At 48.0% G+C, this 71,885-nt stretch overlaps 2 protein-coding genes and 2 long non-coding RNA genes across 4 annotated transcripts; 2 read left to right on the top strand and 2 right to left on the bottom strand.

Annotated features, from left to right (window-relative positions):
* Positions 1 to 37,444: 37,444 nt before the first annotated feature.
* LOC4816452 (uncharacterized) lies at positions 37,445 to 38,223 on the top strand. Its single transcript, XM_001355983.4, has one exon. It carries the CDS (start codon positions 37,519 to 37,521, stop codon positions 38,185 to 38,187), a length of 669 nt encoding a protein of 222 aa, XP_001356019.3. The 5' UTR covers positions 37,445 to 37,518; the 3' UTR covers positions 38,188 to 38,223.
* Positions 38,224 to 46,554: 8,331 nt separating this feature from the next.
* LOC117184060 (uncharacterized) lies at positions 46,555 to 47,508 on the top strand. The gene is made up of 2 exons (XR_004469238.1): positions 46,555 to 46,899; positions 46,962 to 47,508. It is a non-coding gene; the product is annotated as an uncharacterized lncRNA (long non-coding RNA).
* Positions 47,509 to 57,887: 10,379 nt separating this feature from the next.
* Positions 57,888 to 58,208, bottom strand: LOC26532840 (uncharacterized). The gene is made up of 2 exons (XR_004469548.1): positions 58,061 to 58,208; positions 57,888 to 57,958 (listed from the first exon to the last, which is right to left on the bottom strand). It is a non-coding gene; the product is annotated as an uncharacterized lncRNA (long non-coding RNA).
* Positions 58,209 to 64,358: 6,150 nt separating this feature from the next.
* On the bottom strand, positions 64,359 to 66,881 carry esg (escargot). The gene has a single exon (XM_001355984.4). It carries the CDS (start codon positions 66,642 to 66,644, stop codon positions 65,145 to 65,147), a length of 1,500 nt encoding a protein of 499 aa, XP_001356020.2. The 5' UTR covers positions 66,645 to 66,881; the 3' UTR covers positions 64,359 to 65,144.
* Positions 66,882 to 71,885: the final 5,004 nt, after the last annotated feature.

Below are 71,885 nucleotides of genomic sequence, written 5' to 3'. Positions count from 1 at the left end.
GGTGCAAATGGCAAACATTGGAACACGCAATGGCCTCCTCCCCCCTCCCATCCCACCCCCCTCCCATCCAGGGAGACAGACGGACAAACTGCCTCAAACTTTATGACGTGGGCGTTTCAATTAAATTGACGATGGGGCTTGGGGGCTCGGGGGCTGGGGGGAGTAACAGCAGGAAGCTCTGACAAGTTGGACACATTTTTTTGTTGGCCAGGAGGCAGTTGTTTTGAGTCCGCCTGTCGGACAGGGTAGATGGGAGATTTGTGGGTTTTGGCAGGGACTTTCAAGGGGGGGCGAAAGCACCTTCCCCCTTCCCACTTCATTCACATTTTCCCGCATGTTATCTGTGCCTTGTGTTTCCTTAATTGGTGGCTCTTTCGGGCATCTTTCATTCACCTTTTGCTCCAATTTAAATCAACTACAAACTAGAGACCAGAGACCCTCCCTCTACCCCTCTTAAGTGGAAGATTTGAATGCAAATTGCGTCTTGTATTCCATAATTATCGCATCTAAATGCCAGACACAAGTTTCGTTACACATTCCCCACCGAAACTTCATTAAAAAGCAATCAACCCAAAGGGAAATGATCGAGAAAATTGAAAAACAAAAGGGGAAAAATTCAAAGCAAATCAAAGACAGTGACAGAGACAGAGAGACCTGACCTTATCAAGTGGCTTGTCCCTAAAAACCGATGACTGTCACTTTATAGGACCGTAAAAATTATACAAATTTTATGACGGCTCGATGACAAAACTGATTGAGATTGGGTCGCCCCGGAAAACAAGTTGGAAACGATCGGTGGCCGATCGCCTTGAATAATTTAGTCTAATTAGACGCCATTAGCCGGCCATGGGGCATCGCCGACAGACTCCATCACCACGAAACTGATCTCCAAGCAAAAGCAACACCTGATTCGCTGCTGTCTAGCCAGGGACGGGGAAAAGGGGGGCTGCGACTCCACTTTGTTGCGTTTTTTGGGCAGGATCCAGCACTCCCGCTCCACGCTTAACGCAAATATTGACCCGCCCGAGCGAATAACCGCATAAAAATCCACAATAAAAATAAACTCTTAGAATTTATGGCACTTGGAGAACCCGAGAAGAAGAAGAAGAAGCCCCGAAAATTTGCATGGCCTGGCATTCTCGTTGGAGCCTCGAAATAAAACACGAAACTCTCATTAGGCGATGTCGAAAAAATATTATTATTACGGCCCCCGAATTCGCCATTGGGGATTTTTGGATGTTTTCTTTGTCGAAATTATGCGACGACAGGTTTGCCAGCCCCCAAAATAACCCGTTTAGAATTTATTCATCGACTAATTTTTGTAAGAAATTTACAATTCGAATCGGAACACAAAATGGCCGACAGCCCCCGAGGGCAATGCACACGCAATGCAGGCAGAGGAGGAGGCAGTGGAGGAGGCCAGTGGGTGCAATGGCTTTTAATGAGCTGGCAAAGTGGATGTTGCCTGCCACAATCGCCATCTATGGCCGGCCTGCACCTGATCGGGGCTTAACCCTAGGAAAAAGTAGAGGCATCTCTGCCACAAAGGAGACTCTTGCATCGTTCGTGCCGGCCTTCAGTGGGTTAATGTGCTGTGCACTTGGCTTCCAGTGGAGTAACCAGAGCATCCCCCCCTCCCCCTTCCATCCGAGACATGCAAAGCCATCTCCCAGGCCTCGGCTCGTGGGGCTCTCGTGCTGCAGCGTGCCTCTGGGCTGATAAAGTTATTGTCGCACCGCGGAGACATTTAATAAATGGCGTAGGCATTAGAGCGGGCCAGCGCGGCAGACATGGCATGTTGCATGAGGAGCAGGACTCGGACTGGGCCTAGCAGTCGCTGGGGCATAATGAGTGAGTAGCAGAGAGAGCAATGAGACGCTACAGACAGTTGTCAACATAATTTAGGCGCATGCAAAGTACACTTTTCGAGCGGCAGCTCCATCTCCAGATCTCCACTCGCGCGGCCCCAGGTCCCAGGCTGCAGGCCCCAGGCTGCAGGCAGTCGTCTGTTGGTGTAACATAAGTGCGAAGCACACTTTATTGTATCACAAATGCCATATTTTCTCATTACGATTGGACATGATGCATGTGGGATGGCCGCGGGCCCGCAGGCGACACGCAACTCCGCCGGGGCCAAGTGCCAGTGGAGGATCGAAATAATTAAATCCGTCAAGTGTTGGCAACCAAAGCTGTGGCTGTGGCTGTGGCTGGAGCTGGATCTGGCCAACCTGTCACCCTGGGAGCAGAGGCCTGGGATGGTGCCGTGAGTATCGATTGGATTTGGCCTCACTTTTCACTCGGTCTTTCCACCTCTAGCTGGAGTCCCCTCCCCTCCCCCCTCCGTTTTTGCTATGGAATATCGCACCGAATTGCGTCCCGGTTTGATCTTGTTTATGGGAGCTTGGGGCACATAAAGCAGACGCCAGGAACATGCAAAAAGGCAGGAGAAGGAGAAGGAGAACCGCTCAAGAACCGATACCCGGAGGACACTCAACACGTTGAGAAGTTTATTTGGCACCTGAAGATGATAATCGGTTACAAATTAATTGCAACTATGTTGACATTGTCTCCGGTCTCCGGGGGGGAAGGGGCGGGGCCGGGGTCTCAATTTATATAGACAGGCGGCAACTGTAAATAAATAAAATTGTCAACAGCCTGGATGCCTGGCGCACTTGCGAACTCTTCCAGATTGTGGCTCCCTGATTGGCTCGGTCTTAAATTGTGCTGCCCAGCATTTCAAAAGGGAAAATCCCCGAGATCTTGAGGGCAGGCCTCGACCGAATGTTTTACATATGTACTCCACAGACTCCCCTTCCCTCCACAGCCCTCCTCCCCCCCTGCTGTTGGAACGCATTCCTTCTGACAGCTCCAGCGGGGGCCGTCATCGAGTGAGTTACTTGTTGTCTACATTCTGGAGCACAGGTCCAGCTCCAGGTCCAGGACCAGCCTCCGCCTCCGCCTCGGTCCCGGTCCCTGTCCGCGTGGCATGCGTAAATTGGATTAATGCATTTGATTCGCCCCAAAAGACGCCAGCGCCAAAAGCCTCAAACTCGAGTCGAGTCCATGTCTGGCTCCACGTCTCTGCTTCTCTCTCAAGTGTGACAATTGTCTGAGCACTCGGGTTCTCGGGCTCGCATTGTTCCAATTTGGCTTGTTGCATGCCGCATGTTGCCACAGCTACAGGTGATATATCAGACAAGTGACGACGGGCGGTACCCACAGCCCCAGCCCCAGCCACAGCCACAGCCGAAGCCCTCCATCCGCGATGACGTGCAGCGATAATGGAGCCCGGCCTGAGAGCCCCAATGGAATGTTGACGGCCGAGGCTTCGAGGCTTCGAGGCTCTTGTGGGTGTGGATGTGGATGTGGGTGTAAAATCTCCGTCCAGGGTCTCTCCATCGCCGACTGGGGCTTGTCTTGATGGCCAGCCAAAGGTCAAGGATGTGTTCGAAGGGCTTTCGCAGCCTGTGCCCCTCTCCCCCCCGCCACCCCTCCTTGGTCACCTGCTCATTAAGGACAAATGAGGGGAAAATCAACAAAATTCCCAGCATTTCGTGGCAGCCGGTGCCAAATATGTAACCGCGTGAAATCCCCAGCCAGCAGAGTGGACATTCTCTACTCTCCACTCTCCACTCTCCAGTGGGGATCCATCATCTTTTGTGGAGTTATGTGCGCCTTATTAGCACATCATTTAAGCGAGTTACTCGACACTTCTCTGGAGCCGCTTGCCCCTGTGCCTGGAGTCCGTCTGCGCGGCTGCTTCCTGGCTCATTAAATTTGAAAATATAGCCAGCGTTGTCATATAAATCTTGTTTCCATCAATATTGACCTGTCAATGTCGCCAGCTCTCGAGTCTGGTCTCGAGACCTGGCCCTTTGGTCAGCTCCACGTATCAAAAATTCAATATAATCACACCAAACGCATCTTCCCAACGGCTTCCCGTTGCCAGCCAGAGCCGCAGAGAGCCACAGAGAGCCGCAGAGCCGCATCCACGTCGTTGTCGGTGTCGGTGTTGGCAATTATTTTTGATTTTTTCTGCGATTTTCGCAGACCGAGATGAAGTCGAAGCTGGAGACGCACTTGGCAACGTCCATTGTACACTTGCTGGGGCACTTGTGGCCACACTCGTGCGTAAGAGGCTGTCAATAAGCAAACAAACGAGCCCCAGACCCAAAGCCTCAAAGCCTCAAAGCCCGGTGCTCTGCTCCTTCTGTTACGCCTTGTGCCTATTAGTCGGTGGCGCACTGCCACACGGTCTTTGGCCAGAGTGTTGCATGCCCCCGCCCCCCGCCGAACCCCAGCCATTGATGTGTCAGGGCATATGTTCTTTTATGTCATCATTTCACAGCTAAGTGGCAGGCTACCGTTGGTCACTGGCCACTGGCCACTGACCGCCCCCTGCCCCTGCCCCCCTCCTGGTGGCAAGTGCAAATTCAAATGGGACTCCCCCCCCCTTGCTCGTGGTACAAATCAATTCCAGGGACTCGAAAGAAAACAAATACCAAAGCCAATTAGATTTTTCACGCTCTCCCACGGCCGTAATTGACATTTCCAGTGCAAGAATTTATTGTGCCCAGAGCGTACATAAGTTATTCCCTTTGGAAATGAATACATACGAGCGGGCTGACAGGGACAGAGGGGGGCTGGGGCCGGGACTGTGGCCGGGACTGGGGCTTTCTTTGGCTTTCGGCTTTCGCGCTGCGTGGCCATAAAGTACCCACAAAAGTCGACTCTCGGCCACAGATCTCACCCCCACGCAGCGCCAGGCCACTCCGGGCCGTGGTCCAACGTCGCAAGTGCTCCATTGTGTTTGTTGTAGGAGTCGCGGAGGCCGGCCCATCTCTAGCTGCAGCCCCAACAAATGTCGCCTTTTGTTTATTGTTGCTGCTGGTGTCATTTGACTCGGGGGCTGCCTTTTGGGCCATTTTCGACAGCCGGCAGCGCGCTAATTTGTAAGCTTTTGCTGCATTTGGAGGCTGATAAGACGCGGCCCGCGAGAGAGAGGGAGAGAGAGAGCTGCCTGCTGGCCATATTCGTAGAGAAACTTTTTGTGGCCACTGCCGTTGGGCCGTTGGGCCGTGGGGCGTTTGACGTTGCACGTTTGATGTTTGGCGGCGACGACGCGCATCACGAAGCCATCAAATGTCAGTCGGCACCGGCCATGGGGCACCATGTGGGAGAAATTGGCTGTGGCGGCCTAGTAGCCATTAGCTAATGTCATGTTGAGATTAGACGCTGCCGATTGGCAAATTTGTTTGCTTGGGCCCGCAATGCTCGGGTATGGAGGGTCCAGGAGGGTCTACCGGGGGCCTCCAAAGGCTCCTGGATCCTGCAACAACAGGGGGCATGAATGGCCTAAGAATATACACTTTTGACTACGAGAAATGCCTGCCAAATGTGTCCAGAACTGGCTACCCCTTTTTGTCTCCATAATCCAGGGATTTCTCCTCCCTTTCAAGCCCTCCAACCATCTTTAGCCGCCCATAGGCATTCCCGTGCCTAAATTGGAGGCACCCCTGCCCCCCAGGACACACCGACAACCGACTTAATTACGCCAAAATCAACGAGCAATTGCCATCAATAACAGCGGCTATTAATATTCTTCCGCCGCCGAAGCTTGTTTATTGCCACTTTAAGCCACAATTAAACAGAACGAGTGCGAGTGCGAGTACGGGTCCAGCAGGCCCAGGCGACAGATGACGCGTCGGCCGATACGACGTCTCGAGGCTGGCAAATAAAAATTTGTAGTAATAGCAAAACTATGTAAATAATCAGCCACGGCCAGAGCCACAGTCAGAGCCAGAGCCACAGTCAGAGCCGTGGCAGAAATGCGTGTGTGATTCATGTTTGGAGCGGAGAAGCCAGGTGCCAGGAGACCCAGAGTCGAGGAGAGGGGGGGTCCATGGTGGCACGAGCCGCTGCCGCAGTGCTGCCAAAAGTGGGCAACTTTGGGAAATCTGGCACTAGTTTTTCCAGCCTTTGCTGTAATGCGAAACCAGCGTCGGGCGGAAATGCAAATGCAAATGAAATTAATGTGCTGACAAGGCAGGCGCGCATGCGCGTTGACACCTTCGGAATAGAGAGATACTCGTACTCGTACGAGTCCGGCCGGGAGAAATTACAATTACACATGGCAGCATGTGCCATATTTCTGCTGCTCCCCGGCACCAGTCCCGCTCCCCGCTCCCCCATCCCAGTCCCAGTCCCTCCTGCATCCGACTGTGGGTCGTCGTTGTCGTCAGCCTTGTTGCTGATGTCGCCTGATGTTGGAGTTGATGTTGTCGCCGGGCTAAACGGGTACCACTACGGACTACGGACTACGGACTACCAGCTACCAACTACACTTGTTAACATGCCTCCAGAGCGTTGCCCTTAAAGCGGCTCGAGAGCGGATCGAGGGCGGGGACTGCGCACAAGTGGGATGCAGGGGGATATTGAGAGCAATTCAAAGACAAAACCAATCACACTGCCACAGATATTCGAAGACATCTCACAGAAAAACTCCATTAAGGTAGAAAATGAGGGAAATCCACCCAGAAACAGGTTCGGGGACCTCCTTTTAGGGAACACAACGTCTACGGGCATTTCACACGAGGCCCACAAATTAAAAGCCAATAAAAACACGTTTCCATATACATTTGGCCCGATATTATCGTATTCCAAATTGTGCGATACGAAAGCTAATTTAAAAGTTAAGTTAAGATTCAGTAAAAATTGAAAATAAAATGTATGATTTAATTTTTATATACAAATTTATATATAATAATTTTTATTTTTGTATCACATAAATTGATTTTAATATTAAAATTTTTTTTTCTAAAATAAAAAAAAATTTTTTTTTTAATTTTTAGTTAATTTTTTTTTTATTTGATTTGTATATAAAAATTTAGAAATAAAATTTTTTTTATCACTTAAATTAATTGTAATATTAAAATTTTTGTAATAATTATTTTATAAACAATTTTTTTAAATTTTTTTTTGAATTAAAAACTAATTTTTTAAAAAATTTTTTGAATTAAAAAACCATTTTTTTAATTTTTTTTGTATAGTTTTTTTAAATAAATTTGTATATAAGAATTGATAAATAATAATTATTTTTTATTTTTATCACATAAATTAATTTTAATAATTACAAATATTTTTTTTACATTTTTTTGTTGTTTTTTTTTTATAAAAAGTATATTGTTTTTAAATAAAAAAAATTGTATAATCGCTATAATTGTCTCTAAATTAATTAACAAATTGGCATTTTATTTCATTAACTTTTGATCTGAAAACAAAAAATCGCGTTTGTACAATTTTTCTCCTATAAAAAGAAAATGATTCTTGATACAATTTTTTCGTCAACATGTCTCCTGAAAGCCTTCTTAGTTGTGTGTTATGAAATATGGAGGTATCTACGGTAGAATGTGGGACGATAAGGTAATTAAATCAAATGAAAAAATCGGACGTTCGCGACCGGCGCTTAATTCATTTAAAAACCACCAATACCGATAATTTATTGTGTACATTAATGACCTCTTAAAATAAATTAATCGCTTTAGAAAACTGCGTTCCATTTCTCAGATTTTTGCATTCTACCAGATCAAGCCAAGGTCGTCTTCTATTTCAACTTCTCTATCAAAAAAGTTGTCTTTCAATAGAGAGATTCTTATTTATTCCATAAGAAGTGTTTATTCTCTTAAAAGAGTCCAAAAATGGTCCTGAATTCATACCAAATTCTTCTGTTATTGGTTCCAATATGTGTTCAAAAGTCATTCCTAAACCCTAAAGGTCTCCTTTCGGGCTCCTGTCTCCGGGCCACTAGCATCCTAGATCTTCTGCCCTGCTGCCCCTTGCACCTCATAAATATGCATTAGCTGGTGGCGAACATGGCTTGCCGACAGCCACCAATCAACACTTGGCATGGGCCAGACATGTCCTGCTGGTCCTCATAGCCGAAGCCACAGCCAAAGCGGGGCTCTGTCGGGGCTGGCCATAAATCAAACTTCAAACTTCAAACATCGCGACAGCGCCAGACACCTTTCACCCGTAGATGGCCCGGCCAGTTGACCATAAACTCGGTTTCTGACTGACGCACTTGCCTTCTAATGATAACATTAAAATTGTGTTAAGAAATTAGCTGAAAGAGGGAGGTGCAGCGGGGTACAGGGGGGGCACAGCGTCCACAAGTCGTAAATCATTCCTAGAGACAGAAGAGCAGAGATTCCTGGCCCCAACCACAGCCCCAACGACAGCCACAGCCCCAGTCCCCGGCCAAGAGCCAGCAGCATTTTCACATTATGCGATAGCGAAATGTGCACGTCAATTAAGATACGCCGAGGAATGCCATGCGAAAACAGACCAAGACAGGTGGAATCGAGTGCCTCGAGAGGAGAGACCAGAGACTAGAGAGACCAGAGAGACAGCTCCCGGACTCCTTGGGGCTGCAAACCAGAAGCTTGTCTCTGGCACTTTTGTCAACTTACTTAACAGTTTTTACGCCTGTCAGCTCGTAAATCTTCGAACTGCGAGGCCATTGTGGAAGCTCCTGCCCGGACTCCTAGCTCCTGGCTAATTCAAATGAGGGCTAGAGCAGAGCCACGGTTCGGGTAGCATTTATTAAAAGTCAATAAATTAATAAATTATCGCATTAAAATAAATTGCATCTAAACGTCCTAGGTTGCACATTAATTAAGCAGATTGCTTGATTTATAGCCGTATCAAGTGTCCCAGTCCCCCCTTGGTCTCGCTCTCTCTGCCTCTGATTTTTATCATCAGCCATCGCCATCAGCCATCATCCTACCCGTCGTCGTAGTCGTCATTCTTGCCCATCTACTCCCCAGCCCGGGCCCTTCTTGCCACACATTTTATGTGTCCATTTACGTGGCTCAAATTGCAGGCATTCTAGGCGGCGGCCGTCCCCGACTGGGGCCCTGTCTCTGGCTCCACTCTGGCTTCTTGTGCGTGCCAATTTTCCCCTTATTAATAAAGATAAATAACTTAATGACTATTACGTTTAAAGTGTTTAATTTTGCAGACATTTAGGCGGCGCTGCACTCTCTCGTGGGGCCACAGATGATTGCTGGTTGCTTCTTATTGAAATTAAGCCATTAAGCAGGGGAAAAACTTGAACAATAATGGGATATAAATATTCCTAATTCCAGATTCCTAGACTACTGGGGACTCCTCCCAATCGTTCTCCCAGTTTTGTATCTAAAGATAGTGATTATCCTATCCTTCCTATCCTTAGGTCCTATCCCTGAAATCCTCCCTTGAACCCTGAAGAGTGCTCTTCCCATTACCATTTCTCAGGCTTGGCTCCACCTACGCCTCAGTCCCGATTGTTGTATCCTTGAGGTTCAACGACTGCAGTTTTGGGCCCCCCCTTCAGCCTGCTCTCCCGGCCCGGCCACCTGTCAATGGGGGCCCTTAAGGCGATTATTTAACAACTGTTTAAACAGAAATTTATGTTTATTAATAATATCAACAGCATTTTGCCAGTTGTGCCTGCTGGAAAGCGTTTAATCAACGCGCCCGGGCTGCGCCTATGAATCAGCCCCACGGATCAAGATCCAGAGTGGAGCCCAGAACGAGACTCGCGCGGGCAGAGCGCCAACGGTAGACGCGTTTTCGGATAAAAAGATACAGATACATACACAGCCATTCGGTTGGGTGTTTACTGTACGTATGTATGGGTTTTTGCGGTGTAACAAGTTTTTGCCGCCTCGCCCGCCTCCCCCCTTCCCCCCCGCCAGCGACAGCGACAGCGGCAGCGGCGGAGGAGTCAGGCAGAAATTCTTGTTTCTACCGGAGACGCTGGAAGCTGGATGCTGGATGCTGTGGAGATTCAAGGTTAGCCGCTGCGGCACGACGGCACCCAACACCAGTCTCCAGCGCAGAGCAGAGCAGCGCAGAGCAGGTGGGGCCGCGGGGTCAGGGGTGGGGACATCCAACAAATGAATTTCATTATATTGGACGCATTCGTGCATTCTACCGCACACGTCGGCCCCAGAGAGGTGCAGGCCCAGGCCCAGACCCTTGGACGGGCCCTTGTAATCAGTTGGCAGGCGAACGCATAAAGTAATTGCTAACCATTTGCGTTGGCACCCCCCCCCCTCCCCCTTCGGTGCCCCTGCCCCTGCCCCTGCCTCTGCGCGGGCGTTCATTAACAGCAACCTGTTGAGTGTTGCGGCCGGGGCGACAAACGTTGCCTTTTCGGGCAGTGCGCGAACAATGGGGCCCGCCGACTGCGTCTGAAAGGAGGGGAATCACCGACTAGGCGATACCCAGCAGCCCAGGCTACGCCCTAGACCCCCGCCAGTATCGGGTGTGGCGGCCAACAAGGCGAGGAACCTTTGGAATTAATAACCAGTCGGGCTTTCGGGGCTCCTCCTGAGCACGAGCTGCCGCCGCATTAATCAAGGAACGGCGACAGAGCCAAGAAATCGAAAGTCCAGACGCCTGCACTTGCTGCGGCTTCTTTTCCCATCGTAATTGGCCAAATTGACGTTTATATGCGCGGGACCTGGGCTCTGGGCCCTGGTTTATGGCCGGGATTATAGCATTGACAGTCGAAAGTTCAGTCGCAACAGGAAGGCCCAGACGCAGGCCCAGGCACTGGCCCGGCGGCCTTTAAACCCGGCTAATTTACGTGCCTAAAACTTGTATTTCTTTGTGGAGTTTTAATTAAAATGCCATAAATTCGTGAAGAGCAAATTATCATTAAAATTCCGCTACGAATAAAAACTTAATTTCTTCCTTATGCCCGCGCAAGCAAGCAGGTTGCCAGTTCTCCGCGCGGGGCAAGGTTGTGGCGAGGGCAACACGTCCCCTGTCTCTGTTGAGGCAGTAAGATTTCAATGATATACTAGATACTTTCTAGAGATAGCCACGGGAATAGGAAGTGACGGCCAGGAACGAGAAGGGCACCCAGAACCCAGAAGAGAGCCCAAAACCCGGAAGGGAGCTCAGAACGGAACCCAGAAGAGCACCCAGAAAGGCACCCAGAAGTGCACCCAGAAGGGCACCCAGAAGGACACCTTTTCCCTTTGTGCGGATACGGATTGAATCCGTGTGAATGTGAGAGACAGAAGAAAGCGTTTCCCCCACGGCTCGGATCGGAATTGAAACCTCGACTCCTGTGACTCCTCCTACCTTCCTTTCCCGTCATGTCTAGCTCTGTCTCCCTCTCTCACTCTCTCCCAGCGCGGCTTAGCAGTTACCCAAAGAGAGGGCCACCAATGTACAGCTCTTCATAAAGATTATCACAACATTTCAAAGCAAATTTGGTGGAAAGAAATCCCCATTCCTGAGAGATGATGTATATTCTTCGTATATTTGGAATATATCCCCCATCTATTACACTCTGTAGAGCCACAGCTCCCTTGGTAATGCAATTCCTGGATATTCTGCCCCACCGTTTGATAGCTCTTTAGCTTTAGAATGCTTGGACCCCGTGTCCTCCAACGACGGCCAACAGGTTGCATTTCAGTCCGTCTTCGGCGATCACCTTTCCGATGAACCCATAAAGATTGCCGCCTTGCATTATGAAATATTCTCCAACGTGGAGGATGGAGGGGAAGGGGCAGAGCCCCAGGTAGCTGGGATGCGGGCGCAACACGAATTACATACATCAAGGCACTAACTACCGACTTTCGGGGAGAGCCTCGGTAGAGAGCCGGCAAGACGGTACGTAATCTGCGGCCAAAAGCCTAAACCACGTACGCATATATCTTCTTGACCGATAAGGTGAAGAGGTGAGCGGGTAAGGGGGGTGACAGGGGGTAGGCACTGGGTAGAGATGTTCAATAATGTTGCCACTTTTGTTTTGTAACCTGTCGAAGGTGTTGAAGATGATCATCTAGCTCCCTCTACCCCAGCCACCGCTCTACCTCTCGCTCTCTCGCTCTCTCCGTCTCTCTCTCCCTCTCTCTGTCTCTCTGGAACAATGAATTGCATAAATGTACGGGCAAAAACAAGAGGAAGAACCATCGCAGACAACAACAATTGAGCCGCCATACGCTGACGATGATCATCGCTGGCCAAAGTACAATTGCCACCATAAAGCCCCATCCAAGCCCCATCCCAGCCCCATTCCATTCCAAGGCAGCCAAATCCATCGATCGCATCGTCTCAGCCACCACCTCCGCCGCCTGCGCCTCCATCCCCTCCTCCACAGCCGCGTCGCACTTGGCTCTGCCGATTGCCGCGATCAATGATCGCTGCTCTGGGCTCTGAGGTCTGGGCCCTGTTCTGGTCTCCGTCTCCGTCCACGCCACTTATACACTTGTTGCTGCGGGTCTGCGGTCGTGGCTGGTCGCTCGCATTTCGGTTAATTTCGTTTGATACCCTTCGCGAGAGTATCGCCAGTTCTGCTTGATACTTGATCCCCCGCTAAAAGGCCCAAGACCCAGAGGCAGGCTTAAGGGTATCCACAGTTCTGGCATCCCTTAGTCTCTCCCGAGCCTGCTCCTCGGCTGGAGTGGCTCCCACTCGAGTCTACGCATTCATTTGCGGGCTCATTGTGGCCTCATCGTCTGGTTCTTCGGTGTCTAGAGAAGTGACTGCCGTCGCCGTCGTCGTCGCCGTCGACATCACCCTCACCCTCGTCACTTGTGCGCTAGGGCCCTCCTTTGTTCTTCTTCAGCTTTTATTTATTTTAAATTCTTTTCTTACGGGGGCCACGGCCACGGCCACGGCGCGTCTGGCCGGTCCAGTTGGGTTTCTTAACTCGTTAAAACGCGCCTGGCCCGTCCCAGCCCGGCCCGGCCCTGCCCGGCCCGGCGCGAGGCATTCTTTTATAATTCCATTTCGCGAGAATTGCCCTTGCCCGATGCGCCCTTGGAGTCGAGCCCCGGCACGAAGTCGTTTCTGTTCTTCTTCCATAGAATCTTCTGCGGCTGCGACCGCATCGCATCGCATCGCATCGCATTGTGTGTGTAGTGCGTGGATTATTGGTTCGCATCTCTCGGGCCGGGTCTGGGCCTGGGCCTGGGTCTGGGCCTGGCCTAGAGGCGACTGCCAAGTACCTGTTGTCGTGGCTTTTTGTTGTGGTTTGAGATCAGGTCCCGGTCTCGGTCTCTGTCTCGGGTCTCGAACGTGCACCGATCTCGTTGATTTGCTTCGCTTTGCCTTTATTTTTAACTCATTTTTTCCTCCTACTTTGTTTAGGAACGTTTGCCTTTAATGTTGGGTAATAATATTATGCCATGACCCTGCCCTGCCCCTGCCCCTGGCCCTGCCCCTGCTGCAGGTTCACGATTACGTTTTATGCTGGTACAGGTGGAGCAGCCCCTAGGGCCCCAGGACGGGGCATGCAACCGATTCTATGAAAATTGAAATTGAAATTTTCGTTCCTTCGGAGGGGGGGGGATGGGTTAGGGGAATATATTATAATTAACCGCCGAGCGAGAGAGAACGCTTAGCGAGCATCTTTTGGAGTGCCAAAGTGGCGGGGGAGGGGGGACCCTTTCAAGCCCCACTTGACATTTTTTCCATTGACGTTCCAATTACGAAACGCAAACACTTCTCATAATAAAAACAAAACAATTGCTGTGCTTGCAGCCCACACATGGATCGCCCCCCACTCCCCCCCGCCCCCCCACCAAGCCAAGCCAAACCGTTGACACATTCTTGATGTGGAACGGAGGGACTTTTGGGCGAATAAACAAAAAACATTAGAAGAACTGCGGAATAAACAAATCTGTTGAGAAGAACGAGCTCCAGCCCCTGCCCCAGCCCCTGCCCCTGCCCCAGCCCCTGCCCCTGCCCCAGCTCCTGCCCCAGCCCGAGACCATAACTGACAAGTGACCATGACATGGTTCCATGGGAGACGGGGAGGAGCCCATTAGGGTTCTGCCAGCGAGGTGGTCTCCCCAGCGCTTATCCGAGAGCTGATAAGGCGAGATTGAATTGTTTCCGGGGCGCGAGAGACAAATTGATGGCGTTGCCGGACTGCGGCAGGTCTTAGATCTCGCTCGATGGCTCATAAATCACTCTGTCCAAGAGGGCATAAAATTTGACTAATGAAAGGGCTAATAGATCGGTCTGTGAGCGACGCCAAGTACCAGCTACGGCCTAGAAGGCACTTTGGAGTGAAACTTAGAAGAGAAGCTCTGCCATGCCCCAAAACCCATATTCATTCACTGCCAGAGACTTCCAGAGCTACTCTCGAGATCACGGACCTGCCACCTGCCACCGCAGGAGCTTCCATTACTATTATTAAGACTTTGGCCACTTAGAGGCGACCGAGAGGCGACCGAGAGGACAGAGGGGACATCGCACAGTCGAGGCTAATAAAGCCATTTCGCACACTTCACACCTGCCTGGCGAAAATGGTTGCGGTTTGGCCCCATTAACGTGTTACAGATTGCTTATAATTAAATTATAATCAACCCCGTGGAGCGGCCAAGCCAGGAGAAACGGCAACGGGAACGGACTGCACTGGACCGGATCTTGCACCGCATCTGACATGCATCTAACAAGCCGTAGCAACTATCTAATCAACGTACAACGTCAAAACATCAACACCTCAAGTAATCAAAATCACTTTAGAATTTCAAATCAGACGATGGCCCGGAGAGGCAGTCCAGGCAGTCAAGGCAGTCCAGGCAGCCGAGACAGCCAGCCCGCCCATAGCCAAGTGGCGTTTAGTGGAGCCAGAGCCAGCTCCAAGCCTCGATGATCATTCGCAGTGCCAGGCACAGCCTCATCTTCATCATTCTCCGGGCTCATCCTCGTCCTCGCCCTCGTCCTCGGCCTCGGCACGCAAGCAACGACAGTTCCAGACGAAGAAAAAACCTAAGATTATTCAAATTTAATGGGCGACGGGGCGGCGCGTCGGGAGTCACGAGTGGAAATGGTTCAATGGGGGAGCCACGGCTGCACTGAGAGAAATGTGTGCGAAAAGCAAAGATTAACCATCGCGAGGATAGTATTTTGGAAGCGAATCGAACTCGTTTCGCACTCATTCGCTATAGATTTTCCAGCAATGTCTTAGTTTTTTTGAAGAATTTAATTTTAATTTGATTTCAATTAATTAATTTATTAATCCATCAATATCCGATTTTATTTGAGAAATTTTATTTAAATTCTAATTTAGATTTTAATTTATTTATTGCATCAATACCCCAATTTTATATAAAATTGTAATTTAATTTTAATTAATTTATTTATGTATTTGTTCCAACATTATCCCATTTTATTGGATCAATTTAATATAAATTCTTATTTCTTATTTCATCAATGCTCCATTTTATTTTAAAAATTCAAATTATAATTTAATTCAGTTTTAATTTTTTTAAATTTAATTTTAATTAATTTATTTTTGCCATCAATACTCCATTTTAATTGAATAAATTTAATTTTAATTATTATTTAAATTTATTTACTTATTTATTCCATCAATATCCGATTTTATTTGAATAATTTTAACTTTATTTATTTATTTCATCAATATCTTATTTTATTGGAGAAATTTAATTAAAATTCTAATTTTGATTTTAATTCATTAATTTATTTATCTATCATTAAACCAATTTTAATTTTAAATTTTAATTTAATTTTAAATAATTAATGCATTTATTTATTCCATCAATATGCCATTTTATTAGAGATTAATCTAATTTATAATTTTAATATAATTTAAATTGATTTATTTATGTATTCATTCCAACAATATCCTATTTTATTGGATCAATATTGCATTTTATTTGAATAATTAAATTTTTATTATTCTTTAAATTTATTTATTCCATCGATATTTGTTCGAATAGTTATGATAAAATAATTATAATTCTTTTTTAATATCAAATTGCATATATTTATTTATTTATTTGTATTCCTATTTATTTGAAGAATTTTATTTTATTTATTTATTCCATCAGAATCACATTTTATTTGAATAATTTAAATTATAGTTGTATGTTAATTAATTTTAATTTATTTATTTATTGCATCAGTTGCCCATTTCATTGGAGAAATTTAATTTAAATTTTAAATTTTAGTTATATACAATTTTAATTTATTCCATTTTTAATATTTTTTAATATTTTTAATATTAATTGTAATTTATTTATTTCTTTATTCCATCAATACCTCAATATATTTGAAGAATTCCATTTTAGTTTATTTATTTATTCTATCAGGATCCCATTTTATTTGAATAATTCAAATTTTAATTTAATTTCATTTAAATTCACGATGCAAGGCATCTATTTATATGTCCCTATAGTCTGGCCTGGATCTTTATTACGACATTTTCGGGCAGTGTACTTTGCCGTGTGCAGTGCAACTGGTCTTGGGCTTGTCATCATGATTGATACGTTTGATGGATTGATTTGAGTGGATTCGGTGCGGTGTCCAGCGTTAGAGCATCGGCTGAGACTTTTGCTGATTGATCGCAACGCGTTGATTACAATCGCAGTGGCAGTGGCAGTAGAAGTTGCAGTGGCAGTTGCAAGAGCCGAGTCGAGTCGCTGGAGTCGGAACAACGCACATGCTGCTGGGAATTCAATCAAAAGTGTCAGCGCCGGGGCCACCATCGACTGCGGCAGCGGCCGCGGCGCAGAGGCAACATCTAACTGGGGGCTGCACTAACTAGCCAAGAGAGAGGAGGGAAGGGAGAGAGGGGCAAACAGCGATCCCCAATGCGAAACAGGTACTTTTTCGCGCTTTGATGATGATGACGACGACGATGATGGCTGGTGGATGGTGGATGGCGGCAAGTGTCTGTTGTGTCTTTTAGTGCCATGTTATATGCCACCTTAATGATCTTGTCTTGGCCAGTGCACTAGCCGAGGCTCCTCTCCTCTGCCCTCCTCCCCCCGTCTGCCCTGCCCGACACGCGGCTCTGCAACATTTTGACCACCAACGGCGCCTTTATTGACTTCACAGTCCCGGCTAAACTGGGTGGCCCCCCAGTCCCTGGCTCCGTCCCAGCCAGTGCCCGCAAACTGGGCCTATTAAGTCATAGATCGCCAGCTTATTTCGAATCATTTCACAGCTGTGCGGAGAGCAGAGGCCCCTCTCCATGGGCCTGCCTCATTTGGTTTCTGGATTTTGGATTATGTTGTTGAAAAATTGTTAATTAGTGAATGAAATTCAATTGAATGTTTGTGACTTTTAATTGGTTTTTTCTTTTTTTGCATGGAAATTTGTCTCAAGACATGTTCCCCCAGCCTCCATCCCCCCATCCCCCCGATGTAAGTACTTGCCACACTTGTTGGCCTTTCGAAAGCGTTTGAAGTGCTCCGCTCTCTCCATCTCTGTGGCTCCATTGCTGTGGCTCCATCTCTGGGGCTCCATAGAATATTCAAAATTGGTTCAGCCCGGCCCTGATTAATGGTCTTTTAATAGAGCGTGAGAAAAGCCGGTATTCTTGTAATTTTTGGCACTCGAGGCCCCTCCAAGGCACCTTGCATTCGTTGTGGCTCACTCGGCGTATGATTGATAAGGCCCCGCCGCGTAGACCTAATTAGTCGCTGGGTAATGATTCCGAGAATCTTCAAAGTGGAGCAGAGCACAGCGGGGGGGGAGGGACGGACTGCGCCCATGTAAATGGGAGCCTGGAGGCCTGAGAAATTGAGATATGTCGGGTACCGCTAAGAACCGAATGAACACAGCGAATTCTTTAATTTCAATGTACAACCTGTTGCGGCACAGAACAAGCCCCAAACGAGAGACTCAGGACACGAACTTGTCGTACACAGAGCCCCCAGAGCCGCAGGAGGATGGGGAGGGGGAGGGAGATGCCGAAAAACTTTACGTAATTAAGCAGAGAACTCGGAGCTAATGTCGCACATAAGTCACACGGAGGGAGCACTCCCGACATTGCCGAACAAAACGGTTAATGTTTTTCCTGCTCCCCCCCCCCCCCTGCACCCCTTCAGCACCCTGCCCCTCTGTTCTTGGCCAAGAAATAGCTGCTGGCGGCTCATTCACGCGAATTTTTTTTGGCAATTGAACTTGGCTTTCGTTTGAATTCGATTTTTTTCGGCTCAGGGCAACGCGTTTTTGAATAGCTTTCCGCATTTAAGCGGCATTTGGCACTCGGCAACAGCCCCGGGAAGGGGGGTAGGGGGGGAAAGCAGCGGCAGACGACTACGACGACGACGATGGTGATGCTTATCAGGAATCACGAATATTTGTTTGCCGCTGAAAGCCAAACGAACTGAAGAACTTGTGTTCGAATGGTTGCCACTGCCACTGCCACAAACGGATGGGGCACGGACAGGGGATCATTCCTGCAGGAACAAGAAATCCCAAACTTGACTCACGACGCATTTTTCCTACAGCCATTTACCAGATATATATATATACAAAAGTATCTACTATATATATTTGGATTTAATTTCAGTAAATCAAGCGGCAAGTGTATCGAATGGGGGGGAAATTTTCGAAGGCAGAGACCAACGATTGGATGCTCTTTTTGGGGCCATAAACTAGGGCTATCCATGGGTATCCTTCAGCCCCTGGCTGGGACTCCACCTTCCAGGACTCCCCACCCCAAGGGTCACTGGCGGCCCCAACGAGAGGCCCCAAATTACTCAAACAGTTGCATAAACAGTCGGCAGAGAGTCGGCGCCCACGCCGAGCGCTGGCGTTGCCACATCGTCGCTGCTGCGGAGCGGAGCGGAGCGTGGGCGTGGGCGTCCCACTGCGGGGCCTCTTACAAATGATTTTGCCAAAATATTCAACGTATGCATATTTTTTATAATTTTCACAAATTGATAAACAAAATTGCAAGTGATTTTTCATTGTTGGGGTCGGCTCTCCGATCCGATCATGAGTCACAGCCGCAGCGGCAGCAACGGGATAATTATGATGCCAGATAATGCGATATTGAACAGAGTTTCCCTCGTATCACTCGTATATTCATTTGCCACACGACACGGTGGCACTCTGCGACAGCTGTGCCGCAATGGACACAAGCCACAGCCTGCCACACTACGTGGCGCCCTCCTTTTGTCGCACAGATTTCCCTGCCCGCCCCGGCCCGGCCCCTCCCCCTGGCTGCCACTTGTGGCCACAATGTGGGTTCCTTCAACCGGCACCGAAACGCCACTCGTAATGCAGTCCATTGTCTGGGGCCGGACTGCATTTTACGAGCGGCTTTGTTTGCGCTTTTGAGAATTATTATGTCATAAATTAATAGGCGCAATTTTTACAGCCTCCGGCGGGGACTTTACATACCCTCCTCCCACCCCAACATACACAAAAAGGGACACTGGGTCCCCAGTGGGTGAAAAATGCTCCACCGCCACCGCTTTAGCCTAATGTCTAGCGCTTTTCCATGCCTCACGCGGTCGCAGATACAATCGAGGGGCCAGGCAGGGGGAGAAAATGGCAACGAAATTAAAGTTTGGCAACGCCGAGTGAAAGATTAAGTATTTCCGTTCTCAACCAAATTGGAAGAGTGTAGGGAAATTATTTACGTAAATATCCAGAAGTGGTGGCTTCCAAGGAAGGCATCCTCTAGCCGTAAATATATACAAAATTTAAGGAAAATATTTTTCCCACCTTGTCCCTGATACCATCTCGATGGGCTGCAAGAACAAGAAGAAGAGTTGGGCAGAAGGTTATGTGCAACAGAATGAACAGGGGAACACTCTGGAGCAAGTATTTGGGGGTTTGTTTCGGAATCGGAAGGAAGGCTGCTGCCTTTCTTATCGATCCGCCTCCACAACCTGAAAGGAATATCCGTTTTGATGTATTATATTATACATATTATTATTATATTATTATTACTATATGATTATTATTAAATTATTATTATATTATTATTATATTATTATTATTATATTATTATTATATTATTATTATTATATAATTATTATATTATTATTATTATATTATTATTATTAAAAACTATAAACTTTTATTTATTTATTATATTATATTACGAAATTATTATTCCCTAATGAAAATATCAAAATCCTTCGGATTAAATTGTCTTTAAAAATACAGTGCCAGACTCAAGTATTGGGACAGCAGGTACAGTGGTGCACATACACTTAAGCCACAAGAACTACACCAAGAATTTAAGCGAAAATCAAGAAAAGTTTTTATATTACAGCTCCCATTTTTTGTCCCATTGCTGTCCATCATGAATGTTAAAAATCGATTCAATTCGCCACAGTGCATACTCACCAAGGTCCTAATTTTTTAAATATGATTGTTTGGATCGAAAAATCCAAGTTTAATGTCTTTAGAAGTGATGGTAAACTATATTTACGACGTCCTCCCAACAAATAATTAACTCCAGAATACACAAAGAAGACCGTTAAACATTGTGGCGCTTCGATCATGGTCTGGGGCTGTTTCACCGCATCGGGCTTAGGTCCCCTGGTGAAGATTCAAGGTATTATGAATGCCGAAATGTAGAGAGACATTCTGAGTAACACATTATCTGGATAACGTGCCGATAATTTGCCACTTGCCTGGATATTTTAACAGGACAACGACCCGATACTTTGCTGCAGGATAGTCAAGTGGTGGCTTAACCAAGAGGGAATCATTGTTTTGTAATGGCCTCCGCAGAGTTCCGACGACAACCCTATAGAAGAGAACTTGTGGGGAATTCTAAACCAAGTCGTTGCCCAAAAAAAAAACAGCAATTAAAAGGATTTGTGACGAATTTTACAGGAAGAATGGAGGAAAATCACACCTCAACAGTGGGCACGTACTGTAGATTCAATATTAAAGTAGTTTTGTTAAAACTACTAGGAATACTGGGAAAATTTTAACTATTTTAACCATTTTTTTCCAGGTGGCTTAAGTATATGAGCAGGATATTTTGGAGATGATTTCAGATTTTTAAATTATTTCGCTGACTATATATTTTCATAACTTGGTTATTGTTGTATTAAAACACTGACATATAGAACTAATTTGAGACAAAAAATGGAAGCTGTAAAATAAAAACTTTTCTTGATATTCGCTTAAATTCTTGATGTAGTTCTTGTGGCTTAAGTGTATGAGCACCACTGTACTTTTCAGTTCACTGCTCTTTCGAGAGCTTTTCCATGGCGATTTTCAAAATAATTCAAATAATTTTATCCAACAAATTAATCAAAGGATTATATTATTATGTCTATAAGATGGCGTGAATATATTACAATATTTTGTACAAATTTTTAAACAAAAAATTATTTCAAATTTTCGGTACAAAAGTGACGGCACACCTCTTAAAACTATATACGAGTTTATATTCATATTTGGTGGAATTTATTTATTTATATATTTATTTTAGTTTCGATACGTTCCTGTTGGAGATACATATATTCTAAAATTTGCTGCCACTGGAAATGATCATAGGAACGATCATTCGTAATACGAGTAGAGCTCCCGATTTTACAGCCAGTGAAAAGCCGCTTAAATCGCCTTCTTGCCACCGATCCAGGCTCTTTTGAAGTAGAAATATATTCCATGGCACCCAGAGATGTTTTCATTCTCCCCTAAACAGAGGCAAATCCTGGTTCTAATTGAGTATTGAATGGGAGGGCACTTCTAAGCCATAGCTTCAGCTTTCCTGCTATAATTCTGGTCAGTCGGGTGTTGCTCTCCAACGATCGGCACTGATTCATGGAGCCGTGGAGCCAGGGACCTCGTGTAGCAGCCAGCCGATCGACTAAGCCATTTTCTGTGTGCAGTTTTAACCTTTCGGGCCGCGTGGCGACTCCGTCTACACTTTGCATGTTGTTTCGTTTCAAAACTCGCTGTTGCCGCACGAAAGAAACAACAAATTTTCGCGAAAAATGAAAAGGAAATAACGCCGAGAGTAGCAACAACACGCCCCGTGGCACCAGACAGAAAACACCCGAGCCCCCTTCCGCCCCCCGCCCGTGCGCCTCCAGTTTGTGGCAAGTCTGCACAGCTGTCTGGGGCACAAAGTTCGGTTTTCGTTCTCATTTTTTTACGGCGGGCTGTGACTCATTGGGGTCTGCAGCTTGTCTGCCGCTATTTGTTGCATATATGATTTTATTAGTTGCATGCGGCACTGGATTTTTGTACGTTACGTGTTGTTACAACGAATCGCCGCTGGTTGTTGGCTTTGCTGGCTCGTTGCATGCCCCAGTGCCCCAGTGTGTGTGTGTTTTGTCAATTAAGCAGCAAATTTGCCAAACAAATACAAAAATCGCGTTTAACAAATTTCCAGCCAAAAAATTAAATCAAACTTTGTTCTCGCACACACACACACACACACACACATAAGTGTGTGCCTCTCGCAGAGGGGTGGGGGGGCCAAAAGTGGGGCTTATCACAGCCACGACATCGTCAAAAAGCATCGACTCAAATGACCATTATTAGCGGTAAATAAACTCAACTTCCAGTCGGCCGCAGCCGCAGCCTCCACCTCCACCTCTGCCGCAATCGCAGCCAGGCAGGGCCCAGTGCCACACCGCGGCCGAAGCAAGTAGCAGGCAGTGGAAGTGGCAGTACGACTACGAGTAATAAAAGATCATGTTAACACACTGGAGAACAACGGCAATAACCAAGAGGAGGCGGAAGGAGTGCGGAGGAGGCACCCGGAGAGCGGGCCAGGCCGAAGGCGGAATACTCTTGCAGCCAAAGGCAGGGATTCGAGGGAAACCTCTATGGAGCACAGGAAATATCTGTATATCCCGGGACTCTGCCACCAACCTCCTCCCACAATCCGCATGCCCCCCGCACGGCAGGGAAAACCCCCCAATGGCAATGCCAAAGTCAATGGCGGGAAAACTTACATCTGATAAATGATATAGAAGAGCTTTTTTTCTGCGGCTGCAACGCAGCAACCGGAGAAATATTGTCACAAAAGGCAGTCTGCCTCCAGCGACTTGGAGGCAAGTATGTGGCTTAACCTGTTGCCGCCGCTCGGTTCAATCCTGGCCATTGTTCTGCCAGGAGGCCAGGCCAGGCCTGGCTTATCGCTGACCAGGGACCGTGGAAGCCAATTAGGCGACATTTTTTGCACCATCTGCCTTTGGCAATTATGAAAATAGCAATTTTTATTGCCCCCCAGAGAGAGGGAGAGGGAGAGAGAGAGAATTCCACAGGCCACCTCCTCCGCTTAAAGAATCTTTAATAATTAAACTAATTGGCAGCCAGGTGCCGGGAAATGACCCCCCCGACTGGTTGAGGGGGCGGGGACGGGGGGCTCTGGCATTTGGGGCAACTAAAAATTAATTTCGCATGCCGCTGCACGTTCCGCACGGGGCAGGCAGTCTCTGGATGGTCATGTGGCCGCGCGTGATTCGGTTTGACCTCCGCCAGAGCTAAATACCCCAAGCCGCGCTCATCATGCTCCAAATCTACATAAATCTGTAACCAATCCTCCCCCTGCCCCCCTGCCTCCCGTGCCCCTCCATGTGGGATGCCATCCAGAGCCATGTGTGAGCGGGGCAGATCTCTTTTTGGTCTTTGTTAAAATTGTTTGCCATTCGAGGGATTCGGTTTTGGGCTGTTATGCGGAAGAACGTATAGGGGGTGCCCCTAAAGGCCTCCCCCCCCTCGCTCCTTCTCTGTTTTTGGGCTGGAACACGATCTGCGGGATTTAAAATTTATTAAAATGAATTAATTTCGAGCATTTTAGCGTAGTTTTCGATGCTTTTCGATGCTTTTCTGGTCGCCCGCTAAATGTGCGGCATTTTAATGATGCCCTCCCCCCTCCCCACCCGTCTTTAGTGGGAGTCTGGCCTCTGTATTAGCATTCGCTTAACCTTTTGGGGTCCTCAAGCCAACTTGGAAATTTCTAATTATGAAAATTCTCGGCAGAGGCTTTATCGAGGATGGCGGACCATCTTGCAGAGGCACCTGCCTCGGCCTGGGACATCCTCTGACCCTTGGCCCGAATGCCAAATGCCAAAAGCCACAGCGGAAAAGGCACTTCAAATGCCAGCGAATGAGCAAACGCCTGTCAATGGACTGCGGACAATGAAATTAGGTAATAAGCAGGCCATATAGAAACACATTTATGCCGGCCAAGTCCAGTCCGAGTCCCCTTCCCCTTCCCCTTCCACGTCCCCTTCCGCGTCACTTTTCATTTCCAAATGGCAATGGCAAGTGCGCCACAGACTCTCCAAGACGGGGAAATAATTTATAAGCCTCAGTGGCCCGTCCAGACGACCATAAAAGTCCTGGTCCCCAGTCCCAGGTCCCACTGTACACGGCCTGGAGGCGGCTCTGTCAGTTCGACTGTCAATTGACTGGCAAACACTTCGCAAATGCGGCGCCCGTCGCCACCAAACAAAGCCACAAAACTCGGACATTCGGACCGCTGCTGGGACACTAAAATGAATTGAAACTAATATGCCAAAGTGAGTGGAGTGGAGTCCAGTGGAGCCGAGTAGTGGAGTCCAGTGCCGTGGAGCCGTCTGACAATGGTTCGTTGCCATGATTCTGAGCCGCAGGGGGAGCCAAGCGAAAGGATACACAATGACCAAAAAAACACACAAAAAAAACCACAAAAAATACTGTATTCATGATTACCTAATGCTGGGGGGGGACTGTCTTGGAGCCGCTCTACAGATGGCAGCTCCTTCTCAAAGAGGGATCCTTGGAAAGGAGGGATATCCAGGGCTACTGGGGTCTCTTTTTTGATCTTTTTTGATCGCTGATCTATGGCCCCCCCCCCCCCCCTTGAAAAATCCAGCCACTGCCTGGACTTTTGTCAGCCCCATTTAATTATGCACTCAATAAAAGGTGTCGCCCCAAAATGTTTACAATAAATTAATTGAAAATCAATTAGCGGCGGCCCAGAGCTTGCCACTGTGGCTGTGGCTGCCACTGAATTATTGTCAACTCTCCAGAAAATGCCAAAAATTATTATTGAGTGCTCTAAATTATGGGGCGCAGCAGTGGCCACATAAAAATCGCCCAAAAACTGCCCGAGACTGTGGCAAGATCTGGGCCTGTCGGTTGCAGGTGAAACAGCCACGGAATTTGCCCCGAAAAATACGACTTTGGCCACAAATTAAAGTGCATTGCCGTGTATGTGGCCATAAAGTTTTATATTATTTGCATGGAGGCCAAAACCCAAAACCCAATTCGAATTCGTATTTATTAATTAGTTGGAAAAAAACACTCGGGCCCCCAGACTCGGGCACATAATTTTCGGGGGTTTTTTTTGCTGTGGTGGGCCGCTGAGGTGTTAATTGCAGGGGCCCCACAGTGCCCCCATTCGGGGCCCGATTGAAAGTGTGAAATTGCCACAAAGAGGGGGGGTTATGATTTGTCTATGCGCTGATTAGCCCGTGGGTGTGGCCCCAACGATTGGGCCCCCCTTAACGTGTGGAGAGTCGCAATTGGGCAATCGATATGCCATATATCGTAGAGCTATAGCTTGCTGGAGCAATTATCCAAGTTCTGCCAGCCTGCCCGCCCCCCCTTGGAGCCGCCCCCCTTGGGAGAGAAAGTTATCAACAACCGCCTGAGGCCTGAGCCCTGCAGCCCCATCCATCACACAATCATTGCAGAGAAAAGCCAAGGGACAGCCGCAGAAAGTGTTTTCCTGTTGCCCCCCTGCCGCCCTGCCCCCTGCCCCTCCCCCCCGAGGAACAAGCAAATGCCGTGCAATAAATTTACTTTAATTTCTCATAAATTTCGGCTTTGCATATTTTTTGCATACTGGAAAGACAATAGATCTGTGCTGCTGGGCCAACACCCGCGCACATTTACATGCAAATGAGATCCAAGAGATGGAGGAGCCTAGAGTGCCAGAGACCCAGGACCAGGCCCAGACCCAGGCCCAGGCCCAGACCACAGACCACAGACCTCAGAGAGTGGGTGAGGAGACGCTAAGCACCATTTGACGCCATTCGCTTCTCTGCCGTGGCTGGCGACACTTTTTAGGCCGGCTAGCCGTTTGCTCGGATGTCCATCAACGCCTGCGTGTCTAACGAAGGCCCCGCGCCGCGTCACATCAAAGCCTTTGGCGCCACCGGAGGCCTGCCAGGGCCTGCCAGGATCCGGAGAGACGCAAGAGGCCAACTTTATGGCTGACACCAATCAACTTTGGCTTTAAGTTTGGCTCGCCCGAGCCTACGATGTCTAATGCCTTTGTTTATGCCCTCGGCGGTGGTACTGGCGGTACATAACTCTAAGGAGAAACCCGACTTGGGGACACCTTCCTGCCGCTCCACGCACACACGAGTGCGACTCTCAAAGGGGGCATCAAGTGGCCGTCTGGCCGCCCTCCTCCCTGCCTTTGACACCCACAAACAACAGCTCATCGTCAGCTTCCCTTTTGACAGGCCCAGGCACAGGCACAGGCCCAGGCCTTGCCCTGCTCTTTCTGGTGCCAGCAAATGCCACACTTAATTGGCCTTTTATCTGTCTGCACCCCTGTATCCCTCCACCCTTTGTGCTTTTCGTGCCCCATCGATGCCGATCGAAATCCTTGACAAATCTGCGCTTTTATTTGCGCTGCGGCAGGCGGGGCAGGCGGGGCAGCAGGCTGCATGGGCGATGACGACGACGACACGTGTCTTGAAGACGTTACGGAAATGAGCACCATTTGTTTTTGGCAACGATTGGCAACAGAGATTTGGGCTGGAGGAAGGGACACAGGGGCGGTAAAGGATTTGCCAATATGCACTGAGAGAAATGGAAGGACAAATAGGAGTCTGCACGTCATGGAGAATGCCTTCTATTGGGGGATTTGACGTACTCTTTAGAGCACTTTTCTTGCCTCAAGAGAGATACCCCTCAAATCCATGCAAAGTCCGGTCTGTCCTGGGCACTTTAGAGGCCCCATGCCATGCAATATCCGTCCGATACAGGGCTAAAACTGCCTCGAAACCACTAAAAAAGGGCTTCTATTGGACGACAGTTCTTGCTCCTTGATGTGGCATGCATTAGAGCTCAATAAAGGTCCAAAAAGAGTCATTCATCGCTTGTCTAGGAGCACTCCAAGTCCTCCTCCCCATTCCCGTACCCCTTCCAACCACTTCCCTTCCCAGCAGACCCCCCCTTTCTGTGCTCTCAGTGTAGCCCTGTCCAAAAGCCTCCCCCTCAAGCAGCGAACAAACCAAATCTTGAGTCCAACTTCGCCGAAAACCCAATCTATTGGAGAGACAAACCTCAGATAAAAGTCCACCCGAAAGTCCGAAATAAGGGTGACACTGAAGAGAAATATTAATTTATTTTATTTACAATGCGCTGCAGCATGCCGCAAAGTGTGATTGTGACAGGTACAGGCTGCAGGGGCAGCAGGGGCACGTGCCACGTGGCGAGGCACTGCAAATATGCATAAAATCTGGAGATGTAGATGCCATTGGCCGCTCAAATTGATAGTGCGCGCACACGGCCATTAAAAGCGAAAACAGGCCCCCGGAGGACGGGTTGGGGTGGGGGGGGGCAAAGCATATGCTGGGCTTCACGGGCGACTCCCGGAAACGGTTCCCACACCAGCAGCCCGTGGACGGGGCACAAAATTCGATTGTAGACTCAAGTGGCCTCCGTTCTGGTCGGCTTTCAAGGATGCGGATGATGAGTGCCGGCCCAGACCTCCGGGCACTGCACGCACCCGCCGTCCTCCCTGCCCCCTCCGCCGCATTACTGCACAATTGATGGCCAGCAGACGCTCGCTGTCTGCCGCAGATACAAATGTATCTCTTCTCGCACGTCAAACCGCCGAGTGCGTAGAGCGCAGAGCGCACCAGCGTTTCCCACGACCCGTAAAGTGTTGCTTATGTCCTGGCTGCTGCCTGCCGAGGGCTGTTCCTCCCTCCCCCTCCCTTCGGGCAGACATCGGCTTAGCAGCCGGATCATCCCTTGGATTCCCTGCTCCTTGCTGGTGCCTTGCTGTCAGCTTCATTATTTGCTATTTTAGCAATTTGAAGGTAAACTTTGACCACGGCTCGATGAGTGCCTGTCATGGCCTGCCTGCTGCTGCTTTTCCACGGCCCAAGAACTCACTCAATGGCTGCCATTTCTCTGCCGATTGTGCCTGCCCCTGCCCCTGCCCCTGCCACGGTTACATTATTAATTGCTTATGGACCTTGCCGCATCTCTGTCCATCATAAACATGAGAGCCCTGACCTCCCACTCAGCCCTGGCCGAGACCAGATGACGTGGAGGGTAAATATTATGTGCCACGGAAACTATTTCCAAATGGGGGAAAATTAGTTCAAAATAATTGGTTTTTGGAGGGTTCAAGGAGCATTTTTAAACAGAAAATCCATAGCCCACAGGCTCAAAGGTAGTTCTTTTCCAGGTCTGTAGGCCACTCTCCTTAGGAACACCTTTTCTGTAAGGAGGAAATTTCTATCTTCAGGGCCACTTCCGCTTGGAAAGTCTGTCCAAGTCTTTAGAAACCACACGATTGAAGATATATTTTATAAATAAATCCACCAAAAAGCAGATAGAAGTCCCTCTCAAGACACTGGAAGGCTTGTTTTGGTCCCAATTAAAGTATTTTCGGGCAGATATCTGGTTATTCCTAGAGCCTGAGCGACTAATTTGGACTGTCCGCCTTGTCGCCCTGCCACACCCCCCCGCTCGACTGTCGCCCGTTTGTCTCTAATTTAATTTGCATTTTAACAACTTTTTGCGTGTGGAGCCGCTGTCCGGCGGCAACAAAAGGCGTGACTGCAACATGCGGCAAGTGCGTGAAACGCCGAAATAACACAGCAACCTGCCAAGACGGCATCCTACCTGCGGGCGCGCACCCAAGCCGCGCACAAATTAAATTAGTTTGAATAAACAGCGAGCCGCAAAAAAGCCAAAAACGAAACGAAACGAAACTGAAATAAAATCAAAGAAAAATAAAACCAAAATGCAAAATGCATAATAAATGAACGTCGACCGAAACGAGCCGCAAACTGGGCGCAGCCACTCGCAGGAGGAGGCAAAAATCAAGGCAAAGTCGGACGACCGTGAAGAGCAGACCCCAGACCCCAAAGCCAGAGCCCAGACCCAAGACCCAAGACCCATCCCCAAGACCCATCTCCAGTTAACCCGAAGCGAGGCTGCGGCTGCGGCTGCGTGGGCGCAAAAGCCTGCGCAGGTGATTTTAATCGCATGCCAGGAATCTGGCATAAACAGGTGAACCTCCGAAGACTCCGACTCCGACTCCGACTGCGACTCCGACTGCGACTCAAACTACAACTCCGAAATGGACCGCAAGGCAAAAAGGCAAAAAATTAAATCAGACACAGAAGGCAGGAAGGTCCCAGAACTCCAAGCGGCAGGGCTGGAGGCGTGACACGAACAAAGATCGTCCCAAGAGCAGCCAAAGGCGGGGGCCAAAACCATCGGCCAGACCTTCTTTAAGGTCGTGTCACGCCACCATCGCTGATGAGCACCGCAAATGAGCCCAAAAGGATTGAGGATTGAGGAGGATGAGGCCGAGGCCGAGACTTTTGTGGGACTTGCAGTGCAGGAAAACGAAACGAAAATTGTAAATCACGAATTTTGCTGGAAGATATGCAAAAGCGGCGCACATTTTGTAGCAAATTGAATTTTCAGCAGAAAATCCCCCACGAAAAGGGGGGCAGGGAGAGGGGCAGGAGGAGAGAAGTTTTGTAGGCCTTGTTAAAGGCGAAAAAATAAGAATCAGCCGCGCGCGCTTGCGCATAAATTTCGAGAGAGGGCACGGGCCCCAGCACAGAGAAACAAGAGCTGCAACAGGTTGCAACAGGCAACGGCAGCCGGGCTTCGTATGCCCCAATCTGCATATACAAGCCATAAAGCAATTTCCATTTGGAAGCAGGCGGCTACCCAAAAAAGGCGACAAGGGCGAGGCGAGGCGAGGCGGGGCAACCTTGATCCTTGTCAACTGCAGCACCCAGCGGAGGGCAGGCGCAGGGGCAGGGGCAGGAGCAGCAGGGCCCCGCCAGGCACTGAGGAGGCTTCGACTCCTAGGCCGACTCCTAGTCCCATCCCGATGTAGTCGTAGCCGCCAACAACTTTAATAAGTTCGCAGCTCGGAGGATCTCTGTTTCTGGTTCTGTTCTGATTTCTAGCCCCCGCCCCGCCCCGCACCGCCCCCTGCCTCCTCCCCCTCTACGCATTTGGTGTTTTATTTACTCGATTTTTATGCAAATTTTTATTTTTATTTGTATTCTCCTCCAAGGAGGAAACAACGACGACGACGACGACGACGAATTCATTTCGTTTTGTTTGTCGTATGCAAAAATTGTTATGGCCGGGCCAAGACGGGCCTAGGCTCTCATAGAGCCTTGTCTGTGGCTCTGTCTCGTCGCTGCTGTTACCATTTATAGCCGCTGGTGGTTTTTCGTTGCCAAATTAGTGAATTTACATGTTGAACAATGATCAATGTTTTGTTAGCACATGTTTGCCGTTTGCCCCGCTGCCGCAGCGCTGCCGCCGTTGTTGCTACATGCGATCCGCCAGATATACAGTACAGTACGGCGGAAGGAATCCGCTGCATATGCAAAACAATGAGAAAATATTTCGAAAGCCAAGCAGAGCTTTTGGGGCCCCGGTAATAGCAAGTGCCAGAGAGTGGGCGGAACATTTGAATGCCACTTGAATCGTGTCGAATTGGAGTTGATTATATTTTGGCAACTGAGCACAACAATCTTCGAATGAAGTCAACAAAAGATACTTGGGTATTCCTCAGTTAAATTGGATCTAAATTAGGATCGAAGAGAGCTAAACTATTGCCTCCTGTTTCCGAGCAAAGCCCAACGTTTATGGGTCCGGAATACAATAGATGAAGTCCTTCCTTCCTTAAATGCCAAAGATTTCCAAAGAATTTTTAAGAATTTTTAAGAATTTCTAAGAATATTTTCCGAGTTCTTTCCTTTTGGTAGAAAATTCTCCGCCCACCCCCGTGTGGCCGCATCCGTTGCACATCCATTCACATTTCTCCCTCGGGTTTTGGGGCCATATTAGCGGTGTTTAGTGGATGATGCAACACCTCTGGCCCCAGAAGAGACTAGAAACCGGGAGAGACAAAGTAGACACGCCGCTATGCCGCCACGGAGCGGTGTCTGTTGCACAATGCCAGGCGACACAAACAAAGATGCCTCCCAAAAATGGAAACACAACAAAAAAAAACAAAGCTAAACTCTGTTAACTGTGCTTTGGTCTGGTGTTTTCTCACCTCCGAGGCAATCAGTGCACCCACCACCGGCCAAGGCAAAACGTTAACACTTGTTTGGCCAGCTAATCGGCTCGGGCTTCGATATGAAAGGCAGCCCCCCCTCCCACGCCCCACCACAGAAGAAGAGAAGGAAGAGCCCCCAGCAGCAGACGGGAGACACAGTTTTAAGTAGAATTAAGCATCCACAGCCACATCCACATTCATGAGTCAACTTGCCGCACGAGAAGGCTCCTTTGCCTCTTTTTTTGGCTGAATACTTTTGCCGTGTGTTTTCTGTTTTTTTGGGCTTTTAGCTTTGGTTTTTTTGATTTGTGTGGCTTAATAAAATACCAAGAAGTCGTCGCCATCGCTTGGGATTGGAAGATTGGGAAACAATGAATGCTTCCGCCGCGCTGTCAATGATTCTACCCCAAAAAGCAAAAAGCAAAAAAAAAGCGAAAAAAATAAATAAATAAAGATTCGTGTGTGCCGGTGATTTATGTGGCTCGTTTTTGGCCAATTTTCGTTTTTAGTCCAGAGTTAAATAATGCCCTTCCGAGAAAATATACTCTCAAGCCCCAAACCCCCAGCCAGCGCTGCACATTCCCCCATCTATTGGCGGGGGCCTTGAATATGCATACGAATAGTACTCAAACAGGTACGAGTGTGTACGAGTGTGTACGAGTGTATTCATAATTTAATTCGTTATTTGTCATTGTTGTGGCCGAAACTCTTGATTTCTTCGGTGGGAGCCAACATGTTGATTTTTTCTGGGCAATTAACATGATTGAATGCCAAAATTGTTGCTGGCTGCGGTTTCTTTAGCGGCTCCAATCGGATCGGATCGCAGACTGGGGTTCTTTTGATCTAGCCTGGCCGAATGGGGGGGTGAGTGAGTTATAAATCTGTCGAGCATACATCATCATCATGAAGTGTTATTAATTAAAGAGCTATGATACAACGATGATGGCAGCGGAAATTCCTGGCAGCCAAACGGTTTGAAGGAGGCCCAAGCAAGGCCCTCTCCTCTTCGACCTTCCCGTGGCTCCACTTGGGTGGTTCTAGAGAATTCAATTAAATTTCCCTATAATATTGCCCCCCCCTTTCCGCCTGAATCTGGCAAATGTTTGTGTTCTGCGATCTGTCGGTTTCCAAATGCCTTTCGAAAATCCAAAGCCAAAGCCAACGCCAGCTCCAGCTCCGGCTCCAGCTCCAAGTTCGCTGTTGAAGTCTTTTGATTGCAACTGTGGGAGAGACAAAAAGGTTGCTCCGATTCCGAGTGGAGCTCGATTTTCGTGGATTGTGTAGTCAGTTTTTGGACAATAAACACATTGCAACGATGTTATCAACTAGCCAACAACATGGCCACCTGCCAGCCACACCCCTTGCTGGCCGGAGCTCTTGCTGTTGTTGTTGCTGGGATTATTACGGGGCGTATGCCCCACTGATTAGCTGTTGCCAATTTTTGCCGGCAATAAAAATTAGTCGCAAGGCACGAATGTGGATTTGCTGTTGTTCGATTTCGGTTCGATTTTTGGTTCCTTTTCAAATTTGAATTTGAATTTGAATTTGAATTTCGAATGCTAAAATTGAAAACTCTTTTCGTCGATTTTAGTGGCTGGCTGGCTGGCTGCCAATCGAACGTTAATTAATTACGATTTATTGACTAAATTTGTTGATTAGACAATTGACGTCTGTCTGTGTTGCCTGTTGCCTCTATTGCCTATTACCTGTTGCATTGGTGGCTGCTGCTGCTTTTATTGCTTTTTTTTTGGAGCAGTGCTTGTTGCCACACATTCTGCCCGCTTGCCACAATTGTCGTCAATTAATTTTGTTTTGATTTTACTGATTTGATATGCCGACGCCGCCTCGCAGGTGGCATTGGACTGGAGATTTCAATGTTTCGTATTCACTTGAAAATTGCTTCCAAATCGAAGCGAATCAATCATTAATTACACAGATAAATCGAACGAATGTCTTGGGCAATGGAGCATTACTTTGGGAAAGAAAGAAAAAGTTCAACTAATTTTGATCTCAAATGGGAATGGGTGGGGTTCGACAGCAACGACTGTAATAAGCAGAAGGGGGGGCAGAGCGATAGTTACTGCGATAGTTATATACGTTGGATCCTGATATTATTCCCAGTGTATTCTGAGCGGTACACCACGTTTCAGTGGACAACACTGCCTGTCATATTTCGGTTCACTGCTTAGTAGGTGTGAGGGAGAGAGAGTTCGACTCGCTCAGAGCATAATGCCGCTATGCAAGGTGGTCCCCTCCCACAATGCGCTCTGTTCTCGGGTTCTGCTGCTGAGCTTCGTTTTGATTGCGTGTGTGTGAGCGTTGACCCGAAAGAGAGGGAGTACCTTGCATAATTGCATCATGCTCTGAGCAAGTCGTCGCTCACTCTACTCTCTCATTCACACCTACACAGCAATGGGACAGGCAGTGTACGAGAGAAACCTTCCACCATTGCATCATGAGAGCAAGCACCGCGCTCTAAGTTCTGTTTTATTTGTCACCCCATTTTCCATTTCCAATAAGAGCGCACACAAAGAGAGAGAAACATACCTTATTAGAAGCGTGCTCGCTCTCATTAGCCTTGTTCTCCGCCGTTGTTAGAAAGAGAGAGCACTAGATTTGCATTTGGCACGTTCGCCAGGGGCAAACGAAGGGGAACACCTCGGACATAACGGAGCTAAGCGTGCTTCTCTGGTCATTTCGCTTCCTTTTGGCACATTAAAAAAATATATTTATGTGTGTATTAAATATATACACATTTGCATGCGTAAGCCAATTGTTGCACTGCACTTTCCAATACTTTTACACTTTTACGATCTGCCACTCACATTTGCTTGCATTTAATAAACACTTTAAGGCCAGTATTTGTTATATATTTCACTAACATAAACTGCGCGACTATATTTTCCGATTTTTACCGCATTTTACAGCCAAAAGAACGCGGAGCTAAGAACAAACAAGAACAAAACTTGAACTCAAAGCGAGCTGCGTGGGCGGTTTTGCACTCTCCCATTCCATGCTCTCATTCTGCTGCTCTTTCCAATTGCTCGCTCATGATGAAATCATTTTTTTTTTCCTTCTCCCATCACGGGCCGTCAGAGCGCTCTCACTAGTGCGTAAAAGAAGACCCGAAAAAAAGTTATTCCGACCCATTGCATAGTGCATTTTAGTGAGAGAGTGCATACGGAGAGAGATGACACGCTCATAGTGTATCAAAAGTGACAAGAAGAAGAGAAGGCGCGTGTGTGGGCAAGAAAGAGATGCAGAAAATGAGTGACTTAGAGCTTGACAATGCTCTGAGAGTAGGTGCGAAAAAATGAGTCGGAAGAGCGTATGGTGCGTATGGTCTGCTCCCACACCGTTGCCCCGCGCCATTTTAATTGCGAGCGTGAATATAAATCGAAGCTAAACATTAAAAATTATATTTTCAACACTTTGAATGCTTTTTTCTTCCAAATTTCTTTGCGATGGAGAGAAATGGTAAATGGGCACTCATTTCCATTTAAAATTGGGCAACGTAAGCATTCAAAATTCCAATTCGCTTCGGCAGAGAAAGAGAGAGAGAGATATGACGGACAAGTGTAAGGCAGAAAATTTCCATAGATCTTCGGTGGTGTGAAAATCTCAGTTGGCCGCACTTGCGGCCACATCTTGCCGCATCAATCAGCGGCGGCAGCTTAAATGCTGCATCATGACAAAACCATTACACTTGACCAGGCTCAAAGTGCAGGCAGGAGGAAGGCAGGAGGCATGGAGAAAAGAGACTCTGAAGAGCGTCGGCAGATGCTCAGATGACTAGGCTTCTTGGCCGTGATTGATTGATTGGCAGCGTGAGGTGAACCTGGGCAACCCGACTGATGCTTTTGTCTAAAAGCCGTTTAGAATAACACCAAAACGAGCAGAGACCCAGACCCAGAGCCATGGTCGGAGTCGGAGTCCGGTCCGGGCCAGCAGCGCGAAATTATTCATTGCATTGGGAGATAAACCAAAAAGACGAGAACAGAAATAATGTTTAATCTGCGCAGTGCACCCTCACCTGGCCTTATCTGAAACATTCCCGTACACTGAGAGAAAAGGAAGGTGGCCTTCTCTTCACTGCTATCGTGGCTACTGGTAATCCCAGACACCCTTTTCTCCCCGTGTGCGAGGAGTCATTCTCATACCGGAGGATCACCGCCGCCACCGCCGCCAGCCGTCGACTTGATTGCGCCTTCATTATTATGCCAAACTGTGCGCTGGCATTCGTTGAATTCGGCTTTTGCAATTTGCTCTCAATGCCGACCTGCCTCCTTTCGGCCATTACCAGACCATCCTTCTCCAGCTCCAGCTCCAGCTTCAGCTCCATCGTTTTGGGGGCATTAAAAATGAGCTCGAAGTAACAGGTGGATGCCGATGCCGATGCCAATGCCAATGCCCGTGCCGACGATGCTCGACGTGATTTTCGCCAAATCGTTTAGATTATTTCGAGATTGCTTGCGCCAGTCGATCGACAGTCTCTCCTCCACGAGTCTTGGCACTCCTTCAGTCCATGGTCGATAGTCCGCACCTTGCATTTGAACTTGAAACATTTCATTTTTTTCTGTTTTCTGTTTTAGCTGGGGGCGAGCATCCACCATCCAGCATCCACCATCGAGCAACCAGCAAGCAATTCCTTGGCTCAGGTCCGATCGATTAGTGGCATTCTATTGCGTTCAATTTTCCATGTGCAACATTGAAGCCTCTGTCGCTGTCGCTGTCGCTGCCTCTGTCGCTGCCGCTGCCATCTCCATCGCCGTTGCCGCTGGCACAATAAACACGCGATTTATTTCATGCCAAGCATTCAAGTGCCGCCTCAGTCGGTCAAAGCCGAGGAGGAGCCCAGTCCCAGGACCGGCCTGGACTGGACTGGACCTTGCCTTGCCTTGCGTTGCCTTGGCTTGTGGTATGTGATAATGGGATGATGGTATGATGATGCATGGCCAGCATACACAACAACAGCAAGAGGAAGACAAGGGGAGCAGCGAGGACCAGCACAGAACATGGGATACCCTACATCCCTACTCCATCCAGCAGTACTTCGAGGAAAGGCCTATGCTTTCTCTGTATCTCACGATACAACCTGCTCTTCGTAGTCGGGTGCATCGCCGACTGATCCGAAGGGTATGCACAACAGTAATAATAGCTGCCCACTATTCGATTTTTTGCCTCTTTAACTAGCGACCAAGGTTAGTCGCTGCCTCACTGGCAACAACTTGCAACAACTATTGGTGGCTCCGTCTCCGACTCCAACTCCGACTCCGACTTCGACTCTGCCGCATTTTAGTCGGTAATTGCTTGTGATGTATGATTTTGAGTTCTAGTTTTCCTGCTTCGAATCCAGTCGACTCTGCCATGGCCTGGGAATATTTCTGAGCCGGCCGGAGCTTTTGTTGTTCGGCTGATTGCTGACGATGCCTATATATGCGGGTGATGTATGTTATATAGCCAGGCTACAGGTATAAGCTATAGCCATAGATATTGATTTGGCAGCCGCTGGATGCGGATGACCGCTGACGCCGATGATGGGACTGTCACACTTTCTAAGCCAGGGCCCCGGCCAGAGAGCACTTTCACCCAATTAGAGTACGATATGACCGAGTATTGACCATGGCCATTATGCATACCTACTCGTATATGCAAAATATGCATGCCTGCCCCTTCCCCTGCCCCTTCCCCAGCCCCTGCTACTGCCCCTGCTACTGCCCTGCTCTCCCGATGACAATCTTTTGTTTTCACTTCTGCAGAAACAAAAGCCATAAAGGATAAATTGTGAGCTGGTAGCCGCGCATTGAACTCTTGGCTTCGACAAGTGCACAGCGGGGCGTCTGTGGAGCCCAGAGCAGATTTCCGATATCCTACGCCCGAAAAACAACCGCCGTAGAGCCCGTAAACCCGGGCAATTTTGTTTTCATTGTGAGCTAAATGGAATTGACCAAGGTGATCGTATCGCCTTATTGTTTGCCTTTAACAATTGGGCCAAGTCCCCGAGCTCCGAGCTCCGAGCTTCTATCGTTCGCATGATTGATTGAGCACTGGTTGGGGCTCAGAGCGGGGCAGAACCACTACCAATATTCTTTACATGAAAACAATTTCTCCCCCACCTCAGAGCAGAAGTGACGTTGAGCTATGCGATGTCTTCTCCGTTGTTTTCGTAGTGCTTTTCATGCCATTTCGATACGGGCCTCATTTTTCTTGCCACAATTAAGAAGAAAGTTGGCAGCAATTAGAAAACGCACATCGATCAAAGCTGCCTGCCCATGCTCCCCCCCTCTCCCTGCTTTTGTGTCTGCCTGTACAGATCTTCAACCTGCAGCGGGGAGGATGAGGAAGGGGGCTGCTACCCCATCCCCAATGCTTGCTCATCGATAAATGAGTAGGCCTTTGCTTCCCCTTCAGTTCAAACACTACAGTACGACCCTGCCACTGGATACATTCAAAATTCCAGCCACAGTCACAACTCCCTCGAAATGTCAGAGCCTGGCTCAAGCAAGGACCTGCCCGGGGCCATGGAGAAGGCCCAGGTCTTGCGGCAGGAGATAAGCCGCAGCTCGCGGGAGATAAGCTTCAACTTCTGGCAGGAGTTCGAGCGGATTCGCGCCGTCCAGATGCAGCGCCTGCTGCAGGAGCGCCAGGAGCGGGAGCGGATCAGCAAGCTGATGGTGGCTGCCAACGCGGAGGCGCATCAGCTGACGGAGGCCTTGAGTCGGTCCATAGTTACGCAGGGCGTGAGCCTGGAGACCCTGCCGCAGCCGGCCATCGCCAACAAAGAGGACTCTGGATCGGGCAACAAGACTCCAGCCGCTCCCCAGCCTGCGACGGATACCAAGAGGCCCCTCCACACAGGCGTAGGGGCAGTCGCGGCTCCCAGTCTGCTCCCCCAAAGGCTGCGGGCTCAAAATCAGCGCCTTCAAATGGCCAACAAGCCCAAGGCCCCGCCAAAGCCCATTCTTAAGCCAGCAGCCAGGCCGCCAGCAAGCCGGGGCTCTCCTGCGCGTGTGGGGAGTGCTCCGGTCAGCAACAGGACCCCCAACAGGCTCTCCGCGAACACCCAAAAGGGGGCAAAGCTCTCCGGCTCGAAGACCACGCCGGACATAGCGAAGAGTCGTCTGAGAAAGACTTCCAAGAATACACACTAAATAGTACACAAGTTTTGCTGGAACTGCAATCCCCAATCCCCATATGTTCTTACTGGATTCATTGGTTTAAAAAATACACCATAACCTATAAAAAAGTAAAGCTTTTGCACGCATCTGCCTTCGCCTGCCCCTACAGCGTAATCTCCTCTGTTAAGGGTAACAGCTGTAACAGGGCAACGGCGCTGTTAACAGCCCAGGCTATAGGCCTGTTATCGCTGCTGTGTACCGCGCTTAGTTAACAGCCAGTTAACAGCGCTCTGTGCTCTCTCGGTTCTGTGCGCTCTTAAGCTCCCCTCTCACAGTTTTCGTAGCTCGTAGCTTTCGTAAGCTCTAGCTTTTCCCATTCATCGCCGGACACCCGCCCCCCCCTACAAACAATGTCATAATTACTGATCATCGCGTACCACCCCAGCGATGATGAATCCATCTTTGCGAGATCTGTGCCCCGCATAAACCAAAAAAAAAACTCCAATCGAAAAGCGACTGACAAATGCCACCCGGCGCGCACTTTGCAGTACAAATTCCGACTAAACCATACACCAGCAAGAAATACCACCAAAAATCAACTTTGGCGGGGAGGGGAAAACTTGCAAATTAATTAACGGTACACGGGCCCCCATACTCCGAGGCGATGGAGATCCCAAAACAAGCCAGACACGCACTCCAGACACCTGAGTAATCAGCATTATGTGGGCATGGCATCGACTCGCTGACGCGGCTGCTGGTGCTTGTTGTTGTTGTTGCTTTTCGATAAATCACGGATAAAAAACAATCAACGAAAATGTAACGTTATTCATCACAGGTGGTAAATATTTCAAGCCGAGGCTGACAACAAACGCGCGCCGAGCACAAAAGTATATTCATGCCTCATGCCTCAGGTCCAAGGCGTTGGCTTGGCTTGGCTTGGCTGGGAGTCTCTGTGTTCTCCGATTTCCGATACTTAACAGAGTACGATACGTACTCGGACGATTTCTGGGTCAGAATAATTAATAAGCGCGGGCCATGACGGGGCCGAAAACAAAGCATTTGCAGGGATCCGCTGGCGGAGTCGCTGGAGTCTCAGTTTTGTCGTCGCTCTGGCACATGCACACCAATAATCAATCAAAACGTCTTGAACAAATCACTCGAATCGCATGTGCAACTACCAAAAAAAACACCAGCAAAGACAAAAGATTACAGAGCCGACGACTGACTGACTGACAAACTGACTGACTGGCAAGTTTGGCAACTCCGCAGAACTGTGATGGACAACAGTCACGATTTGCATGTGCGACAACTGTTGCCAGACCAACGAAGCAAGCCAGCCAGCCAGCCAGCTAGCCAGCCCCCAACAAGCAACATCCAAGCAGCAGCAGTGGCAACAAATCGCGGGGCACATTGAACTGTCATTGACACGGGCCAGACTCCAAGAGAACGCCAGAGCGAGAGTCGGAGACCGGAGACTGGAGACACCTGTAGCCGCAGCAGAAGTTGAAAGGCAAAAGGCGAACCGTACTCCCGCGCACAGTGGTTGCCGCCTGGCCTAAACCCCAATGAAAAGTGTCCAGGAAGAGTATATAAAAAGGGTCCTTCTTTGGTAAGGAGACTCCTTAGGCTATAGAGCTTCCAATCGATGCGATATGGGGCCACAGATCACAGATCTCCAAGAATAAACCACTCGTCTGGGGCTGCGTAAGGTCCAGATCTGATGGAATATTACCCTCTTATTCACCTTCATTCATTCACTTATAATTTATTTAATTTTTAAGCGGTTCAAACGAATATTTACCACAATTTAAGTGACATCTTGCACTTCTTTCCTCAGATCCCATAGAAGACTCTAAAGAGTGAGTGCCTGGAACCACTGTGCCCGCCCGTTCTGGGTTTCTTTGGGGTTCGTTTGGTGGGTGCGGCGGTGCCAGTAGCTGGACCCCAGCCCCCACCCAGCACTGCACTGCCACACAGCGGACTCTGGGGCCAATTACTGCAAACAAATTCGAATGCGAATGCGCATTGAAATTGTGGCAAGGTTGGTAATTTAAGACTCACGCCGTGACAGAGAGCGGGATGCCCGCCACAGAGAGACAGAGACAGAGACAGAGTCACTGTTGCATTTGTCCGAGGGAAATCCTCCACGTCCGACCTGTCCCGCCCCCGTCCGTCCCCCGTCCCCCGCCACCGACCCGCACCGTCCAGGTGATTGAATTGCTGATTTAACGGTTTCTGTTGTCAAATTAATGGCATTCATTCATTCCAATCCCCGCCTGGCCGCAGACCGGGCCCAAAACGGTAGTTTTTATGGCCGCACTGGCAAATTGCAGCGCGTGTTATTACGAGTATTGTTGCAACAACATTACAGTGCCCCTGCCACTGCCACTGCCACAGCCACTGTTGTCATTGCTGTTATTAATGCAGTTATTAAATACTTACAACTGCCGCCGAACCGAACCGAGCCGCACCGAGCCGCACCGCCAAGAACGTGCCCCAAACGGGGCACGCTGAGGGATAGCCCGGGTTCACAGCTGGGTGTCAAAGTGCAAAAGTTGAGTGCAAAGTTCTTGTCATTATTTGTTTGCGGCTTGTAGCCTCTGTTCTGCTCTGTTCTGCTCCGTTCTGCCACTGCCTCGGATTTTCCTTGCAAAAGTGAAAGGAAACGCAAATCCATTCTGGGCCGCCTTGGGTTTAAGGCTTAATTAATGGCTCTTTTATATAATTTAATTAGTTGTTAATGATTTGCTGATTGGACTGGCGCGGGTGGCGCTCGATGGCGGCCCCCCATGAATCAAATGCTAACCAGACCGAGTGCCCAGGGGCTTGGCAGATGGCAGATGTCAGGGTTGCCCCGCCAAGGGGCCGACTCTCCGACTCTCCGACTCTCTGACTCTCTAATGGCCCCGTCATGACTGGCGCCGGCTAATGGCCAGCAACTGGCTCAAAAGCTGAAGAATTGTCAACTGTTTTTGGGACCAGAGATATGGATATGGATACGATTAAAGGATGCAGATTTATTACGATCATTTGTTTTATTCTATGGCCTTTTAAGCACATATGTTCGCCATTTGATGCAGATTTCACAAGAAGGTTATAGAAATACATTTATTTGGACAAAACGATATCGAACACATGTCCTTTGTGCCATTTTGGGGGCATAGAGTGCTCCCAACAAGCCCCTCCTCATTCTATAAAACGGACTAATGGGTTAGTCCATCGATTATAGTCAGCTGTGCACCAGTGGAGTATTAAAATGGATGTAAATGGTAAAGATCTATAATACACTAAGTATATAGTGGACTGTAATGCAAGGATGGCAATAGAAGGATCCCGGCAATAGAAACCCTAGAGGTTGGTAGCCATGGTAACCCTTCTCTCCCTAGAGCAGGGTTGTAAAAGGTAACCTAGGAAGCCCCCTAGGAGCCACTTGTCAGTATCAATGAATGTAGTAGGTATCTTCTAGTTATTCTTCCATCTATAAATATACGAAAAACCCCCTAAAAAAGCAGAATGGCAACAAGTTGGGATCCTAGAAACAAAGACTGTATTCTGCCAGAAAAGCTGTTCTCCAAGCCAATAGCTAATCATATTTGATACCAGTTCCTCCCACGCCTCCCCCACGACTTGCCATTGACCCAAAGCTCCCGCTGCTCCCCCCGCTGCGCCGCTGACTAACCTGCCCCAAAAACAGACCAAGTTGAGGCCAAATCAAACATGGCAGGCTAGACAAAATGCTTGTTCGTTTCGCACAAATCCCCCGAAAACTAAATCGACAGAAAAGCAGCAGCCCGTCATTGGGCATTCGGCGTGCGTAGCGCATAAATAATATTGGAAAAAATGTTGGAAAACTTGTCACAATTTCAGCGATTGCGTGGCCAAAAAAGTGCACCATTTGAAGGCTCTTATAATATTTATCGGAAAGCGATTTCCTCGCCAATTAGTCAAGGCTTATGGGGGCGTTGGGCGAGCGCTTAGCGGTGGCATGGAAATTGCCGCCAGATGGGCCGCAGATAGGCGACACATGGGGCACCGGCACCCAGCCGATAAGGTGGATCGGGTCGGCTTAAGCGGGAGCGACCTGTCAGTGCTACGTTTGATTGATTTCGACTCAATACGGTTCGATTCCATGCCATTCAGTGCGCCCCCGGGTCCAAGTCCAAGTCGATACCCATTCCCATTCCCCATTTTCGAAAGCCAGATGCAAAATAGCCGCACATTCGAGTGTCTGTCTGCCGCAAAATGCAATCGTAATTCAAGTGCCCCACATTAGGAATCGAAATCCGTGTCTGGCTATCGTTGTCTGCGCATTTTATTGCCACGCCGCGGCAATAATCTAAATGCTCATATCAAAAACGCATGTCGGGAGCCACGCCGAGCCCCAAAACCCAACCGAAAGCCATCACGATGGCAGTGGCACACGCAACGGAAAGGCGCACAGGAAGGGAGCAGGGATCAGGGAGCAGGGATCAGGGAGCAGGGAGCAGGGAGACTCCGCCAGGAGTCTGCTCTTGGCTGCTCTTGATTTTGTCTGTGTGTTTTCTGAGCAAAAGACTCACTGTTGTGTCGCTGCCGTAACTCAATATTAACCACTTACACGTTAATTTAGGCACAAATTGAATTAATAAACCATGTTCGACATTGTGTGCGGTCCAGGGAGACCAACTCCTTTTCATATTTCATTAATTTATGCACGGAGCACAGAGCACGGAGCACGGCTCAATGAACCACGAAAACAAGCGGCTGGACGGCAGAGCCGGAGAACGCACCTCTACCCAGCGATCGACGGGCCGAAACGGCAACCAAAATTTGAATTTACAAGCACGTAACCTGTGCGAACCCTCTCCTTCCCCTCCCCCCCCCCTGGACACCCCTCCCTGCTGGCTTCCTTCTCTCTGTCTCTCTCTTGGCCAAATGTTGACGTGATTGGCTTTGAATTTGGTTCCTTTCGGTTCCACTCGCTTGTAAATTAGAACACGATCGAAAATGTTGCCTCCACAATTTGCATGTCGCTGCTCCCCATAAAAATGAGACCCCATGACGATGGACAGCCCCCCACCTCCCTCGCCACCCCTCGGCTGCCATGGAACCCCACAATGCTTGCTGACCCGCGGCTACAGGAGGGGTGCTGCAGAGGCAGAGGCAGGGCAGGAGGCAAGTTGCGTAAATCTGACTTTCATTTACACCTTGGTATGTGCACAGGGGGGGAGGGGGGCAGAGGAGGAGTGCTGCAACAAGTGCTGCAAGGGATACTTTTGATGTGGCCGATATTTGAGGCTGGTTCGGGGGGTACGGAAGGGGAATTTCACACTAAAATGGTAGCAGAAAAGGTAGGGGAAGTTTGCAGATACTTTTTTCCAAAGTATTTCGAAGATGATCTGCCAAATATGGGAAGGTCTTAAGCACCAAAGAACGCCACCCAAAGACCTTAGAGATCATTTGAATTTAATAATAGATTTTGGAGTATTTTTTCTCGAATAAAATCCCACAAAACCTCCGCCCAAACCTCCTTTTGGCCACACAATGCACTGCCTCGTGCCGCCTCGTTGCAAGTTGCAAGTGCCGCAAAGAAAGGCTGCGCTTATATAAGAAAGCTCGCCTTCCGCATGGCAGAAAACCGAAAACCAAATCCAAAATTCCATATGATTTATTGTCATTTTGAGTTCAAGAATTTGCAAAAAAAACAAAAAAAAACGGGGGGGAAAAAAAGGGTAAAGGTAATAAATTGTATTATTGTTGTTGTTGATACACAAATCCATGCCCCATGCCCCATGCCCCACCTGACCGGCCGAGCGACTGTGTTTTATATTCGTTTCAATTTCGAGGCAGCCACAACCCTCCACACAACTGTCTCCATCTCGCTTTCTCTCTCTCTCTCTCTCTCTCTCTCTCTCTCTCTCTCTCTGTGGAGGCTTGTGGCAAATGCCTGAACTGCGGGGCCCCAAAAGAGCCAACTTCATTCGCTCGTGGCCGGGGTTAAGGGTTAAAATGTGGGAGTCACGATTCCTGGCTAAACGATTTTTTTTTTTCTTTTTTTTCACTGTCTTTCCACTACGCGCTCTCTTCACGGACCTCTGCCTCTGCCGCTGCCGCTGCGGGTCTCCGCCTCAAATGAAGTTACCAAACCAAAAAAAAAAAAATCAAATCAAGTACCGTTGTCCACACACACACACACACACACACTCGTGCGATTATGGGTGTACAAGTATCTGGATACATGGATAGAATTGAGGTGACCTGCCCACCATTTCAGGGCGGTGGAGGGGGGGGATTGGGACTCCGACTCTCGGGGTTTATCAATAAATTATTGAGCCATTATTGTTATTACAATTTCTTTATAATGTTGGCAGCGTGCGCCGGCAAGCTTGTTGCAGTTAGCATACTCTAAAGCGGGGTATCTCCGGGGCTATAGGCACTCTCGGAGGGGCTTTGCCAGCCTGCTCCAGCTGGCATGCAGCATGGAGCATACACCAGTCGAACCCTCGGCCCTGCCCCGCTGCGGCAGTGGTAGTTGTTGGCCATTAGCGTGTACTTGCAGCAACGGCCGCCAACGGGGTTGAGGTCTGCCAGAGCCCCATCATGTGCACAATGGAGAGCAGGTCGAATAGTCTTCGGTCTTCGGTCGTTTGAAGCTGCCTGCCCTGCCCTGGCCTGCCCTGGCCCGGTCGGGTCGGGTCTGGGTCTGGGCCCCGGACCAGGCAGGTTCATGACAAATGCATTAGAGGTGCCTTTTTGGAAAATTTTCGACCCGGCCATCATGGAAATGGGCGGCACTTTTTGCGCCTTATTGTTATTTTATGAATATGGTAAATGGTTTAATGAGTTTTAATTGAGTTGGCTGCCCCATCAGCCCCAACGGAGGGAAAATAATATGCATCTGCATCCCCGCTGTCCCCCCCTCGGCCTGTCTGTGTAATGAGTTTAATTGATAGGGAAAACCTGAAGCCCTGGCGGCCCTTTGAATAGACCCAAATGAGAATCGAGGTGAAAGCGAATGGGCCGTAACCCGAGAGATGCCCTCGAATGGAATGCCTTCTGTTGGGCAATCTCTCCCCTGCCTCGCGCACGAAGAAATCCATTGGCATTGGCATTTCGTTTCTTTTCCCTTTTTCCGGGAGCTGTCAGTAACCGTTGAACGGCATGACTCTGGCCGGGCTCTGGCCTGGCACTGATAACAGGCACGCGTCCGTACGGGCCCCAAATCAAAGGCAAATGCCAGAGAATTGGCACAGCCTCGTAACTCAGGCCAATGAATCATGCAACAGGTTGGGTGGCTGTCGGGGGTCCGGACGACAGACGCAATCACAACACTGCCAACTTGACCATTGATCTTTCGCACAAGAGTCTTCGGGGTGGGGGGGGAACCAGCAACCAGCAACCAGCAACGTGTGGGCCCATAATCAAAAATAAGCATGGGTCCTGCCCCGAAGTTCCAATACCCTAACAAAGCGGCGATACCTGCATAAAAGTGCAATCCAGGATGGGATGCAGGTGCATAGAGTTCTTGGGGGTAGAATATCCTTTCTCCTGCCTGTTACAAACCTCCCAAAGAAGTGCTGGTACTTTCAGCAAAGTGTACAGAACCGAACTTGTTGGCTTTTGACATTTTTTCGATGTTGGTTTCCTTTTAGCGCGAATATTTTGCATTTCAACATTGTATTAGTCACTGGCCCCAGCCGCAGACCCCGAAGGAGAACTCAAACTGGGAACAGAGACAGAGACCTGCCGCAGGCTGGAATGATTTAATGATTCCTTTGGCACTTTGGCACCTACACTGTCCAGCTGCCCAGAGACAATGGCAAAGGATAAAGGCATTATATAGACCAATTGTAGACCCAGACTTTCCCATCACAGGCCCCCAAAAGCGGATCACCTAACGGACCCTCATTTATTCGAGACACACCAGATCGAATCCCCTCCCCTCCCAGCTTTAGGCCATTTGATGTGGAGCCGCGGATAAATCTCCCGGCTAGATACTTCCTCAAATGCCACACAAATGAACACTTCAGTGACCACAGCCCCTACCTCCCCCCTCCACAGCCCCAGCCATCTACAAACACATGTCGCCGCCAATTAACAGAAATCCAAAACAAAATTTATCAAAAAACTTCAGACCGAAAATAAAACCAAAACAAGGATTAAAATCAAAGATCAAAAATCAGAAATTGAGAAAATGCTTTTAGGCTAATCCCAGCAACAGGCCGCCCGAACGTGTGCGTCTCATGTTGCCCTGCAGCCCCGTCCCCCGTCCCCCATCCTCCCCAACCCCCCTCCTCCCCATAGATATTGTCATTCTATACCGCGATGGTGTTGTTGTTGTTGTTTCTGCTGCTGGACACACTTGTCGGACTGACTCAAAGCGACATTTCCCACATCAAAAAGATTTCGTCACGCTTAATTTTGTTTTTCTGCCTGTTTTTTTTTTTGTGTGTATTTCGTTTGAAAATTAGTTTCCGAAGAATCGAAATTATTAAGTCATGCAGAAGACAATTGGATCATTTGTTTACGCGGGGGAATGTAGGTGTGTTGCCCCGAGTGCCGGGGCACATGCAACAGGTTAAATGACAAGAGTGACGTGTACCCCGGATTGTCGCTGCCTCGGGGGCATTTCTTATTATTTTTGTTCGCCGCTTTGGAGCCCCAAATCAGCTTAAATATAATTAATGGCGGCATTGGCCGGCCAGTGACAAGTCCATTAAAATGAGGTCCAGGAAGTCAAAGGTTGGGAATACAGAGCAGAAATATGTATATATTTCCCATAAGCTAGGGCCACATTAACCCGGGGTTCAAGCCCATTCCAATCAAAGCTCAATTTGAACCTGTTCCCGTCCTTCAATAAAATTAAAGAGCCATAAAGCAAATTTACTGCAACGTGCAACAAATTAAAACATCATAAAAATCAAAGACAGACCCGAAAGAGATCTCCGATGGTAAAGGAAAATGCCGCCATCGCCATAGCCATCGCCATGGCAAAACGCGAACAGAAGTTGAGCGGCGGCCCCAAATTAGACGCCGCCTCCTCGAGGGCGACAGGGAGGAGAGCCTGGAGCCTGAAGCCTGGCGCGGAGCCCAGCTGCCAAGCCGCGGCTAATGATGACCTTTTCACTGCGGCACGACAACTTAAGGTCAGAAACAATCAAAAGCCACTCCAACGGGTGGCAATTGGCGCGCAGGCGCTTCACCATCACCATCCCGGTCTCGTCTTTATTTTCGGGCTCCTTCGCCTCCTTCGGTGCCACTGCAGCTACCAAGCAACGCTAATAGTTAATAATAATTATTATTTCATTTCTGGCAAGCGCAACTCCCACTGGCTGACACCAACTGAAAGCCGCAGCCGCAGCCGCAGCCTCAGCCGCAGAGCCAAAAACAATAAAGCTTCCAAGACCAGGCAGGACTGTACCATGGGACGGAAAGGCGCCGATGCCGCTGTCGCTGTCGATGGACGAAAAAGGGAGACTAGAAGGTTTTGTGGAATTACAGTCGATCAGTTATAGAAAATGAGTGCTCAATAGGAAATTCTTTTATCAAATCAAGTCTATAATTTTAATGGTGATACGATACTATCAATTATCAATTCCAAATATTATAAAAATCACATCCCAAATAAATTATAAAAAAGTTGTGGGTCGTCTGCCGATATTCTACTCATATTTGCGCGAGCAAACGAAACGAAAACGAGTGAGCATGGGGTGGACGCGCGAGCGAAGCGATCTACGATGCACGATCCACGATCCACGATCCATACATACTCGTATTTCCTTTGACAAATTGACAGCACTCTTACACTTGCCCGATTCAAATAAAATTCTATAAAATAAGTACATATATTCTATATCAGCTGATGAGTATCGATCTATCGCTATGGATGTTCCAGGCTATGATAGGCAGATATATCGATAGTAGAGTAAGAGTTCGACTTCGGAAGCGAGAAGCGCGAAGACGGGCGAAATAAGATATCGAAAGGAGCTTCATTTGAATCTATTTGAAACCCGATTGCTAGATATAACGAGTTTCAGGAGAGGATTATTCACTTGTAAGGAGCTCACAGAGAATCCCTACCTATATATTATATATTTTCCGATCCATAACCAACCGATTCAAAGAAGAACCAGCAATAGAAACTTCCCTTAAAAGAAGACACCTACCAACCCAAGTGCACACCAGATTTTTGTACCCTCGCTTCGCTCTGCGGCCCACTGTGCTCCACTGTGCCCCACTCGTATCGGACAGACAACGGTAACATGGCGTGTTTGTTTATTGCGCATGCGCGCCGGCAATCGCACTGGCAGAGATCAGGCCGCGTAGTACTTATGGCCCCCGCTTTGGTACGGTTTCCCCCATTACTTTAGCCCACTTAGCTCCGCATCGGCAAGTCAGGATCTCCGCTCCAGCTTCAGCTCCAGCTCCAGCTCTAGCTCCAGTCCGACTGGCGCGTCTCGTTGGCCCTGCATCCGACATCCCACATCCCACATCCCCGGCCCGCTCTCACGCGATAGTTATCCTAATGGGTTGACTTTCGTTTGAAATTCTGCTGCCCGGGCATGGGCCTCAGCCTGGGCCACATCTATCAGGGGAGCACTCCTCGGACGGTTTGTGGGTCTCAGTTTTTTGTTTAAGTGAGATGTTGGTAATAAAGCAGCAATTTGTTAACTTTCCAGGCAGCAGCGGTTGCGCTCATTTAGCTACCTCATTGGCGGCTCTTGTTCGCTCGTTGCCGCGATCGTCGGGTCGTGATGGTGAGACTGCATCTCTCTGGAGTGCCAGAGTGCCAGAGTGCTGGGAGAGATGCGCATTTCTCTGGCAGCACCGATCAGCTCATTATGCAAGTCCTGCGAGGAAGGAGTGCCCGAGTGGTTACAGTGGAAATTGAACATGCAAACTATCCCATTGTTCTAGCCGGAGCAAGCAACAAGTGCCTCCATGGCTCCTTGCCAAACAGTAGCCATCGCCATCGCCATCGCCATCGCAGAACAAATGTCCATAAATATGGTCAATGGCCAGGCAGCAACAACAGCAGGAAAATGTGGGAAAATCCATGCTGTTCCGACTCGTTCTCGGATTGCACATTAACACCCAGCCTCCGAGCAGCCCAGCATCTTCTCTCCGTTCAGTTCTTTTCTGTTTCTTTTTTTTCAGATTATGACATAAGCTGCACGTTCTGCCTTTGATATATCTCTGGGGATTCGCGCATCTGCGAAATTGACACTTTACAACGTACTGCCCATATAAACGTGACCCAGACAAGGGACCATTATTTGCATAAGCAAGCAGAAGGAATGCACTGCCAGCCAGCCATGGGCCGAAGATCGTATGCCCTCAGCAAATGGGCCGCCAGTCCGGCAAGCCATGGGGCCACAGCCAGCCAAGTATTCGGCATACCCATCCAGATTCATATTCGTTTAAAGATGCGTTTTGGCTGGAACCCAGAAACGGGGGGAGGCCCTGCAGAAATACAAATAAAACCTGAGAAATACGAAGCAGAGGGCGGCCAGTACGGAGTACGGAGTACGACTGGGAGATGAGTTTAAGGACGCAGACACGATCCCGAAATGCAAACATTCTTTATGCGCAATGCGCAAACAACAATAAAAATATGAAGCTACCAATGCCAGATCGGCCCCAAAGTCGTGTAAAGTCAATGTTAATGTTAATGCCGATGCCGATGCCGCTGCCGATGTTGGGGACTTGGTGTGGCACTGGGGACCGTGGCGGCTTGGAGCGTGGACTGGTTACTGGTTACTGCCAATGTGCCCATTGTTCCAGAGCTGCGGCGTCTCGTCTCGTCTCGCATTCATGGCCACTGCCAAAGGAGTCGCTGTGTCTGTGGTCGGAGCATCGGAGCATCGCAGTATCGGAGTATCAGAGTATCGGAGTAGAGCAGGCCAGCTAGAGATTCAGAAATTATTGGCTCTGCGTGCGGAGAAAGTGCACGTTTTGCTTGTTAAAAAGCACGAATTGTAATGAAAACAACCTGTTAATCTAAATATCTCACTCGATTGTAGTTGTGGCAGCAACAGCGGCAGCAGCAGGCACTAGCACTGGCAACAACAACTATTATTATATATAGTCTAGTCGTGGAACTCCGTACTACTTGCGCGGCCTAAACGGCCAATAACACACAAATGGCACTGCGTCCGATCTTATTAAAATATCATAAACAGGCCACGAACCCGGGTCGCGACTCGCGACTTTGCCTATCGATGCCCCGAACTGCAGCCCCCATTTGTACCTGTCAATTTGTTGCACAAACAGTTTCACTCCACTGTGCAGTCGCTGAACGACTGAAACTAATTGAAAAGATAATGGGCATGGAAGAGTGCCATAAATAAGGCCGAAAGATGATCGATTTCTGAAGAGTTCTGAAGAGCAGGAGTAGCAGTCGATATGTGGCATCGATAGCTGGGATAGTTCTGCGAGAGCGAAGCACAATTAGGCTCCAAAAATAGTTCCTTATGGGACCTCTAGACATCTTCCTTATTGTGGGGAGTGGGCTGCGTCTCTGGAAAGCTGTAGGACCTGCCATGGCCTTCTCTTTCTCCATAAACTTCTGTCTGGTGATGGTATAGGATCCAAGACTAGCTGGTTACAGCTATGATATAGAAATCTAGTATATACCTGGGATATATATACATTTTGAAAGCATATGGCAAACAATTGAATACGATAATTACCCTTTAGCTGGACTAGATTGAGGGACAGATATAGCCAATGTTTAGAGGGAGAGAGAACGTTATTTTTAGATATTTCTGATGGTCAGAATATTACTTCAAATTACAAAGGACACTTAAGGACTAGAGGGGCAAACCATAGCCCGGAATATATGTAGGTACCTAGTATCACAGGTCTATTTATGAGACTCCCAGGCGAAAACGCAGCCCTCCTAGCGCCCAACCGACCGAGTGGTGATGCCGCATGACGCGGTAATCGAACCGAACGCGAGCATACAGTAGAAGTATTAGTAATTGAGTAAGAGAAAGGGTCTAATGGTGGAATTAGTATGTGGAATTACTTTAAGGAAGTGAAATGAAGAGTGTTGGATGATTCATTTAAATCTAACATAATTCTAAAGGCTTGTTTTTGCGCTGGTCCCACTAGTCTCCCTCCTTAGAACGCAATTTATTGATGAGACATGATTTTATGGTCTGCAATTCGCCATCCCTCCACTCCAGCCCCAATGTCCCAATGCGGACAAAGAAACAAGAGATTCCAGACTTGAGAAATTAGCACATTTGAACTGAAGCAAAGTGAAATGATGGCTGATACACAATGCAAATGAGTGATAACAAAGCTGCAGCTAATTGTGGAATCTGGATCAGACACATTCGGACTGAGGGAATGAGTCACACCTCGACGTGCTCCACATTCAGATTGGGTCGCTTGTGTGGGGCTGTTGATTCAAATGCTACCGTAAGTCGGCCAACAGCCAGCCACCAGCCAGAGCCGTCTTCTGGGAGCCCTGGGCCCGTGCATGGAGCACCTTCGAGGGTATCCATACACGGGTATTATTGCCGTGTCATAGTGGGAAAGTGAAGTGCCTCGGTTGTCCAATTATGCCGCTCTTTGCGGTGGCATTCAAACAATATCGAAATCTCTCTAATGAAGTTGAAGATCGCCCGGGCTACTGTCGGGCGTAATTTACGGTGGAGCTATGGGGTTGTGGGACTGTGTGGGGAGGGTGATCTTTCAATTTCATTATCCAACTTGTCGGGCCACAAAAAGCTCGTTATGCTCGCTTTGAATCAACCTGTTTTCGATGCTGAACAAATTAAAGTAAATCACAGAGAGCAGATCTGCCCGAGAGTTGATCTTCTCCGTAAATGATCTACAAGGAATGCCAGAATTTAGAACAGCGGCAGTTTATCATCGAAAAGTCTCTCAAGGCGCAATAGGTAATTGCCAAAGTTTTATTTTACTTTCAAAAAATATGTCAAAAGGAAATCAAATTGCAACGAACTGAATGGCCAAATTTATGGCTTGATTATTTGCTTATGATTCGTTCGGAAAGGCCGAAAAACCTCCCATTTTTCTGGCAACTTTAATTGGACTTATCATGGAGATTGGAACTGAGTCTCAGACCCGGGCTGAGGCAGAGTTTTCCCTCCAATTTCCCTCGTTTTCCTGCCCAATTGCGTCGGACTTCGAAGCTTTCTTTTATGGCCGCTTGGAATAATGATTCGAGGCCCCGGCTGTTTGAATTTATCACCCACTCGAAAAGCATTTTTCCATACGTACAATACACCCCGTGTCTCCACTGCGTCTCGAACTCCAACTCCAACTCAAAGTGGAATAGAGTGCAGTGCAGTGGAGCTTGGAGTGCAGTTTGGAGTCCATGTACCTGCCATGGCCAAAGCAATAATTCAATAAATCTATTGCATTGCGTTATTGGCAATATGATGATGAGGCTTGCCAGGCCTGATCTTGACTTGACTTGCATTATGCAGAGGAGAGAAGACAAGAAGAAGAACCAGAAGAACGACGGATGTGGCTTCGTCTTCGTCTTCGTCTTGGACTGGGACTTGAACTCCAACTTGACTTTGACTTAAAGTCCATCAATTGGAGGCTCCGCTGCTCGACTGCTCGACTGGTCGACTGTCTGTGGTTTGTTTTTATTATATTTAGCGGAGAGCATAATAATTCTTTCGACTCGTTGATAACGTTCGCCCATGATATGGCGGAGTGGGAGGAGCAGATGGAGGCGGAGGCGGCTGCTGGGCTGCTGAACTGCTGGGGAATGCAAATTTGTGGCAACATATTGGCATTGGCATTGGCGTCGCTGAGTTGCCTTCAAGTGCATCGGGCAAAACGATGCCCACTCGACGGCACTACCCTTTTGGGCCAGGCGTAGGCCAGACAGGATCTTCCTCTGCCGCTGCCTCTACCTCTGATGAAATATTATTCATGGCTCTGGCTGGCAACTTGTTCCTCTAGTACTGTTCTGTACGGCGCAAATCTGCATATGAAAAATTATTATTGTAATCCATTTGAGAGGGAAGGCTGGCCTGGCTCTGGATCGGAGCGGCACCGGCAACGGCCTGCCACAAAATTATGCAGCATTTTGTTTTTACTGCCAACAACTGCCCACCCTGACCCGCCCCCTAGCCGAAAGAAAGGCGTCAAGAGATTTATGCTTCAAGTTTTTGAAGATTTCCGTGCCCCTGCCCCCGCCCCTGCCCCTGCCACCGCCGCTGTTCTGATTCCTTCTGGGGGTCTTAGAAAATTTGTAGAACATTGCGCTCGTTGCGGTGCTTCCCATAACTCAGCATTGTCCGGCGGCCGCTCGGTGTTGAAATCATTTGTAGTGCAAATTTCGTACCTTGATATATGTGGCAAGTGTGAAAATATATTTGATCAAATGGCTCACAGAGCCCGAAGAGGGGCGGGATTTATGCGACTGGAGATGGATGTTTGGATGCTTGGATGCTTGTGGGTGGGTGGACGTGCAGAAAGGAGTCTGTGGTTGGGTCTATTGGCCAACGATTGGCAAAATATAATTGAAATCTAAGAGATACCACTTTCAACACCGTTTCACCCACTTTCATCCGCAAAGCAAACACACTTAGCCCCGAAAATCAAGCTTTTTAACCCACTGTCATGGCTCAATAAATCACAGAGCCATCAGCAGGCTAACACCTACCCAACCCAAAAGCGGGTTACATAACCGCCGTCGATCGTCGATCGTCAGCAGATCTCAGGTGAAATTTTCGAACCCCAGACAAAATCGAGCCCGCATCCTCAAGCTAATCCGGCGCCACAAACCGCAACATACTCCGCTTCGTATTCGCTTGGAGAAAGAGCAAAAGACAGGGAAAGAGGCAGAGAAAGAGGTGCCTAGGAGGGATACACTTGAGGGTCTTCATCAGAGACACAAAACGCTGCAGAAACGACTGTGACTCCGTCTCCGACTCTGAGTTTGTAGCTAATGATGCGACACATTTGCTAATTTCTATTGAAGCCCACTTGCTGGCTGTGGCTGTGGCTCTGGGCCAGGTCAGCCGCGAAAACAGGTCTCAAGTACAAAGAGTACAAAGCTGAACAACTGGGAAGAGGAGATCATCGGGCAATAGGCAATTGGCAATAGGCAATAGGCACCGCCACCCGAAGCTTTATATTGTGCAAAATGAAATTAAACCGTGTTGGCATTAGCTCTCTACGAATTGTTAATTATTTCTGGACTTCTCGACTGGGAAAGTGTGCAAAATTCAGCCTCAGTCAGTCAGTCCATCAGTCAATCAGTCAAATGCTCCGTCATTCCATCCCAATCAATTTGTGTAGCATTTCCTTTGCTTGGAGTTGGAGCTGGAGCTAGGGATGGGGATGGGGCTGGAGCTGGGTCCCACTTTCTGGTGTGTCTCCATCATGGCTGGATTTATGATTTGCATAAAAAATCGTTGGCCAATTCTTTCTTTCTTCTCGATACTTTTACCTTTATTTGTTTTCGTCATTTCCTTCTCGCTTCTCGCTCTTTTATTCGTTTGTCCGACCTTTGAACTTTTCACTTACAATTCTCCATTCGCCGCGCCGTTGGCGAATCTTTTAAGGAAATAGCGCTGTGAAAAAATACCAAAATGGACATTTTGCAGACATTTCCATTTCCTTAAATGCTCAAAAGAGTGAAAACCGAATCACGCGTGCCCTCGCCTCGATTTTCAGGGAAATCGTTTGGACCATTCGAGAGAGAATGGATTGCCACCGCAACGAAACCCAAGAGAAACTATATACCAATTGGATAGATCGAGGAACTAGACCCAACTTTAGTTATTTGGATGTATAAGCTATGATTTCCTCAAAGATCGGGATCGTTGCTTCTTTGGAAGCCAACTTTTCATGGGTTCCATGGGTTTTATTTATCATTATGATCTATTGGACTATCCCAGAAATGGGGTATTATTGAAGTAAATACCTGAAACTGTCTGTATTCTGTCTTTCCAGGTTGGAAGCTCTCTCTAAGGATGCTCTAAAAGATACTCTTCAGGAAATCTTCATAAATGTTCGATGATAAAAAGGGCCATGCAATGTCTAGGCTTCCTCCCAGGTAACCCGATATCAAAACCCCATTAGCGATGCCTCTTTCTGGGCTCCTCCAAGTAATCGGATAGGCGAAAGTCTCCCCACTTTTCACCCTTTCCACTGCCTCAGCCACTGCCCCTGCCTCTGCCCATTTCACTATTAGTTTGTTATTGTTATAATTTCTTTATTATCATTATTGTGGGGAAGCCAATACCAATACCAATACCAATACCAATACCAATACCGGGCCACATTTGTAATTACCTGCATACGTGTTGTACGTGTACGGGTACGTGTTGATATGGCCAAAGCCAACCGCAAATCCACTTGGAGCCGGTCCACTTGGTGGCGGAGAAGAGGCCCCAAACCACTTGAAATTTATGCGGCTGTTAGCTACCAGATAACGCTTTTGATTATGACAACTGGCATGGAAATTATGGCCGCTGCCTCCCAAGCGGCCTCCTCTGCGCCTGCACTGCTCCTCGAGCTTTCGAAACCCGCAGCAGCAGCTGTCGGCCTAGCGGGGGTGCTGCTCTCCTCCAAAGAGATAGCCAGGCCAAAGCCAACGCCAAAGCCAAAGCCATCTCCCAGCCATCGAGCCATCACACTCGGCGGCTGGCGGCTGGCGACCGGCGGCTGCTGCATCTTTCGAAATCAGTTTCTGTTTTCGTTGTGGATGTGCCACTGTGCCCCACTCAGCGGAATATCTCTTGAATTTGGCTCGAGCTCACTTTTCATGCTGATGGAGTGGAAGTGGCTTTGGCTTTGGCTACGGACTTCACAGTTCTTTCGCTGCCTCGTGGAGGGGGCGGAGGAGGGGACCTAAGAAATGCATAAACAATCGAAAACAAATTTCGAGCACAGCTTTTGGAGAACTACGAGTATATACGAGTATGAATTGTTTGAAATCTCTTCCCCCGGGTTTTGTTTATTGTTCTGGACTCAAATAAAATCTGTCAATGTGGATAGATATGGGAGGGCACAGTGGGTTTAGGTCCCTCAAAGTTGGCTAGTGCCAGAGGAACAGAAAAATGTCTACAAATAGTAGGGGGGATTCCACTAGGTTCCTGTCTTGGACTCAAAAGTCTCACTCGTATTTCCCCATCACTGCCCATCGGCCCACTGTGCCCTGGCCTGTACATACCGCACATATTTTCATAGCATTTGAATAACTGTGGGGCAAAAGCAGCACAACCCCGGCCTGGCCTCCGATGGTAAATGAGTAAAAAATTGAAGAGAAGACAAAAAGCTGAGACAATTAAGCTTAAGGAGCATTTCATTTCATTTGATTTCGATTCGAAGAAAGTTCAACGAGCCGCCGCCAAAGAGAAACCCGGGTTGCCTCTAGCCCAGGGCTGATCTACAACGATTGGAAGACGACGGCGAGGCTTCAACTGGGCCTGGAGTTGGGGCTGTGCTCTGCTGTGCTGTGCTGTGAAGGTGGGTGGAGGAGGCCGTGGCTCTGGGTCTTGTGGTTTTTGAAGGCACTTAGACCAATGGACCTTGAAGACCACAAATGTACTGCCAGCTACCACAAGTGTGTGTGTGTGTGTGTCTGTGTGGAGTCATGAATCATAGGAAAGCATTTGAATTGCAAAAGCCACAAGACTTATATGTATATATGAGTATTCCAGCAAATCCCAGTCCCAGTCCCATTCCCATTCGCTCTATCTCTTTGACATTTACGGATCATAACAATTTGAATTTAACATACGCAAAATGAGACCATTTTTGGTAGCGCAGCTCTGGAGCCTCCGGCAATGCCCCAGGGCATCAATTTGGACATATTTTAAGTGGCCAGAAGTGGCCAGAAAAACGATCAGAATGTGTCAAGAGGTGGGAGGCTGTATGGTTCTGGGGAAATTCACACACAATTCTCTCCCCCTCGCTGCCACTGCCCCTGCTCGCGCCCCATCCTCGGTCCAGGTGTGTTCTATTAATCAACACAAAAGATCCTGTTATATTTGTTGAAATGGAAATGAAAATGGAAATGAAAATTAACATAAATTATAAGCAAACATGACAGGGCAGAGATTTCATATCCTGCTGTCCCCGGCGAACGGTTTCCACATCCGATTCGACTCGAGCCCAGAATTTCCCATGACCCCAAGGAGATGAGGGCTCGATTCTCCCGATGATGCCCACTTGTCAGCATTCATTCCCAGCATTCCCACTCACTTAATAATCTCGATCCCGAATCCTCTCATCTTTATGCACGGGCACGGGCACGTCCAGAGCCTCGGGGGTTGGGGGAACAGGGAGGAGGGAACAGGTTCTTTTTCCTGCTTGGATTCCGATTCTGATTCTTCTTCGTTTTCTATTCTTTTTTGTTGTGTTTTATATTTTTTTTTTTTTTTGGTAATTTGATCCGATCTGGCTGCGAGCCGAGGAAGTAGAGCAATGGGATCTCGAACATATGAATGCCATTCCTCTCTGCGGATAATATGGGTTCAGTGCACCTTCAGGAGGACTGGGGATGAATGGGGATGGGATGGATGTAAGTGTGGGAGCAGGGAGTTTTTTTACGTGATGAGACACTGACAGCGAGGGTCAATTGCCAGGAGACGGTGTGCGCCACCAGGTGGGGCATGTGGGGTAAAAGTCCCACAGGACTAAGAGGTGGATCGAAATACGGATACAAGAAAATTATTACATTTTTGGTGGGGAAGAAAATTGTACAAAGAAAAACATAAAAAATTAACAGTAAACAACATCATTTATCGCGATCTCACTTACCCTTAATCTTAATTCTGACGATTCTGATGAAGGAAGACGCAAAAACGCATAAAATGATTTCCTATAAGAGCAAAAATTGTTGGCATTAGAATTTATTAATTTAAGGTGAGGCACTAAACGGCGGAAGTTCAGAGTCAGATTAGCAGGTCAGCAAATGCCTTACCCTTTTAGGAACTTGACTTGGAACGACAGCACTCATTCCTTTTTGATTCTCTTCTTCCGCTATGGAGTGGTAAAGGGACAAAACTCGACGAATTTTCGTCAAGTTTTCAAGCCCGCACACACACGCATACATTGCTGGAGCATACACATGTGATCTAACGAGAAAAAGAGACGCAAAAAAACGCAACAATAACAAATTTTAGATTTATGCACACGAAAAAAAATGAATTTATGCAAAAATAATATGTGTAGATAAGCATGTAAATGAAACACATATAAAAATATACCACATGGCCGCACTTTTCCTTCGCCGAGCTGCATTTTTGTGTCCATTTTGCCTGTTTCTACTAACCTGCCCCTAATCAAACAGATTTTTTTGCACTAAAACACATTTTACTACGCTAAACTTGGTTTTACACACCTTCGCGGCCTATTACTCTTTGGATTTTTCACCATTTTCCGGATTTTCACGGGCTGAAACGCGGAGCAAACTTACCAAGGGACGCTTTGAGTGGGGGAAAAAAATTTGAGAGCGGTGCAAATTCGTTTATTCGATGATCTCTTGCTTCTCTTCATAATTGCTCTCCCAGCCAAGCTCTTTTCTGCCACTTTTTCTTATGCTTGTTTCTACGAGGTGGTCCGTTATCTTTCTCTTCGGGTCTTATTCTACGCTCAGAACAATTAAGAGCGCTTTTACGCCATGTTTGATAAGAGAGAGAGAACAAAGTTTACAGTTGTACTGAGCAAAACAAGAACCGAAAGAAGAACACGTTGCGGAAGCGGATAACCTTGAATAATTTCATCTTGCTCCTTGTCTTCTTTCTCTGCTGATGCAAAGAGCGATCAAAAAAGTGAGGGAGTGGAAGAGAGATGGAGAGACTGGTGAGAGAGCACGGTGTATGTGCAGGGCATGAGGAAATTATGTACATATGTATGTATCTAATTTAATGAAATTAATTGATTGCGCCCTCTGGCTGAGTATCGGGTGTAAATGTACAGTCGTGGCCGTCACGTGTACCCTCGTTTTACACTAGTATCTCCCTAAGGGGAGTTTATTCAAAAATGGGTCAAACGTGTAATAATAATTGTCTGCACATACATACATACATACATATGTATGTACAAAGGAAATAGATCTTCTGCCACATCTCGCCGAAAATAAAAAACAATTTGGTGTGCCTCGGTTTCGTTTTAATTGCCAGCTGCAAAAATTTAACGAAGATTCATTTATTCTAAGCCGGGAACAAAGCCCACTAGTAGCCCCGGGCCCAATCTTTTCATGTCGATCGAGTAAACGCACTCGGTTTAGGCCAACTTTAGCGGGGAGTGGGGGCGGCAATGGAGGAGTGGGCCGACCCGGACCCGGAGCCGCAATGGCAATGGCAATGGCAGCGGACAAAGTGCATTTCACACAAAACGTGCAAATAATAACACCATCTACGCTAATGATCAACGCCATGATGGTTGGTGGTGCCCACTGTACCCATAAAACAACTCACGCACACACAGGCAACACACAGACAAATAGATAGCGAGAAAGAGAGAGAGGGAGAGGGAGAGAAAGAGATGGTTGGCCACTTGCAAACAGACAATAAAGCGCGTTAACTGCTGTTATGCCTGCTGCCACAATTGTAGCTGAGCTTTGTCTACGAGTAAGTACAGTACAGCACCTTCCGGCCCCCTCCCCCCGCCGCTCGCAGGGAGCACGCTACGCAGCGACCGAGCCACTAACTAATTGGCCAAACAGCAGCAACAACAACTTTGAACCTGGAGTAGAGTAGCGGGGCGGCAGCAGGTTGGTTGCCTCGCTCGCTCTCTCTCACTAGGCCTGAAGATGGTATCGTTGTCTTTCCACTCACGCACTCACAAACACACAGTCGCAGACACTCACACACACACTGGCCACTGGCACACTCAATCGGCGTCGCTTCTCTCGCTCTGTCTCGCTCGGTCCACGAGAGTGTGGCGACGAAAAAAACAACAAGCAACAAGCAATGCGTGAAAGCTAACAGCATCTGCGTCGAAAACTGTACACCCTTGCCGTTCGACGATCAGTTAGAGATGCACGTGGTTTCGAATATAAAAGTAAGAAGTAAACCCAGAGCAGAATTTTCATTCCAATCGTTTAGGAGTTGTATTCTGATGGGATACGAAAGACCTTAGTGGAAAAGTTAAACCTCAGACTAGTTTAGAAACAAACGGACAGCCCTAATACCGTCCGCAAGTGTATGGTTTTTGTTGTAGTTGTAGTTGTAGTTGCAGTTGTAGCTGATTGCTGTTGTTCACTCACACAAATTAGCAGAAATGGTCAACGAAATGCAGGACACAGCACGAAAAGAGAGACAGACACAGAGAGAGAGAGCGAGAGAGCAAGTACGGTTGCCTCATTTTTTTGCATTTCGTGCCTTCTGTGTTATCTCTGGAACAATGAGATTCGCCGTATGACATTATTGCTCAAGGTTTTTTGCTGGAAAATTTTGGAAATTATATGGCATAAAAGTTTTGGAGTACCAATGATTCAAAGAAAATGTACCATGCATTTTTGGGATCATGTGTACATTTGTTTATATTCAAATTTTAAGAAGGAAAACTATAGAATCTAAAAAATAATATGCGTTCTAAAGACTTGATCACATCTCAATATTTTGTTCGTTGTATTTGAATTTTCCCCATAGGAGATATTGTAGGAATTTAAGGAATACAGTCTTTAATGATCGCTTATCCAAAGAATATTTTCAAATGTCTGAATTTAATCAACTGAATTAAAGCTACTTATATTATTTTTTTTTTTATCGCACATTCCCCCGTATTAAACGAGTTTTTTGTGTTCTACGACAGTTCCAACAGCAGCATATCCACCCAACCGTATCATGCTGGCTTCAGGGATCAATTGTGACTGTCATTGGTTATTTTTACACAATAACAAAATCTTAAAAACCTGGAAACGACCATTCAGACCAATAAGCCGGTTCGCTTATGGGAAATCTATACAGCAAATCATCTGATATATAAAACACTGTTCGATATATGTATGCTTAAAAAAACCGATAATGGACCTCGATTTATCAAGAGTTTACGTGCAGAAATTATTCAGTGGTCGGACATGGTTCTTTTGTAATAGAATTTCAAAGTTTAATTTTGTCCCATACAAAATGTAAACATATTCAAAATATTCTGATCAATTGAAGTATTTTTAATTACTTCTGAGGTATGTAGATTTGATATTTTTGCTTTAGGGATACCAATGGAACCACCCTGCCTTTGAATGGGACTCGTATTCCGAAGCCGAAGCCGAATCCGAATCCAAGTCCGCGTCAGACGGTCGCGCAAAAAAGCACACTTCGTCGTGACAAACAAAATGCTCACGTTTATCGCGGACAAAAGATCTCCATTTTTACGCTAAATTTCATTTCAGTTTGCGCTTTCCGCTAGCACCTCTCTCCTCTCCTCTCCTCTCCACACCCGCAGCTCCCTGAGTGGCTCCCGTAGCCCCCTCTCAGTTCGCTTCTGCTCTGGATCAATCGGTTTTTCGGGGAGCCTGCCTTCTGTGCGGTGTGTGTGTGCGCTGTTTGCCTTTTGTTTGGAAAGTTTTTCATTTTGGCTCGTTAAAAAATTTGAAATTCAAAAAAAAACTTTTTTCTTTGTCAAAAGGGTGAGGGGTGACGGTGACGGAGAGGTGGGCGGGTGGGTAAGAGGGGGTCTCCCAACTGCTTTTTATCTCTGCATATTCATAAAGCTTCGATCTGTTTACCATTTTGCGTTGTCGTTTGACTTTTAGCTGCTTTATTATGGTGCAGCGTTTCTGGACAAAATCGTCAGGTTTTATCAGTGGCAGCCTGGCCAGCGAAGGGGGGAGCACTGGAGGGGAGAGTGAACCTAGGGAACCTCGAGGTGGAAGACCAGACAGACAGCTGCAGTTGCGAAAAACGTCATGAAAGTGATATTTGTTGATTGTTAACGAATTGAAATGGAACTTGGAGCAGTTGGAGTTGGGGCTGGAGAGAGGTATACCAGCTATAGGAGGGAGTTCGGGAGGATCTTTAGTCCTCATAAGACGTAAAAATACTTGAGTTTCAATTTACAATAAGGAACAAATCGATTCATAGCAGGAGTCCCTTGCTTCCCGATCGTTGATCCTCGAAGTAAAGTTCATTGACTCTCAAAGATATCGTCCCTTTCCTGCTAGATCATTTTCTTGACACAAGTAAGTCGCCACAAAGTTGAGACCCCAAAATCAGTCAAATTGGCTGTGGCCTTACCCAAAAGATCTTCATCGTAGCCATCTATGAGTTACCTCAGAGGGACTCAATCCTCGCCATAAAACGGTTACAAAAAATGCACCGATCAAGCGCGAAATTTGGCACAAATAAAATAAAATAATCAGAAATAAAAACTCAAACGGTTTTTATTCGTTTTTGGGTAGGGAGAGGGTCAAGCCAGGCAGTTACCCTCCCGTTTTTCTGTTGTCCATGTTTTCGGCTATTTTTTATTTCTTTTTTCCTATTTTTTATTCCCTCGATCTTTGTTATCGCTGGAGTTGGAGCCGGAGCTGGAACCCAAGTCAGGCTAAGGCAAAGGCAAAGGCACACAAAAGACCCTAAATGCGAGTCTATTTTGTTACAATTTAAGACGCTTATTAGAAATCGTTTGCAAATTGTTTAGCAAGAAAGCAGGCACGAACGTTGATCGTTTTGGGGGCTGCGATCAACCAGCCAGCCGGGGCTCAGGTTTTGGGAGTCTCGAGACTGGTGATCTGCAGCCAGGGCTGGTAACCCGAGACCGAAGGAGGAGACTGGTATGGAGATGGAGTTGGAGTTGGAGGCAGTCGAGCCACGAAATGCGTGCATATTAATTTTCGCTGGTTCGCTGGTTCGGGGCTTGGGCTGGTGGGGATCGCTCTACAGATCTGTGCACACGTGAAACTTGACTGAAACTTGTTGCTGCCGCTCCGTGGCTGGCTGGCTGACTGGCTGGCTGGCTGCCTGATGATCTAATTTGGCAACAATTGTCGTGGTCGTCGATCGCTGATCGCTGCTCGCTGCTCGGCCGGATCCCCACACACATGTTCGAGCGCTGGCTGGGACTCTGGGACTTTGGGAGTCTAGACCCCGCCTGGCGATCGATTGATCTCGATAATGAGTTTCGTTACGTTCGACTTCGGCTTGGGAGGACGCACCCATAATTTCATATGCTCTGTCACCCAAACGTTACCTTTCGATGATGGCGTCTCCTCCTCCGCCGCCCCCGCCTCCTCCTCCTCTTTTCCGCATGGATGCATCGATCACACTTGGAGATCTCGCCTAGTCTCCGACTAGGCCTCTATTTCTTCTCTCCTTCATTAAAATCTGCCTCATGTCTAATAAGACTTCGGCGAGGCGCGGATCTACTCAGGCTTGAAGTTTCGATTTTGATTTAGTGACTGCCATTTTGTAAACCCCCCACCCCACCCTGCCGGACCCCTGCCCCACCCGATCACATTGTACGTGTGCGGAAATTTAAATATTATTTATGATCAGCACAGCATATAAAAGCTTTTTTCGAGTATGTTTGTTTTTCTGGGCAGGCCATAAATGTCGCGATTGGCTGGTCGGCTCTCCGGCGGTCCCCCAATTCTCGTTCGACTCGCTTCGATTTGTTTCGATTTGTTTATTCGCCCCGAAAAGAAGAGCATGACCCAAAAAAGGGAAGAGCTCCCAAGTGCTGTGCCGTCCGTCCACCCGTCCATTCACGACTATTTCAGATTTCGTTGAGCTTGCATTCGGAAAACGGAACGGATTAGAGTTGGGAATAGTTCGAATAAGTCTTTCAAATTATGCTGTCCAATTGGAAGTACTTAATCTTGAAGAAATGTGATACATAATAATGGAATTCTGCTAAGAATGATAAACAATTTCTCAAATATATTACATTCATAAATATTGAAGATTCAGACCTTTGCATGGATATAATTTGGGTATTTCAATCCTTCCATAATCCAACAATAATAGCAGGTATAATAAGAACCACAAATACTGGTAAATCTGGCTGGAAAATCAACTAAAATATTGGCATGGAAAACTATTAAAACCCTAATTATAAATTCTAACAATAATAAATAAATTCTGAGTTCCCTAGACCTAAAAAATCTATATAAATGTATATTTAAACAGAGTAATATTTTGTGGTTCCTTCCTGTGAATCCCTACGCTGACGATTACTCATCTGTCATCAAGAATTCTCTCGAACTCAATTCTAGATCTTTCTGCTGAAATGGAAAAATTGAAGGAGGAGCCCTTTCCAACCAATAATAATAATAGTAATAGTTTTGGGTACTTGCGTACGTAAATAAAATGTATTTCATTCTTTCATAGATCGTCTGATGTAATAAATTACTTAAAAATATAAAACATTTCCGTATCAAAATATTCCATTAGCTTTTGTATCTTCACTTAAACTACGCGTAAAGTAGAACATTTTCAATGTATACGTAAAAGTTGTGGTCGGTCATATCAAAAATAGTTTACGATCTACAGCTAGGCTAAAAATACTCGTACTATGGTATTGTATATAGGGATAGAAGCATACATACATCAGTATAGGGTATGTCTTCGTTCAACTGGGATATCGTACATCTAAAGTTACATAAGATTGTCTGGGTCTTCAGCTTAGGATCTACAGTTAGACGCTGGGGCGTAATACACCTTACGTGGTACGTGTACATATACAGGATATCTGAAGAATACTTTACAAAGTTCGGCTTAGGAGTTTGTGTATGAAATAGTAATGAAATTCAATGCGGAGACGAAATTTAAAAGTAAAATCAAATGAACTTCCGTTTTAATTTTCTCTTGCAAAGAAAATGCTGACTAGAAAATAATCAAAAATAACCAAATCAAAATAAAAACGTATTGAATTCAGCGTGTCTACATAGTTTTTTGTGGCACTGTGCACTGGGAGTGTCTGGGTTAAGTAAGAGTTCGAGTTCGGTTGTTCATTTCATTTGGGAACTTGGAGCTGCCGGTCTCTTAAACGAGCTAGGAACTAATTTTTGGTGGAACATGGCTTGAATACAATGTGTGGATCAAAAGGAGATCCCGCGGGTGATCCTAGGGCTCGGCGTAGCCGGCGTAGGACAGCTCGCTGGTGGAGCCGGCATTGGAGCTGGGACTGCTGCCGCCCGGACAGCCGCCCTCGGAGTGCTTCGTCAGCAGGGACATGCGCGAGAAGGTCTTGGAGCAGCTGCTGCACGAGTACTTCTTGATGTCCGAGTGCGTCTGCAGGTGGGCCCGCAGGTTGGAGCGGTCGGCGAACGCGCGGTGGCAGTGCTGGCAGCTGAACGGCTTCTCCCCGGTGTGGGTGCGGATGTGGCCCTGCAGCAGCCAGGGGCGCGAGAAGGCCTTGCCGCACATGTTGCACTTGCAGGGCAGCGTGTGGGTGCGGATGTGCATCTTGAGGGCGCCCAGCGAGACGTACGTCTTGTCGCAGTCCTTGCAGCTGAAGGACTTCTTCACCTGGTTGCCCTCGGCTGCGGGACAGTGGAACTGCTGGTGCTTCGTGAGCCCGGAGAAGGTCGAGTAGGACTTCTGGCAGTCGGGGCACTGGTAGCGGGGTGGCGACTTGTCCTTCTTAGCGGGGCTCGGCGAGGCGGAGCTGCTGGCGGATCCACTCGTGGAGGGGCCTGCTCCCGCCTTGATGCTGCTGGCGGCCTCCTGACCGATCGGCTTGTGCTTGAGCGAGAGGTCCTCGGGCACCGAGGAGCAGCTGGACTCGGGCGTCATGGAGCGCATGGAGTAGTAGGAGCTCTCCGAGTAGGCCGGCGAAATGGGTGCGTGGTGGTGGTAGCCCAGCGCGGGGTACGGCGTCTGTTGGTGGTAGGCGGCGGCTGGCAGCGGCGGATATGGCAGGAACCGGTGCTGCTGGCGCACTCCGATGGGCCTGTGGATGATCTCGGAACGCATCGGGGGCGACACCGAGCTGGCCCGGCCGTGCAGGTAGTGGTGCGGCGGTGGCGACAGCGAGCCCAGAGAGTCCGAGGGGGAGCTGGGGGCCAGGAGGTCGCCTCGCAGAGGCGATATCTGCTGCTGGGCGGCGGAGGCTGCCACGGCGGCCAGGTGCGGCTGGTTGATGGTGCGGTAGAACTCGGCCGTGTACGGGGACATGTGGAAGTTCCATGGCTGTAGGCCATACTTGGGATACGTGGGTGTGGGCACGACCACGGCTGCAGCGGCAGCAGATGCGGCGGCCACGGCGGCGGCTGCGGCCAGGGCGGCGGCCTGTGTCTGGTTCGGATCAGTGTCCACGTCCACACAGTCCACGGTCACGTCGTCCTCCTCCTCCAAGTCCATGTGCTCGTCATCGGTGTGGTCCACGTCTACGCCCTCGTCGTCGCAGCAGTCGCTCACGTTGATCACCTCCTCCGAGGCGGAGACCGTCGCAGGGTCTGCCTCCACCTCCAGCTCCTCCGACTCTGTTTTCTTAAGGCAAAGATCCTGGGGCTCATTGACGGGGGTCTGGGCGGACGCCTCGAACTGGTAGTTCACGGGCCGCTTCTTCAAAGGACACTTGCTGTAGTTTTTTTCCACCAACATGTCTTCCACGGTATGCATTTTGTTGCTTTATATACTCTCGATTGCTTTTTCAAATTAAAAGTTCTCAAATTGTTTCTTTCGATTTTCGATTATTTCCACCACATTGCTCGCGCACAAAAACACAGAACGAACAGTTATTGTCAGAAACGAAACGAAGCGCGGTCGTTTTTTCTTGTTGCTATTGCTTGGGTGGATGCTTGCAGCGAAGCGGGCGTCAGCGGAGTCAGAGCGAGTCGGTCGCTGTGTGCGCTTTATATACGCGTGCCACCCGAAGCCAGCAGCGCAGGCGCAGCCCGAGAGAGCGAAGCGAAAGAGAGCCGCTCTCTCGGCGTGGTGCGTTTTCATTCAGGTAGTCGTGGTCGTTCACATGCATGGGCAATGTGTTGCTTGCGAGTGTATGTGTGGGTGCGTTCGGCCAATCGTAGCGTTCGGGTGGCAAACCTGTTTCGGCTTGCTTATGTACCTCGTGTCTACGTACACTTGCACCAATCGCCACCGACGCCGTCGCAACAACAACGATTCACAGCTAAATATAAATGCCGTTATAATTGCACTGGTGTTTGCCTGCACACGTATTCTACAGTGGTTTGGTGTTGGTGTTGGCGAGAGAGGCTGCTGGAGAGACTCGACTTGCTCTCGTTGTGGCGCTCTTTATCTCAACTCAATGCGCAATTAGGTGGAGAGGAGCGGATGAGATGATTCTGCGTCGATTAACAGTTGTTTGCTGCGGCTAGGCAAAATCGGGAATAACCCAAGAAAGGGGGGATTAACGACAAGGGCTACTTGCCTCATTATCAGGTGCATCTGGGTCATTAGTTGACCTGCAACATACGCGCACAAAAAAGAGATCAGGTAGGGAGTCGAACACGTGCGTGCTCGCGAGGGCCTCCTTTTGACTCGATCAAATGTCAAAGGTTGAACGGGAAGCCAGGTACCAATTTGCATTAATGAATGTTTTGTTGTTTTGTTTTTTGCCACCGTCAAAGGAGTGAGAGAAGTCCACTGCGTATAAGAAATAAATTCCAGCGTGGAGTGGAGAAACTTCGTTGAAAAGTAGCCTGCTGTAGTCTTTGTTCTTGTATGCCTTTAAGCCTTCAATAGTTAATATTTAAAAGTAATTTTAATAAATGTTGTAAGTGAATAAGAGCCATCCCCACAATCTAATATTTGAATGAAGTTGTTGAGAAACAGCAAAAGTGACATCAAAGAAGAGTCGACAAATATACGAAGAAGCAGTACAAAAGTGGGAACGAAAAAAACGCGTCATGTCCTCATCTTTGCGCTCTTTGTTTCTCTCCTTCGAGTAGAGTTCCCTTTTTCAAAGCGACGAAAGCGTGGAGATGAAAAGAAATAATAAACCAGCCTTATTATTTGGAACATTAGTTTGCCTACTGCAATCATCTAATGGAAATAAACAAGATCAGTCTCTTCTAAATGAAAGAGCTCACAACGCGCGCTCTCTTTGATACAGCTCTCTTAATCGTGTTCCATTTCCAAGTCGTTTCGCGGCGCTCTTAATCAACTTGCGCTCTTTCTCTCTTACGAGACCCGAATCAGAGCCGAAGCGTCACGAGACGGAAGATCGTCCGCTTAACTGTGAGCTAAAAGAGTATTAGCAGCACAACAAATTTTAAATTTTAATGCTGCTTGGTAATCAAATATCTGCGTTCTCTTCTTATTGTTCCTTTTGGTGCTCATTTCTTACAAAATTGAAGAAAACTGTTTCTCAAGTGGCACCCGCACTAAGTGGTAGCTGTGTGTCGCAGCAAAACAAACAAACACGACGCGACGGGTGGAAAGGAAAGTGTTCCCTTGTCAGATAAGAGGTGTTGCCCCCGTCTCCGTTTTTATGTACGTATAAATCATAGAGATCCGGGAGAGTGGGGGGGAGATCCGTGCCAATTTTCAGGAACGGCCCACACAGAGCGAACATTTAACTTAATTAGTGTCTTATCGAATGTTTGTCCCTGTGGCAGGGCCCACTGCTGTGCATGCGGATTCAGATCCAGATTGCGATTGAGATTCCTAGGAATATGCCGGACGACCGGCCGGCCGGCCGGCGGCTATACGGGCGCACAAGTGCGATCTCCTCTCCAGGCGATTCACAAACGAGGAACCGAAAAACCGCCAGCATAAATTAATAGATAAACATGTGCAGACCAGACTCGGGACTCGGGACTCTGGCCAGGGCCACGTACTGCGATTTACATGCCCATGTCCAGGTACTTTTCCTCTCGGATCTCCGATCTCGTGTCTTCGCCTCACAGTTCCAGTTCCAGTTCCATTTCCAGCTCTCTCGCTCTCTCCCACTCTAGTTCCCTTATCTTATCGCACGTCGCTGGGCCAGCCGCGGCTCTGGGAGTCTGGTCTGGAGGAAGCGAATGGTGGTCTCCTCTAATGCCCCTCGACTGGGACGGGTACGGAGTCCGACGTTGCTGTCGTTGCTCGATTGGCTGTTAACAAAGATTTAATGATCTTGTTAACTAATTTTTTCCTGACTATGTTCTAGGAGAGGCCCAGCACCGGCACCGGCACTGGCACTGGCACTGGCACCGAGACCGCGGGGACCACCCACTGCCCCAGCTCTCAGCCGCTTCGACCGCTGTGCAAGTTAATTAGCTTGGGGTTTGGACCTGGAGCTAGAGTTGGCCTTAAATCACACTCGAACAAGTTTATTGGGAGCAATCCTTCTGCCAGTTGACAAATCGCATCTCCTGGGGGCTCCAAAAGCGAATTTCTTTAAGGAATACTATTCAGGGATTTACTATGGATAAAAGATAGTATATATTTACTTTAAAGATTCATTAGAACCCCCATAAATTGTCTTAAAAACAATGAATAATTTTCTAGCATTTGTTCCGTCATTTCTTTTGAATAAATTCTCATATTCCTGGTCACTGTTTCAGAAAAAAATCAATCGTTAAACCTCCAATTAGGTGACCCAAATAACCAAACCACAAGACCAATCTCAGAAGCGAACCATCGATCGACCACCGTCGATCCATCCATATCCCTGGATCCCATAACATTTTGAAAGCGTGTAAAATGATGATGTTTAAGCGATTTTTTGGATGTTGCAACATGGCCAGCACTAGCAACAACAACGAAACAACGCAAAAAGAGGCCAAGCCGCAACAGGCTAATCCTATTTTGGAGGCAATGAAACATAAATAATAAAACTCTTTTACGACGAGCTCTAAAAAACCGAAACAGAAATCCACCGCGAGAAGAGGTTCAGGGACTTTGGTAGGGTCCGATCTGGAGTCTGGAGTCTGGACTGCCCTGGTCTGGCCTGGTCTGATGCTCTGGAGCGAGCAACAAATTATTAACGACATTTTAAATGCAACGCCTCTTGGCTGGCCATATGAAAAAGGGTCACAGCACCACAAGACGACTGACGGACGACTGACTGGCCACGATTTGTGGTGGACTGAGACTGGGTCTGGGACTGGGACTCGGACGCGGAATCTGGAGCTGCTCCTTGCGGGCGCAACACGAAGACGCGACGCGACGCCTTTTAATGAGATTTGTCTGGTGTGCCGTTGTCGGAGCTCTCGGAGCTTGCAACATGAAAAACTTTTGTAATTCCCTCATTTTCAGGACACGCAGCAAGAAGCGAGCGACAAAAGTCTGCAGAGCAGAGCAGCGCAGAGCGGAGCAGAGACACAGACAGACACCGAATCACTTGCCCCGGCCAACGTGTGGCATCAACAAGTGTGTGTGCTGCCAGTTGTGCCTGATATTTTATGCTCTGGCTGTTAAAATTGAAAATTGCTTTTGGCCCAGTCCCAGTCCCAGTCTCTGATCTGAACCTCTCGGGATCTGAGGATCTGCGGATCTGGGGATCTGGGGCCTACCGCATTTGAAAGCTGAGACAATAATTGCACTGTGAAAATTACAATCGAGCGTTTTTATTATTGCCACAGACTCTGTCCTGTCACGGATCTGTGGGGGAACTCCAGTCGACAGTCCAGAGTCCACAGTCCCCCAGACCCAGCCCCCAGTCCATACCCGGACCCGATGAAAGTGCGTGTGGGTTGTTGTCCGTCCCCTCCTTCGCCTTGCCCCGTGGGGCTTTTGTTTTTATTTAAGGTCTCTGCAAACGAAAGTTTTCTCTCGACTCTGCAGGATATTATGTTTGATTAACGAAACGCAGGGAAGACTTTGCCCAATTCGAGGCCCAGACAGAGCCCAATAACTGTTGCAAGTACATTTTACAACCTTAAATGCCACCGGGACGACGCCACATAAAAACGAGAAGCAATTGAAATGTCTGAATTATGTTTTGTCGAATCATTGAATTATAGGTGGTCGGAGAGTCATACAAATCGAACGATATATGGATAAGATATGTATATGACCCAAAAATTAATTACTGGCTGAAAGATATACAGGGTGGAGATGCATCTCCGAGATAGGATGTTTTTTCAATGGTCCCTCGGCTGGACATAGTAATAGTAGAGACTAGAGAGTATAGTATTGAATTCTGGTATCATCGGATACCCACAATGAAATATATATCCTTTAGAAGAAAGGTTATATCGTGTCCACATCTAATTCGTATTCAGGGCTTAATGAATAAAGCATCACAGCTTCCATTCGATACCTACTCACGAGTATTATATATTTAAGGAACATTTGCATTCCAGAAGCACTCCACAAGCCCCCCAACAACCGATGCTTCCTGCCATTTGAAGTGAAACAAGTAGCCACATATTATAGCCACATTAACATCCATAAAAAAAGCAGCGGCCAGAGCAGCTTGAAGAAGCATGCCACGAACATAATGATGCACTTCCCGAAAAATTGTGCTCGATGACGGAGACACGTTGACTGCGAAAATTATTACATTCGGTGGGAGCTAGGGAGGGAGGGAGGATGGGGAGCTCATTCTGCATGAACATGACGCGCGATGCCACCATAAACCGGGCGATAACCCGCTCGATCCATGACCCAGTCGAGGCGGAGCACAAGGAGGCGGATACCACCACATCCAGCCGGCGAAATATCATATGCAAAATGGAGCGGGGGGTGGCTGGGCTGCTTAATGGCTGTTCTGTTGGCCTGGCGGCGTGCATGGCCCGTGGCCCCCCACACTGGGCGATGTGGCGATGGGGACAAGTCCGCTCCTCTCCGTCCATCCTGCTGGCATCAACCTGTAAAATGTATAACGACAGCATTAAGCTCGTGCCACCAGCCGAAAATGTTTCTTCTTGTATGCCACATGGCGATCGCGGATGGCGGATCGCGAATCGGGGA

The sequence above is a fragment of the Drosophila pseudoobscura genome, chromosome 4 (genome assembly GCF_009870125.1).
Source record: "Drosophila pseudoobscura strain MV-25-SWS-2005 chromosome 4, UCI_Dpse_MV25, whole genome shotgun sequence".
NCBI classification, from domain to species: domain Eukaryota; kingdom Metazoa; phylum Arthropoda; class Insecta; order Diptera; family Drosophilidae; genus Drosophila; species Drosophila pseudoobscura.
The sequence above is the reverse complement of the archived record's forward strand: the minus strand, read 5'-3'. Positions and strand labels throughout refer to the sequence as shown.

Bases quoted from the DNA above. Each gene is read 5' to 3' on its own strand.
- LOC4816452 (XM_001355983.4), top strand. From the start codon at position 37,519: ATGTCAGAGCCTGGCTCAAGCAAGGACCTGCCCGGGGCCATGGAGAAG.
- esg (XM_001355984.4), bottom strand. From the start codon at position 66,644: ATGCATACCGTGGAAGACATGTTGGTGGAAAAAAACTACAGCAAGTGT.